Source organism: Apiospora phragmitis (genome assembly GCF_038363925.1).
Source record: "Apiospora phragmitis strain CBS 135458 chromosome Unknown utg000005l:1.0-4161743.0:1.0-4166827.0, whole genome shotgun sequence".
Taxonomy (NCBI): domain Eukaryota; kingdom Fungi; phylum Ascomycota; class Sordariomycetes; order Amphisphaeriales; family Apiosporaceae; genus Apiospora; species Apiospora phragmitis.
The window spans coordinates 3,610,058-3,670,949 of record NW_027117403.1 but is presented as its reverse complement, the minus strand read 5'-3'; the positions used below and the strand labels follow the sequence as shown (position 1 = coordinate 3,670,949).

At 50.9% G+C, this 60,892-nt stretch overlaps 22 protein-coding genes across 22 annotated transcripts; 12 read left to right on the top strand and 10 right to left on the bottom strand.

Moving 5' to 3' along the window:
* Positions 1-3,980: 3,980 nt before the first annotated feature.
* On the top strand, positions 3,981-5,824 carry PG994_005143 (uncharacterized protein; the record flags this gene model as incomplete). Its single annotated transcript, XM_066856552.1, has 3 exons — positions 3,981-4,575; positions 4,824-5,182; positions 5,321-5,824. The coding sequence occupies 3 exons, from the start codon at positions 3,981-3,983 to the stop codon at positions 5,822-5,824; spliced, it is 1,458 nt and encodes a 485-aa protein (XP_066718719.1).
* A 983-nt stretch (positions 5,825-6,807) lies between these two features.
* Positions 6,808-7,953, bottom strand: PG994_005142 (uncharacterized protein; the record flags this gene model as incomplete). Its single annotated transcript, XM_066856551.1, has 2 exons — positions 6,808-7,527; positions 7,597-7,953. The coding sequence occupies 2 exons, from the start codon at positions 7,951-7,953 to the stop codon at positions 6,808-6,810; spliced, it is 1,077 nt and encodes a 358-aa protein (XP_066718718.1).
* Positions 7,954-8,950: 997 nt separating this feature from the next.
* PG994_005141 (uncharacterized protein) lies at positions 8,951-9,911 on the bottom strand (the record flags this gene model as incomplete). Its single annotated transcript, XM_066856550.1, has 2 exons — positions 8,951-9,421; positions 9,489-9,911. The coding sequence occupies 2 exons, from the start codon at positions 9,909-9,911 to the stop codon at positions 8,951-8,953; spliced, it is 894 nt and encodes a 297-aa protein (XP_066718717.1).
* Positions 9,912-12,004: 2,093 nt separating this feature from the next.
* On the top strand, positions 12,005-13,318 carry PG994_005140 (uncharacterized protein; the record flags this gene model as incomplete). Its single annotated transcript, XM_066856549.1, has 1 exon — positions 12,005-13,318. The coding sequence occupies one exon, from the start codon at positions 12,005-12,007 to the stop codon at positions 13,316-13,318; it is 1,314 nt and encodes a 437-aa protein (XP_066718716.1).
* A 413-nt stretch (positions 13,319-13,731) lies between these two features.
* Positions 13,732-14,349, top strand: PG994_005139 (uncharacterized protein; the record flags this gene model as incomplete). Its single annotated transcript, XM_066856548.1, has 2 exons — positions 13,732-13,748; positions 13,929-14,349. The coding sequence occupies 2 exons, from the start codon at positions 13,732-13,734 to the stop codon at positions 14,347-14,349; spliced, it is 438 nt and encodes a 145-aa protein (XP_066718715.1).
* A 1,211-nt stretch (positions 14,350-15,560) lies between these two features.
* Positions 15,561-16,795, top strand: PG994_005138 (methyltransferase domain-containing protein; the record flags this gene model as incomplete). Its single annotated transcript, XM_066856547.1, has 3 exons — positions 15,561-15,609; positions 15,636-15,712; positions 15,851-16,795. The coding sequence occupies 3 exons, from the start codon at positions 15,561-15,563 to the stop codon at positions 16,793-16,795; spliced, it is 1,071 nt and encodes a 356-aa protein (XP_066718714.1).
* A 1,424-nt stretch (positions 16,796-18,219) lies between these two features.
* PG994_005137 (uncharacterized protein) lies at positions 18,220-19,362 on the top strand (the record flags this gene model as incomplete). The annotated part of the gene is made up of 1 exon (XM_066856546.1): positions 18,220-19,362. One exon carries the CDS (start codon positions 18,220-18,222, stop codon positions 19,360-19,362), a length of 1,143 nt encoding a protein of 380 aa, XP_066718713.1.
* A 1,486-nt stretch (positions 19,363-20,848) lies between these two features.
* Positions 20,849-21,982, top strand: PG994_005136 (uncharacterized protein; the record flags this gene model as incomplete). The annotated part of the gene is made up of 3 exons (XM_066856545.1): positions 20,849-20,968; positions 21,061-21,153; positions 21,230-21,982. 3 exons carry the CDS (start codon positions 20,849-20,851, stop codon positions 21,980-21,982), a joined length of 966 nt encoding a protein of 321 aa, XP_066718712.1.
* Positions 21,983-23,757: 1,775 nt separating this feature from the next.
* On the top strand, positions 23,758-24,397 carry PG994_005135 (uncharacterized protein; the record flags this gene model as incomplete). Its single annotated transcript, XM_066856544.1, has 2 exons — positions 23,758-23,895; positions 24,056-24,397. The coding sequence occupies 2 exons, from the start codon at positions 23,758-23,760 to the stop codon at positions 24,395-24,397; spliced, it is 480 nt and encodes a 159-aa protein (XP_066718711.1).
* Positions 24,398-24,557: 160 nt separating this feature from the next.
* Positions 24,558-25,623, top strand: PG994_005134 (uncharacterized protein; the record flags this gene model as incomplete). Its single annotated transcript, XM_066856543.1, has 2 exons — positions 24,558-25,116; positions 25,232-25,623. The coding sequence occupies 2 exons, from the start codon at positions 24,558-24,560 to the stop codon at positions 25,621-25,623; spliced, it is 951 nt and encodes a 316-aa protein (XP_066718710.1).
* Positions 25,624-27,818: 2,195 nt separating this feature from the next.
* On the top strand, positions 27,819-30,668 carry PG994_005133 (uncharacterized protein; the record flags this gene model as incomplete). The annotated part of the gene is made up of 8 exons (XM_066856542.1): positions 27,819-28,187; positions 28,251-28,811; positions 28,872-28,988; positions 29,053-29,334; positions 29,395-29,658; positions 29,714-29,891; positions 29,975-30,264; positions 30,330-30,668. 8 exons carry the CDS (start codon positions 27,819-27,821, stop codon positions 30,666-30,668), a joined length of 2,400 nt encoding a protein of 799 aa, XP_066718709.1.
* A 971-nt stretch (positions 30,669-31,639) lies between these two features.
* Positions 31,640-31,915, bottom strand: PG994_005132 (uncharacterized protein; the record flags this gene model as incomplete). The annotated part of the gene is made up of 1 exon (XM_066856541.1): positions 31,640-31,915. One exon carries the CDS (start codon positions 31,913-31,915, stop codon positions 31,640-31,642), a length of 276 nt encoding a protein of 91 aa, XP_066718708.1.
* An 818-nt stretch (positions 31,916-32,733) lies between these two features.
* Positions 32,734-34,018, bottom strand: PG994_005131 (uncharacterized protein; the record flags this gene model as incomplete). The annotated part of the gene is made up of 3 exons (XM_066856540.1): positions 32,734-33,037; positions 33,106-33,257; positions 33,311-34,018. 3 exons carry the CDS (start codon positions 34,016-34,018, stop codon positions 32,734-32,736), a joined length of 1,164 nt encoding a protein of 387 aa, XP_066718707.1.
* A 4,548-nt stretch (positions 34,019-38,566) lies between these two features.
* Positions 38,567-39,223, top strand: PG994_005130 (uncharacterized protein; the record flags this gene model as incomplete). Its single annotated transcript, XM_066856539.1, has 1 exon — positions 38,567-39,223. One exon carries the CDS (start codon positions 38,567-38,569, stop codon positions 39,221-39,223), a length of 657 nt encoding a protein of 218 aa, XP_066718706.1.
* Positions 39,224-40,503: 1,280 nt separating this feature from the next.
* On the bottom strand, positions 40,504-40,911 carry PG994_005129 (threonine aldolase; the record flags this gene model as incomplete). The annotated part of the gene is made up of 1 exon (XM_066856538.1): positions 40,504-40,911. One exon carries the CDS (start codon positions 40,909-40,911, stop codon positions 40,504-40,506), a length of 408 nt encoding a protein of 135 aa, XP_066718705.1.
* A 33-nt stretch (positions 40,912-40,944) lies between these two features.
* Positions 40,945-41,394, bottom strand: PG994_005128 (uncharacterized protein; the record flags this gene model as incomplete). The annotated part of the gene is made up of 1 exon (XM_066856537.1): positions 40,945-41,394. One exon carries the CDS (start codon positions 41,392-41,394, stop codon positions 40,945-40,947), a length of 450 nt encoding a protein of 149 aa, XP_066718704.1.
* A 1,174-nt stretch (positions 41,395-42,568) lies between these two features.
* On the bottom strand, positions 42,569-43,138 carry PG994_005127 (uncharacterized protein; the record flags this gene model as incomplete). Its single annotated transcript, XM_066856536.1, has 1 exon — positions 42,569-43,138. One exon carries the CDS (start codon positions 43,136-43,138, stop codon positions 42,569-42,571), a length of 570 nt encoding a protein of 189 aa, XP_066718703.1.
* Positions 43,139-45,355: 2,217 nt separating this feature from the next.
* Positions 45,356-46,060, bottom strand: PG994_005126 (uncharacterized protein; the record flags this gene model as incomplete). Its single annotated transcript, XM_066856535.1, has 1 exon — positions 45,356-46,060. One exon carries the CDS (start codon positions 46,058-46,060, stop codon positions 45,356-45,358), a length of 705 nt encoding a protein of 234 aa, XP_066718702.1.
* A 782-nt stretch (positions 46,061-46,842) lies between these two features.
* On the bottom strand, positions 46,843-47,717 carry PG994_005125 (uncharacterized protein; the record flags this gene model as incomplete). Its single annotated transcript, XM_066856534.1, has 2 exons — positions 46,843-47,564; positions 47,687-47,717. 2 exons carry the CDS (start codon positions 47,715-47,717, stop codon positions 46,843-46,845), a joined length of 753 nt encoding a protein of 250 aa, XP_066718701.1.
* A 397-nt stretch (positions 47,718-48,114) lies between these two features.
* Positions 48,115-49,326, bottom strand: PG994_005124 (uncharacterized protein; the record flags this gene model as incomplete). Its single annotated transcript, XM_066856533.1, has 1 exon — positions 48,115-49,326. One exon carries the CDS (start codon positions 49,324-49,326, stop codon positions 48,115-48,117), a length of 1,212 nt encoding a protein of 403 aa, XP_066718700.1.
* Positions 49,327-54,067: 4,741 nt separating this feature from the next.
* PG994_005123 (uncharacterized protein) lies at positions 54,068-55,333 on the top strand (the record flags this gene model as incomplete). The annotated part of the gene is made up of 2 exons (XM_066856532.1): positions 54,068-54,539; positions 54,645-55,333. 2 exons carry the CDS (start codon positions 54,068-54,070, stop codon positions 55,331-55,333), a joined length of 1,161 nt encoding a protein of 386 aa, XP_066718699.1.
* A 1,114-nt stretch (positions 55,334-56,447) lies between these two features.
* On the top strand, positions 56,448-57,001 carry PG994_005122 (uncharacterized protein; the record flags this gene model as incomplete). Its single annotated transcript, XM_066856531.1, has 3 exons — positions 56,448-56,573; positions 56,644-56,706; positions 56,909-57,001. The coding sequence occupies 3 exons, from the start codon at positions 56,448-56,450 to the stop codon at positions 56,999-57,001; spliced, it is 282 nt and encodes a 93-aa protein (XP_066718698.1).
* Between the last annotated feature and the right edge of the window lie 3,891 nt (positions 57,002-60,892).

Sequence of the window (60,892 nt, the reverse complement as noted above, 5' to 3'; positions counted from 1 at the left end):
TCTCGCTCCTATAGACAGGCATTCTACAGCTATTCCTCTAAGGTATTCCTGGGCAAGCCCCCCCTTACCCGGCACCACTCACCCACGCACCCCCCTTGTCGACAATCTGTTTCCACCTCTGCGTTTCCTTGGTTCGCCGATAGATATGATCGGTCGGTTGTGGGGGAAACTTATTTGCTCAAATGTCGTCGACCGCACCCCCCCCCCTTGAAGGCGATCCGAGAGCATTGATCAGTCGATTGTTGTGTTGTTTTGACGAGCTGCTTTTCCTGCTTGACTGACGTGGCTAGCAGCAGCGCCGCGTTCGGTTTTGTAATCTATCAAGTCTGGACTCCAACTTTACTCGGGCCCGATGAAAGACGTGGTTGTCATGATACGATCATCTACTGATGAAGCCATGTCGGCAAGTGCCATATCATCAATGTCTAACAGTACTTCTGTCCCCCTTTCCCCCCTCCATTCGTGTGCTTGTTAGTACATATGTCTGTCGGTGTCGTCAGATCAGAATTAGATGAGAAAATAGATGATATCCAATCCTTTCTGTTTCAAGGGATATGCTTGTTTGTTTGACGTTTCTCGCTCGAGCTCAGCCCATCCCCGATCCATCCAGTCGGGAAGAATCAGACTCAGAATCAGGATCAGTCTCCGTTCATCCCAGCACCAAGGTTCTGCTGATAGACAGATAGGACGGGATAGGGTGCGGCGCTAGGTCTTGGGGGATGGGGGAAAACATCAAAGCAGAGTGTAGGATGGGATCAGTCATGGATGGTCAATCAAACGAACGGGCTTACTATACGGAGTACCTACATACGGAGTACGGTAGGTGCATCTATTAACGTGCATGTAGGATCAATCGACAACATCGCTAGCCAGGAGCAAGCAAGCACCTTGCTGGATGCTGGCTATGCAATGGGTGTAGTGTGCAGATATGGGATGCAGATGCTGCTGCAGGTGTTGGCACCAACCCCCAAGCTGAAACTAGCCTAAGGTACGTGACCCGGGAAGCCAGCCTTTAGCCGCCAATATCGGACACACGCTTGTGGCGTCACTATGAAGGCCGAAGAAGGTTCGAAATCACCGAGTAAGGAAGCGCGAGGCACTGGTGTACGGCTGACACAAACACGGCTGACAATCCTCTACGATGCAAGACCAAGAAAGATATGCCATGTACAGCCAGAGGGCAAAGGGCAGTTCAAAAGGCCGAGATTCCGGATCGACGTCCTAAGCTTGGTGGCCCCAAACGGCCCTTTATCAATTGATTTCTTATGATCGACGCCTGAAGAGAACGCTTAGAACGCTAACAGCCGTCAACCGGTCCCAGCAAAGACCATGTCTTTCGTGTCTTTTGCGTTTCCTCGGGGGTGGGAAACACAACTGTCGCAGCCCGCCGTTAGGGTCCGAGTAGGTCTTGCAGATCACACCAGAGAAGAGCGAGACATGGCAACGGCACGGCACGGCATGGCAGGCCATGGTTGGTTTGGCCTGGGTATGAGTGAGCAATGAGCATGATACCTGCAAGCTGCTGGTGGTAAAGTGGCAGGCATATCTCACACACTGGCATGGGCAAATTTATGATCATGACCATAACCTGGATAAGAATTGAGGATGGGATTTCATTAATATGGCCGTTTCATAAGCGCTCGATCTTAATTGCCTTTTGCGCCCCTCTTCGCATCCGAGTCATCCATTTCTAATCCGAACCCATCCCACTTTGGGCCGAACGATTTATCGACGGCAGCCTACTTTTTACAATGCATTAATTGACCTGCCCGCTTACGTTGGCCTGTAACTTGTAAGGGACCTCGCCAATATGCATGTAATTCCGAAGCTGCCAGCATCAGCATCTATGTATCAAAATCTGCTTGCTTGCTGGCTTACCTCCCTCCTCTCCACTCCCCTCAACGCCAGCCAGTCACAGTCGGCATCAATTCATGTTTCCTTGAGGCTGTGCTGTTTGACTAGTCCGCCCGTTCCTTGCTTTAGTGCTGAAGCTTCCACTCAGTGGGCGGGATCTAATCATCATCTAACTCTCGTTCATCTTAGCTTCTCTCCTCGTGACAGCCGACTTTGGCATCCTGACTCGCGGGATGGGCAAGCAACGCAACCTCAAGGGTCGGCTCGGTAGGTCCCTGGAAAGGTTCATCTCGTCTAGTATCATTGATTGACTGTTTGCTCCTAATAAGGGTCCTTTCTCTAAGTACCCGACCCCTACCTACATGACATGTACTCATGTACAATCTACGTGTCGGTCCCCTTATCCATATTGTCTTCGCCGCTTCCTCCCGTCGGAAATTTGTCGATATACAATATTGTACAATACATCATGCAAAAGAATGGCGCGAGGGTCTATGATTCACGGACCCAGCCTAATAAAAGCTCCGAGGAGTCATGGACATGAGGCTGTCACGCTGGATCCCTTTTCTACCAGCACCCATGTACGTACATACATACTGGCTGTAAGCGTATGCACGACCAATTAATTTGCAAGTGAGGGCGAACGCGGTGTAAAGGGGTTATACTCGTAGAGCGAAATCGTGCAGGCAAACAGGGAAACATCGGACTGTTCCTGCATTCCATCCCTGTCAGCTCCTCTTTGCATCATGTTGCACTCCGAACGACGTGCGTGCAGCAATTGTTGGATTGAGTTGTTGGAAGAGGAGCAACGAAGAGCCCACGCGCGACCAACCGAGATTCTAAATCCGGAGGTTTCCCAAGGCCGACCGGCCCAAGACAAACATTGTCCGCGCATCCTCAAGCATCCAGCGATTTCCCAGTCACTAAAGACAGTACGGGAGTCACATGGGTCAGGTAGGAATCAAAGCGTTCGTCCAGGCACAATTACAATTCAAGGGTCTCTCTCTCTCTGAGTTCCCGAGGTACAGTAGGTCTGTCAGTACGCATCATCATGACATGACAGTGTCACAAGTTGTCGGGACGGGTCATTTCTGTCATCTAATTTCCGACGCTGCTGGCCGCAAACCTTCGCGACCGTGCAGAGACGTTTGTTTGTGTGTGTGTGTGTGTTGGTCCCAGGGCGGCGGTTGACGCTTTTGGCTTTATCTGATCTATTACAAAGTCACATGCCATCATCTGTGCGCCCCAATCCGGGCACACACTTGGCATCCTGAGGTTTGCCATGTTGACGTTGGGTTGGGTAGCATAAGGAATGGAGAATGGCTGTAATAAATCCATAAGGACCGCATGCAGCGTCTGATTTCCGTGTCTCTTAAGGTTTGTCCGGCCTGCTGCAGTGAGCCTGGCATTAGCCAAAGAGAGGGGCCTGCATTAATAACAAAAAGCAACACCAGCACATATAGTCTGTTACTGTCTTAAGAATGTGACTTATCGTCATTCTGATATGATAACTAGGTTGCAAAAAAAGGGGGGGAAACCAGAAAACAATGGAGTCCTCTCTCCATGTTGTTTCCCGTCAACCACCTCCTCCCTTCCGCTCAAAGTGGAGCGACAGAGGCACTTTCGCGGAACAAGCCCCGAATGGAAAGCAATCACACCCTGGAGCTCCCTGGGCCTTCACATGGAACCTCGGAGCAAGTCCTGGAGTCGATCTTGGATACCACAGATCTTGTTATACCGTCTGGAAAGCACATACTGTATGAGTCGGACAGACACGTGTGCACCTGCATACTCGATGTATATTCCCCTTACATGGCACACCGTGGATCTTTTATTCTTCTTCTTGTTTAGTGCTGATTTTCCACCAAAGATGTCCAACCAAATTGCGTGATTCCTGCACTCCCTGGTTGCCAGGCTAACGTGGATGCGTACAAGTCGTATGTGACTACAATTGAATCCGTAAAGTGGGGGAGGAATAAGAATCGGTCAAGATCACCGTTTTTCTAGTATGGCGAATTCAGCGGAAGGAGTACAGGTCCTTCCTTAGAAGTGGGAATGGTTAACCAACTGTACTGTGAACAGCTGTAGTAGTCTCGTGCGAATTTACAACGGTATCCTCCAGCAGCATGGCTCTTCTCAACGTTCGCTGGGTGGCCCTCTCCCTAGTAGTAACACTATGGCCTCTTTTGATGACCCAGCAGCTGGCGCTCGCGGCCCCCAGCCCCGCCACCGCGCAAGCCTGCCGCGAGATCGCGGACGTGCTCCCGGCCGGCCGCGTCGCCTACCCGCTGCAGCCGGCCTACACGGCCGAGACGCAGCGGTACTGGTCGCTGGCGCTGCGGGACCTGCGCCCGGCGTGCATCGTGTCGCCGCAGGACGCGGGCCAGGTCGCGGCGGCCGTCCGGGTCCTCAACGACCACGGCGATGACGTCCGGTTCACCGTCAAGAGCGGGGGGCACGACCCCAACCCGGGCCACAGCAGCATCGACGACGGCGTGCTCATCGCCATGCGCAGCATGGGGGTCGGCGCCACATACGGCGCTGCGACGGGCCATGCCCTCGTGAAGCCGGCGGGCGAGTGGAATGATGTTATTGGGGATCTGGAGCCGTCGGGTGTCACGGTCGTTGGCGGCCGGCTCGGGATCGTGGGCGTGGGTGGGCTGCTGTTGCAGGGTGGCTTGTCGTTCTTGAGCGCGCAGTATGGTCTGGCTGCTGATGCAAGTTCTCCCGATCCTGGATCGCCTCTAATTAGATATATGAGACTGACATTCACTATAGAGCATAGTCGGTTGGGAAACCATCATGCCAAATGGCTCTATCGTCAATATCGATGCCAAAGCTCAGCCTGATCTTGCGGTTGCAATGAAAGACAGCGGAAGCCAATTCGGTAAGGACCATTCATCCATGCACCGCCATATCGTCATATTACGTTACGTACTTAAATACTAACAACCCCCTCCCCCAAAAAGGTATCGTCACGCAGTTCACCATCGAAGCCCACCCCATCGGCCAGGTCTGGGGCGGCGCCCGGCTCTACGACGCGTCCAAGAAGGACGCGCTCTACGCCGCGCTGCACCGCTTCGTTCCCGGCAACGCCGACGACCCCAAGGCCGCCGTCATCTTCACGGACCTGGCCACCACGCTCAACGGCACGGCGGCCCTCGTGTTCTTCTTCCACGATGGGCCGGACAAGCCCACGAGCGGCCCGCTGGTGCCGTTCCTCGACATCCCGCCCCTGATCGACTTGGCCAAAACGCAGAGCTACGCGCAGCTCCTCAAAGCCAACGGGGATCTCAGCTCGGCCGCCGTTGCCAGGTACTCCTTCAGGGTGAGTGTACCATCATTGACGTCCTCCCGAGATGTGTCCAATGTGACCACCTGGACATTGGCAGCTGCCCCACCCCCCAACACCATGCACGCATCTACTTTCTTTGACTGACCACCGCCTCTATTTACTTACTTACAGACCTTCACCATCCCCTACATCCCCACCAACCCAGGCCTCTACGCCGTGATCGCGGCGAAGTGGCGCGACATCACCGCGGCGTACCTGACGGTCCTGCACCCGACGGCGCAGTGCTCGACCGACTTCCAGCCGCTGCCCGCCGTGGTCGGCCGCCGCAGCGAGGCGCGCGGCGGCAACGCCATGGGCCTGCGCGGCGGCGACCCGGACCGGCTCGTGCTGGAGCTGCAGTGCGGCTGGCTCAACGGGCTTGACGACGCGACCCTCTACGCGCTGGGCCGCGACATGACCGACTGGCTGCGGGGCCGCCTGCCAGAGTGGCTCGCGCAGGCCGGGTTGGGGGCCGAGGGGGCGGACGAGGCGTACATGCCGCTGTTCATGAATGACGCGGCGGGCGATCAGAACGTCACGGGGTCGTACCGGGGGCACGCGCGGTACAAGGGGCTGCAGGAGAGCGTTGATCCCGCGGGGCTGTTTGCGACGAGGGCTGGGGGCTACAAGTATTAAGTGAGAGAGAGGCTTGCCCCTGGTTTTCTCGTGGTAGGAGTGCTGCCGGGTGTGCACGATCTTGATGAATATAGGGATTTAGGAAGTTTGTGCCCGAACGACTGCACGGAATAGTAGCTCGACTAGCTAACCTGGATCAATATATTCAGAGATTATCTTGATTGATGCTCACTCAACATTAGAAACAGGCTCGTAAGTTTACTTGGTGTCCTAGTATAGTACATCTAAGTGAAAGCACACCCAAGTAGTAGTAGGTGTATGTAGAAATCATAATCTCATCCCAGGTACCCTAACCTTTCGTCGCCGAGTTTGGGCATCCGCCTTCGAGAACAGCCCCTGTGATGATGCCACCTATTCGTGATCCCGCAGAAGCATTGCCAAAATGAGGCCTAGCAAGCGTCGCGCGGCCGGCGAGCAGAGGGAACAGTACCACGAGGTTTGCCGTCGGCAAAGGATATGGTCCAGGCAGAGGCACTGGGAGATAGGGCAGAGTGGCAGCAGATTCGCCTTGTCTTGCTGGTATCTTGCCAGCAAAAAAAGCTACCAGGAATCCCTGGGTCCTGCTCTTCCTCCAGTTCGGCGATACAGTCAAAATATACCCCTGGCACCCGCTTCCCGCGCGCTCTCTTGGGGGTCGTCAGCTGCATGGTCATTGCTGTTCGGGTTTCCTCGATGCGTGTATAAGTGGTATAGATCACTGGGCACCGCGAGAATAGGTGGAGAGCGGCGGTGATATCATTGAGATTCATCATTGCAAGGGGGTATGACCGGACCGCGCCGATCAGTTGGCCCACTTTGCTTCACTATATCCTTGCTGGATATACATATAGGTATTTATGTATCACGCATGCATACGATAAATGTTACTCCAAAACTAATACAAGTTACAATTAGAAATACAAGGCACACTATAAGGCTAGATGCAAGGTTAACTTGAAGGCTCATTATGGCATATCCCCCCAGTTGCCTAAGCTCACGAACCCCTAAACTGGCACAGCCCTGACAAGGAACGCGGCGACATCCCCTTCATCCAGTCTGTAGTTGCATTGCATGACCTTGGTCAAAGCACCGATGCTGTAAGAATGCGTAGTCAGAGATACAACGCTCTCCTCGTCGTCGTCAAAGATACCGCTCAAGAGCCGGCGCATACGCTCTTCAAGCTGCTCCTCCGACTCCGTCGTTTTCCCCTTCTCTGCATGTTTTATGTCATTTTTGTAGGGATCCTCTTCTGCGAAGTCTGGCTCCAGTACAAAGCCTTGATCCTTGGCCGCGGTGCTCGATATGTAGGCGCGGTAGTTGCAAGCGTCGCCGTTGCGTTTCTCTCTCAGATCCTCCTTGATTACAGGTTGAGAATTGTGGTCTTTTCCAAATACTACTTTAGTGGTGCTCCGGCAGCGATCTAAGGGGCTGGTGTAAATAGTGCCGGGCCAAGGAAGCTTGTCCTTTTCGACCCATGTGAGCCACTCCTCTCTCAGCTCTCGAACATCGTTGTTTTTGACATCCAAGTCGCGTAGTTCTTCTACAATTTCCTTTGGGAGAAGGAGCAGTGGAGCGTCAAGAAGCGATATTGTTACTGTTGGATTGGCACCCTCTATACCAAGATGCTTGGCCAAAGATGAGGAGAATCTGTTACCAGCTTCCCTGAAGGCATTCTCGAGGGTTCCCAAGCTGACATACTTCTTGTAAGCGACCTTGAGATCTTTCTACAAAAATGCCATCAACCGTTAGTTGTTTCTCGAAAGTATCTTGACTTTCGTGGAACTATAACTCACCCTCCAATTGTCCTTTACCACCCTGCCTGCCACCGTCTTCACCGCCCCCTTCTCGATGTAATTGTGCAAGCTGTAGCCGTGACGAAGCAGAAAGACAACTTTGTGTTTTGCTCCATCCTTGCCCTCTCTATTCAGAAAGTCGACGTGGTTGCAAATACGAGCCCATGGTTTTAAGGTCTGATCGGCAGAACGGTCTTCCTTATCGAAATCATCCATGATGCCCAAGCATTCTAGTCGTTTGAGCGTAGGCGGCATAGGTCTTTTCCCATCCTTTTCCCTTTCCTTGTTCAAGTCGCTAACATCATCAAATTCATATTTGAACACGTTCTCTAGCAGAGAGAACTCGTAATTGCCCATGCTGATGTGAAACCTAGGTAAAGCGGTTATGGGTCCTCGGAGAATAAAAGCCGAAATTGTCTAAAATGCGATAGGTGTGGGTGCTTGGAGGCTAGAACTAGGCTGCAGGTGTATTTACTCCGCGTCTGGCTAGGCTGATTTTTCCTATGATTCCTCCGGAGGACGTCTGGCATAAATACGTAAGGGAGCAGATCGAAAAGATTGTGCCTTGTCGTTGGTTGGTCGCAAGCAACCGCACACGAGGAAACACGGCGGGTCCAGCAAACCAGCGCTTCTTTGTTCAAAATCGGCTCAAACGGCATCGTTGAACCTGGCTGCCCAACCCAACCAACTCGCAGGACAAAGCCGTGTGACAAAGTGTTTGCGGCATGACTGAATTCCCAACCAGCACGTGATTCATGAGACAAGGGTCACACCCCCCTGGGTCTCGACATGTACTCGCTATACAATAGGGGAGGTGCTTGTAAAATGTTGAAATAACCCATTATTGTAGTCCTTTGCGCCGTGTAGAAGATATCCATATACCCAACCGTGTAAGAAAACGCCGATCCCAATCCGTCGTACCTATGTACATCCCCTGTGGCCCCCCCCGGATTAGGAGTCGCTTCGGAAGCCAGGTATTCCCCCGTAGAAAGTCTCATGTATATCGTTACGCCATAAATAAACACTGGAAGTGAATTCCAAAATCTTGCTCCTCATAGTCTTAAGGGGGAGATAGTGACCCCCCTTGGGTAATGTGATAGGGATCAATGCTTTTGCTAATTAAAGGCCGTGCTTGACAGTCCCACCCCCTGGCCCGTTGCCGTTCATAGGAGGTGGTTCCTTCTCTGCCTTAATTAGCATTGCAAGCATAGATCCTTCCTTAACACGTAATAGCGGCCCTTCGACGGCGGCTAGAATGCCCGAGATAGCGTATGAGTGAGTCGTCAAGGATATGAAGTGAGAGTTATCCGTATCGAAAATGTCCTCGAGGAGGCGTTGTTTGCGAACTGTATGTTCATCTTCTGTCTCTGCAGTTGTTGTCCCCATCGGTCCTCTTGGCCCTCCAAAGAGTATCCTTCTCCTTGAAACCGGGTTCAAAGTAGAACTTGGGAAAGTTCTTCTCTATCCAGGACCTGGGGCTCCTTCTATCGCATGTATGATTTGTTAGCCGCTCTCTTAGATTCTCCTTAACAACGGGTTGAATGTTGCGCCCATTCTCCTGAAGTACGTCGCCATAGATAAGCTCCGTAGTCTCCAGGCACCGGACCATGGGGCTCGTGTATATGGTCCCAGGAATCGGTATCCCGTTTTCTCTATTCCACTTCACCCAGTCTCTGGCCAGCTCTCGAGCCTGTTCCCTCCCCTTATGAACTAGTGGTGAATCGACCCATTTTATACGCCCGTCCTTATCGCCATGTGAGGCAAGCAACTCGGGCAGTTCAGGGAGCTCATCCAACCTGGCTCCTTCCACCAGTGCCCATTTTTCCTATACAAATGTGTTAGCAAATGCGCGAGCTACTTTTTGCAGAATTATAGCACTGGGGATCGCATACCTTCCATTTGGAGCCCACCGCATCCATGACGACGTTGTGAACACCTCTGCCGTGACGCACAACGTATATCACCTTATACGATACGTGACTCTCGCACTCCCTGTTCAGCTTTGCGACATGGCTCTCCAGCCTCTTCCATTGCGAGGAATCAGGAGATGACTTGAGATCTTGTTCATAGTCCTTCTCGAGGATGCCCAATTGAGGGTAGGTGGCGATGGTGGTGGGCGAACTAGAGCTGTTCTGGCCATCTTCTGTGTAGTCCACAAATATCGCCTGTTCGGTTGTGAACTTGTACTTGCGACCACTCATACCCAGGGGCGTTTGGCAGTTTTCTGTTGCTGTGTTGACTGTTAATTTCGGACGGCTTTGAAAGGTGTGCTTGACCGCGCGCTTGATGAGGCTACGTAATCTTTTAACGGACATGCTGCTGGTTGTGCCACGGAGGGCGTACCGGAGTGTCTAGAGCACCACCTCCAAAAAGGGTCATAAGTGTAATAAGTAAGTAAGTCGCCTGCTGATTAGAGCGACATTCGATGCGCGAAGAGACTCAACACCGGTCGGTCGCTGCGGCTTGTAGAAGAAGAGAACCAACTTGATGAGCGCTTGCTGCGAACGAGTCACCGATCAGGTAGTCATCACCCCTTTGAAGGCTGGTAAGTCCAATCAGGTCAATGTGATGGGCGAAGAGAGCCTTGTCCCCCCCCCCCCAAAGCTGTCCAAGGCTCCCACCACCAAGGTCCCTTCCGCTTGCCGTGCCAGTGCGGGGTAGTCAGGTTCCGACTTATCCACGCCTGCGCACAACTACTGCACAACCTAAGCACTGCCCCAGCCACCACTCAGCCCTGCACCATACATAGCCCAGAATCCATGTCAGACGAAGATGGGCACGGGATTAGTCCCTGGAGGGTCCCGGCATCCGTCCATTTGTCTTGCAGGCAACAACTGCCTTCGCTTTCCACCGAGTTGAGGTATGTATATATACTCCGTATACAGTATCTACCCCTGAAACTGCATACGGGGGAACGTGCATATGTGGGTATTAGTGCATATTTTTTTGAGCCCGACTCACTTTTTGGTGGGAAAGTGCATAAAGTGCATACTGCATACGACTTTTGAAAAGATGCACTTTCAGGGGCCTTGACAGGGGGTTCTGGTACCGCTAGCAGGGGGTTGAGGCCCATATTTCGACAATTTTGTGTGTATTTCCCTACCAAATCTGTCGTTTGGGGGACTGCCCGTCGACCTAGGTGGTGGAAAAGTGGGCCAGGCCGGTCGGATCCGGAGCTTTTTGGTGAAGTTTTGGTGGCAGACAGGTGACCCACCCATGAGCCCCAAAGTGCATAAGGAAAGCGAGCCTGAGTTGTATGCAGTTTCAGGGGTACGTACTGTATAACGTATGTATATACACATGGGGCCTCCATTGCGGCTGAAATGGCGCCGGCCTAAGCGCCATTCCATTCCTGCCCCCCAGGATTGGGCTGGCGCAAAATTGATGGGTACTGGCCTGTTGGGTAGGTGATACGGGCGGTTGCGACTGTCTCGTCCATTTGCTTTTGCGTAAATGTGTCCTGTCATCACCACATCTGGCCAGGTTGGTCGCCGAAGCTGAGTCTGTAACATGTCGAATTCATGTTGGACCTATCGATTTTCCGATTGTGTGGAAGACGAAGTTGCCGCCCGAAAAACCGCTGCACAGAAGCTGCAAGCACTGGTTCGTTGTCCATCTAAGCACACCAATCTCAGCTGTGCCGCCCCCTCAAGCCCCTGCACTGCACCCTGGCTTGCAGCAGGTTGGTGTTCCACCTCTTCTCAGCTTTTTCACAATATCGACAGCCCGCTTCAACATGTGTGATCCGTCGCTTCGTAATAACTCGATGGATTTCCGCCAGCCTCGAGGCAGACTCATTCTTGTCGAGTAAACTGGGCGTTTTCTCGATTCGTTATTTCTTTGGACACATAGCGAGATTGTTTCTTCCCTTGCATTGAAGACTACCTTTGCTCCACAAGAGTGTGCAGCCCACTCAATCTCCAGCGTCATCTGGGCTTTGCCAATCCGAATCTTTGGCAGAATGGACATTCTGCGAAAGTACGCTTCGACTGAATATGACCGAGAGAAAGAGTCTCGATTTGCCGATAAACCATGCCAGAAACTTTACTTGTATAGCGCCGTCGATGTACCAGGTCAAGACTTCGAGGAGCCAACTTATACGCGTTCAAATGAGGAAGGCTTATTTGATCTACTGCGAAGAAACAGGATCGCGCGAAGAAGCTTAGGTTCACACACGGCGTCCCTTGAATTGATATTTCTGCCCGTGTCAGAGAAAGGGACAGGGTTTTGCCTCAGCAAGACCAATTTCCGCTGGCTCTTCAACGACCTCGATCTGGATGAATCGCTGCTGGGTTTTTTAATCTCGTCTAGGTCAGGATGGTACCATGTCGATACTGGGAACGGCTGCCACAGCTTTCTCTACAAGGACTACTTGTACTCGATGGCATGGTCCTTCAATACGAAGATTATGGAGACTAGAGCCCTAGTTTCTGAACGGAGCGAATGGAAGAAGCATTCATTCCTGAGGAAGGATAGCCCTGAGATTCCGGGCCAAGAAGACTTCTATCTGCCTGGACTCGAGCCCCACCATCTGTATCATCCTCTCACTCTAGCGCTCTTTGGCTTGGTTGATGCAACATGCTATCTGGATAGACTCATTGTCACAGACGGCTACAGTCTTGGGGACATTGAGCTGATGACAAAACATGGGGCGTGGGCGAGAAAGGAAGAAGAGCTGAAGGCGCGGAGAGAGACTGAGATTGGGCAAATCCGACGCCCCGGGACCGCTTCTAAGCAACGACAGGACTGTCATCGTAAAGACACGAAGGATCAGATCGAGGTCAACAAGGCAGGGCAGCTGGAAGAAGCTGAAGCATCCAAGAAGGAGGTGAACCGGCTTTCCGAAGCCTCGAGGAGAATTGCTACAGTGATTGGCGTCTTTTCGACCTTGTTCAAAAGTGTCGACGTTGCAAAATCCATAGCTGAGACGCTGGAAAATACCGACGGCTGGAAAGAATGGCTTGAAAAGGCCGTTAGGGAAGAGAAAGATGCTCCCGAACACCAGGAGCACACCATTACGCAGTTCAACCTGGTGGCCGAGTCGATGCGAGCTGCTGTGCAGCTACTGCGCGCCAGGATTCACACAGTCAATGAGTCGGCACTCTCTACCCAGAAACGAGCCAAGGCCCAAGCCAACGTCGTGAGTTTCCGCTGCTTATTCACCGAACACGACCTTTTATATAACACCAGGCTAACCAAACTTCAGGTTTCTGGGCTGATTGCTCGCGAAGACACCCGCATCGGTCATACATTGGCCGACCGAGCCAGACGGGACGGCAGCACCATGAAGGTGATCGCCCTGATGACCATGGCATTTTTACCGGCGACCTTTTTCGCCGCGCTCTGGTCTATACCGGTGTTAGAGGACCCGGGCTTGACCAAGGACAACTTCTGGGTCTATTGGGCCTTCACTGTCCCAACAACCATTGTCATCTTCTTTGTCTGGGACTGGCTGAATGACAAGAACCTCTGGAAACTCACCGAACTAGAAACTTACCACGCGGCTTACCGTGCGTTCCTAGGAAAGTTCAAAAAGGACAATGACACACGTGCCAGGGATGTTGTTAAGAACCCTGTTATTGTGAACACTGCTGAACGTAGCACGGATATGCTGGGTGGTCGGGAATCACCACCTAAGGAAACCGATCTCGAGAAAGCCTTGGGAGTCGACAGAAGGTCGGCTTACTCTCCATACCCTGCAAATCCCTCGCCGCAGCCCTAAAAGAGTTGGGTTGTTCTAATACGCATCAATTTATGACATATTAGATTGCATTATTCCCTTCAAATTGTCTGGTTGGTATAAAATTTGGGTCAAAATGGCTGGGTTACGATGTTAACGAATACTGTTTTGTACTGAAACGAGCTGGCTGCGGGACTTACTTAGGATACCGTCATTATAATATATCGGGCTACAGATTGTGTTAATATATTTACATATCAGAAATAATTCTTGAAGGCAGATTGAGCTATCTGGAGTCCTTGGATCTGTCCTACCTCTTCTGACTTGATATTGTAGACGGAGGGGTTGATGGGGTGGTTTTGCTACGTACCCAACCGCCTTTCACAGCCATCGTGACATCCTTCCTGCTGCCAAATACCCTATCAACACAAACTACTGACCACCCAACCGATGCAATGGCGATTGAGGAGCTGTACGGAGTACTGAAGTAATGGTCTCGATCTAGGCCAGCTGGCGGAGCTCATTGGCAGTTGGCTCCGCCCGAAGCTGTTATTAAAGATTGGTAAGCGCTATGATGGAAATGGCAGATCCGAGTTTATTCCTTCTCCCCTTTCAATAAATGGTTCAATCCGTCACCGACTTTATTTGACAGACAACAGCAGCGTGGCAAGCTTTCGGCAAATTCGCTACCCCCATTCGGCAGTGTGGTACCCGGAGAGTTGGGTGCAGGAGGCTGCTTCGGGCTCAACGACTTCAACTACATCCAGGATTGGGAGGTCGAGAAGCACGACGAGGCGCACGCGCGCGACATCGCCTGGCTCAACGCCGAGGTCCAGTCCCTCGAAGCCCAGGCGTCCGCGTCCGCGTCAACGGCGAGGCGTGCTGGACGAGCGCGGCGGTCAAGCTGTGGGCTTTCGGCCACACACATTACAATTGCGACTTCGTGGACGAGCACGGGAAACGCGTTTACGCTAACCAACGCGGTTATTCCTTCAGCCAGTCGCCTGGGTTTGACGGGACAGCAGTGGTTGAGGTTTGAGGATGTGAGCGGGCGACCGTTCAAGTGGGGGTGAATCTTCGAATATACCTAGGGAAAAAGGCAGATTTCTCGCAGCGGCGGCTCACCAAACAACAAACATTGAGGGCAGCTGTCAAAAGACTGCTGGCGATGCCCGCTTGTAATATCAAGAAATTCTAATTTGGAGGTTCTGCACTGGCGCCGAGGACTGGTTGGATGGATGCTTTTGTGCAAGACCGATGCGAATTTGGCCAACATGAGCACACTCATCTGGACGAGGCACTCTACATACTTACCTACATGTAGTTAGGTTCGGTCGGCCTGGTTGTCAACCACTTCATAGGTACTCATGATAATGATTCACCATGCATGCAGCTTTACTTGAGATGAGAGTATCAAACATTCACCTACTTTTGCAGCGATGGTTGAGGGTGACGGCCCGACGCCCCCTATTTATTGTAGCCACAATCATGCCGCCTCTCGTGGCTTATTCGGGTTCGTACACGTATCCCGTATTCGGATCGCGGCAACCAATCGTTCCGTCCGATGCATCTGGCAAAAACAAAATTGGCCAATGCGACAACGCGATTTAACCTAACAAGTCCCTGGCCCAGGAGAATGAGCGTTGCGGGGACTTGGTTGAGGCTAGAACCATTGGCAAATAAAATTGCCATTCGAACTTTTGCTGTCGAATTTCCGGCGGCTAGACCATGATGGGAATAGTGAACGACGAGCTGGCCAATTGACTTTGTCCGTTTCACAACGGAGAGGAGCATCAAGCAGGGTGCCAGAAAGGCACCTTGACTTTACCACTAACAAGCAAAAGCGGTGGCCAGCATTCGGTGGCCAGCATTCGGTGGCCAGCAAGCATGTGTTTCTTCTTCTCCTGAATTGTAGGTTGTCGCTTGGGCAGATTCTTGAGCGGTCTCCCTTCGCGACGGGGAGGGGATCCATATTAATTAAATAATAGACCAGATTTACTACTACTGCCACCAATACCACTACTAACAGCTCCCTTTTCTTAAGACGACTTGACTCGCTGGTTAACTTGCAAGCGGAGGTTGTTGTGATCGTACCACTCCTACTTCCAGATCATCGCTCCTTCTTCTACTTCCTCCTCCTTCACCTTTCCCCTTCGACTAATTACCAAATTTTAATCAACTGCCCGCCTCATCTCTTCTTCAACACCTCATCATTCAACATGGCTACCAGAGCAAGATCCTCGAGAAGCAGGACCGCGAGCGTGATGCCGCCTTCAACGCCGCCATGCACGGCGAGGCCTCGGGTGCCGATGGTGGTTTCCGCGCCATGATGCGTAAGGGTGGCGGTACCGCTGCCCAGAGAGGGCTGCTACCGAGGAGTACTTCAAGCACTGGGACAACCAGACCGCAAAGGACGAGACCGAGGAGACACGAGCGGTAAGTAACACCCTGCACCAGAATCTCACTTGACGGTGCTCGGAGAGGGGTCGTACGATCCCGTTCTTTCGCACCATCTTCTTGGTGTAGACTCCCCTGTTAGAATTCTGAAACTAATTCATGCTTCTCCGCCCTCAGAAACGAACCGCTGAGTACGCCACGCTTACTCGCCATTACTATAACCTAGCGACCGACTTGTACGAGTATGGCTGGGGCCAGTCCTTCCACTTCTGCCGCTACTCGATCGGCGAGTCCTTCTACCAGGCCATCGCGCGCCACGAGCACTACCTCGCACACCAGATCGGCATCAAGGAGGGCATGAAGGTGCTGGACGTCGGTTGCGGTGTGGGTGGCCCCGCCCGCGAGATCGCCAAGTTCACCGGTGCCCACATCACCGGCCTGAACAACAACGACTACCAGATCCAGCGCGCGACCGCCTACGCGAAGAAGGAGGGCCTGTCGCACCAGCTGGACTTCGTCAAGGGTGACTTCATGCAGATGGACTTCCCCGACAACAGCTTCGATGCTGTCTACGCCATCGAGGCGACCGTGCACGCCCCCGAGCTGTCGGGCGTCTACAGCGAGATCTTCCGCGTCCTGAAGCCCGGTGGCATCTTCGGCGTCTACGAGTGGCTCATGACGGACGACTACGACAACGACAACCTGCACCACCGCGAGATCCGTCTCGGTATAGAACAGGGTGACGGTATCTCCAACATGGTCAAGGTTTCGGAGGGTCTGGAGGCGATGAAGATCGCTGGATTCACCATGATGCACCACGAGGATCTGGCTGACCGCCCCGACCCCATGCCCTGGTACTGGCCCCTGGCCGGCCAGTGGAAGTACATGCAGAGCATCTACGATATCCCTACCATTGCGCGCATGACCTGGTGGGGACGTGGTCTTGCCCATCGCTTCGCCGGTATGCTGGAGATGCTGAGGGTTGCCCCTGCCGGTACCAGGAAGACGGCCGACAGTCTTGCGGTGGCCGCAGACTGCTTGGTTGCTGGAGGCCGGGAGCACCTCTTCACCCCTATGTACCTGATGGTCGGCAAGAAGCCTGTCCACGCAAATGGCTCGTAAAAAAAGGAGATCGCGATAGAGGGGAGGCGCAGAAGAACATAATGAGGTGCAGCAGGGGGCACATTGATGACAACATCACAACATTATCCAATATCACAAACACCAAGCGCATCCCTTCAAAGAAGAGGGCAGACGTCACGAGACCGCGACATGACGGGATCTCACAGCCGACCAAAGCTGCATATATCCCTTAGTAGTAATAGAGGGCCGAGCTGACAGCACCACCGCGCCCCGTCTTACTGCATGACCGGGACGGTGGGATCGAGCTCGGTCCCTTGATTCTATGTATCTATTTTCCGAACCCGACCTTAGCATTTGGCGGAGCATGGGGGTTTAGAAGAAAAGTCAGCATCGACACAAGAGCATGTCAGAACTAATACAACTTCATGAACAAACTGTCTGGTTCACGTAGAAGCTTGTGGCATTGATACCTACCCCCTATTGAACAATTGAATGAAGCGCAAGTGGCGCTGCGAATTGACTTTTTGGTTAGATTTATTCGCTGGGACCTGCTGGAGCTTCGGGGCTTCCAAGCTCTCAAGGTCCGACCTGTAGCTTAGCTCACCTGGCAAATGGATTGAGCATTTTGACAGCTTTGTGCGCATCAGATCTGGACTTGGCATGCTATGCTGCTGCAGCCTATAGGCAAATAATTAAGCAATTCTTGGAGGTATAGACAGAGACGAAATGCCTGATGCTTTATATGCACCCTATCTACCTACGTGTATTTAGTCAGCTTGGTCGATCAAGTTGAACGGATATATTGGGGATCCCCAACGAAGATTCCTGTTTTCGTTGATGGAGTCGGGGTGTCTTGTGTCTGCTCTGATAAGAACGAAGACCCCGTGCTGGAGCTGATTCCAGATCCAGTAGCAGGCTAAACTACAAAAGAACTAGCGCAATTGAGATATCGTGGGCAAGCCCAACAAGAGCGGTTTCCTATTCTCCCCGAGAAAAAAGTTGAGCGCAAAAGTCGGGACCTGACTTGGCTTTGCTCGACGGGGATTGGTCTAGCAGCGCAACAAGTATCCAGCAAAATTTAGAAAGGCTGTACCAGCTAGAGGGAAAAAATCCCTCCAACGAATCTCGTTGTTTGATTGCGACCAGCAAGCCAGCAGCCCCAGATCCCCCTCCAGATAGAGAGACAGACAGAGAAAGAGACAGCTTAGCTCCAGTCGACTCAGCAGCTCACCCCCCTGTAACGCCTACACTTTTTCGCTGCTTGCATGCTGACTTGATTTTCCACTCTTCCACGACTTCCGCTCCTCAGTCCGAAATCTCACCTTCTGTCAATTGTCTGTCTGCCTGCCACATCTTCCGGCGGATCTCGGATTGGACTTGATCCTGTCTTTCTTTTTCTTTATACCCTCTCTTGGCCAATTGACCCTTCTTCCGACGCTTGTCTTCCGATAATCTCCCACAAAATGTCGCGATACCTTCGTCCGGCAGCCCGTGCTGCTGCCTCCGTCTCGCGAGCCACCGCCTTCTCTCCCTTCGCCCCCTCCACCATTCGATCCATTCCCCGAGCCACCCCCATATTCGCTCAAAGAAGGACATACGCCGACAACAAGGGTGTCAAGGAGTACACGGTTCGTGATGCTCTGAACGAGGCTCTGGCTGAGGAACTCGAGGCCAACGACAAGGTCTTCGTCCTCGGTGAGGAAGTCGCCCAGTACAATGGTGCATACAAGGTGACCAAGGGTCTCCTGGACCGCTTCGGCGACCGCCGTGTCATCGACACCCCGATCACCGAGTCCGGTTTCTGTGGTCTCGCTGTCGGTGCTGCGCTGAGCGGTCTCCACCCCGTCTGCGAGTTCATGACCTTCAACTTCGCCATGCAGGCCATTGACCAGATCGTCAACTCCGCCGCCAAGACGCTGTACATGAGTGGTGGTATCCAACCCTGCAACATCACCTTCCGTGGCCCCAACGGTTTCGCCGCTGGTGTCGGCGCCCAGCACTCCCAGGACTACAGCGCCTGGTACGGCTCCATCCCGGGTCTCAAGGTCGTCGCGCCTTGGTCCGCCGAGGATGCCAAGGGTCTTCTCAAGGCCGCCATCCGTGACCCCAACCCCGTCTGTGTTCTTGAGAACGAGCTTCTCTACGGCCAGACCTTCCCCATGTCCGAAGCCGCCCAGAAGGACGACTTCGTTCTCCCCATCGGCAAGGCCAAGGTCGAGCGCCAGGGCAAGGACCTGACCATCGTCACCCTCTCCCGTTGCGTCGGCCAGTCGCTCGAGGCTGCCGAGCAGCTCAAGTCCAAGTACGGTGTCGAGTGTGAGGTCATCAACCTGCGATCCGTCAAGCCCCTCGACCTCGAGACCATCATCCAGAGCATCAAGAAGACGCGCCACCTCATGGTCGTCGAGTCCGGCTTCCCTGCTTTCGGTGTCGGTTCCGAGATCCTCGCTCTGGCCATGGAGTACGGCTTCGACTACCTTGCCGCCCCCGGCCAGCGTGTCACCGGTGCTGAGGTCCCCACCCCCTACGCTGCCAAGCTGGAGGAGATGGCCTTCCCTACCATTGACATCATCGCGAACCAGGCTGCCAGACTTCTCAAGGTCTAAGCCGAATCGCAAAGAATGAAATGAAGGAATTTGGAAGGGAGCAAGTGCGATGGAAGTGGTCACTTGTTGAGCTATCATCGAAAGAACCGAACCCCCTTTCAACGAGAAGCTAAGCAAGGTCGTGGCAGGTTGAGGCTGCATTAGCTGCAACCCAAAAACGTAACAAAACTCTCTCCCACACATATTATGACAGCCTATGGCTTTTTGTTCTCTTGATAGTAATGCGCAATGGGCATGGCATAGACGCGGAGTATGGATTTTTCCCCCGGGGCCCAAGATAGGTCACAACTACGACGCTACAGGTTGTGATTCTCAGAGGAGAGTGAACAGCATGAGAGGCGATTCTGTACTTGTAAAGCTAGGCTAGAGAGGCGTGTGAATTGAAGAGAGATCTGTACAATCCAAGTAGTCGATTGGGTTTCGAGTTTGCCTTGTGGCGTGCTTTTGTCGTAGGGCTGTCATCAGGGTTGACAACATGTGAGCCTCGTCAAACGTTATCAGTCAGCTATCCCCCAACTTTGTATCAGCTCAATGTCCATTGATTGGCGGGAGGTTTTTAAATATCCATCGATATCTTGGAGAGCCATGCCAGGAAGTGTTTAGATTCGATATGCACATTGGGTTTTTGAGAGATATGGATGTCTACTTGTCTGTCAGAAGTCAGTTGGGCATTATTGATACATCAATCTATAACATCCATCCGTTGGGACAAAGGGAAGCATCATGTAAAAAGATATACGAACTACCCCTATTCGACCTAGGGACTGTTCAAATAGGGGTAGCTCGTATATTTTTCTCGGAGTCGGGGGAACGCTTCAACTTCGAAATTGACAGCGCAGGAACGACATGTGGCAGCTACCAATATGGCAACCATCAATCTTTAGAAATTGGGAATGCATTTTGGCCACTCACTACCTCACATATAACATCGAACTTTGGCCTTGCCCTGCCCGCGACTACGTGTACATCCTGGCCGGCTTCTTAAGTACGTACTCAGGTCTCTACGAAGCAGCCACTTGATGTAACAATGTTGCATCCAAGAACAGAAGCACCACAGCCATTCATAGGCATCAGACAATTCCGAACCGGTTTGCTCGACATGCTGCAGCCGTAGCCCCCAGTTCAGGTCCCCACTCGGAATTATCGAGTGCTCATGACGGCGCTGTTCCGCTTCTACTCTGCACCCCTGTCTTCAGCTGAACAATAAAGGCCCTGCGGGACATCACCGTAACCACCTGAGCCAACAGGCCACTCACAGCTGTCTGCAATGACCCGTATGAGGAAATGATCGTTTTTTATTCTTTCTGCTCGCTATGGCGGCAGCTTGGCGTTGGGCCATCTGCCTCATAACGGACTGAGGGTTTCTGGACACTCTGCCAATGTTCCAGACCACTCCTCACTAGTTAACTTACCGCTAGACCTCCAGTATTCAGCCCTACGAACACGGAGGATATATCTGGAGCACAGCCGGAAGACACTGATAGCAATGCTTCTAGAGTACGCCGCCCGAGCGCCGCAGATCCTGCGCCAGCGGCTCGTGGACGAGGGCTACCCGGCCAAGGCCATTGCAGAGACCGAGATAAAAAAAGGATTACCTGTCCAAGCTGTCGGAGACCACGCGGATGACTAGCCTGCTCGAGCCAGTCACCCACAAGAGCGACCTCTACGGATGGGCGGGATGGATACACTGGGAGACAGACCAGCGGCGCCCACTTCTACGCCTGCGAGAAGCCCCTGTTGTTCTTCGGCGTCGACATCTACACGTGCAAGCAGTTCGATCCGGAGTTCGTGGTAGACTTTACGCACGACTACTTCAAGGCCAGCGATATCATCGCGAAGGACTTCAGTTCCTCGTCCCCGATCTCAGAAGAACCAGCCGCCAGCGAGACGGCGCCGACGACGACCGCGCCTGCTGCGGGTGGTAATCGCCCGCTACACGTTGAACGACGCCGATCTGTACAGACTGTCCCGGCGGCTGCTGGCCGAGCAGCCCCCCTTTAAAGTTGGCGATGCGCTGGTCGTGTACTGGCTCGAGGGGACGGACGAACTGTTCAACCTGGCGTGGCACATCGAGCGTGAGGTGTTCGAGGAGCGCTTCGGCAACGACGACGGGCAGATGCGCCAGATCTATGGGCTGTGCGAGGACGTCAGCACTTTCGTCCTGGTGATGGACCGGGTCGCCCAACGGCCCGTGGGGGCGCTGCGGTCGATGCGCTCGCGTGCGGACCTGGGCTTCTTGACGTTCCGGGAAGCGGGGGAGTACGCGGGCGTGACGGCGTCGCAGTTCCGGCAGCACCACGGCCTTGAGGTGGACTGGGTGGACAAGACGGTCGACTGGGGTACCCTGGCCGTGCCCAAGCCGCACCGCGTGGCCCACGGCCACCTGCTGGCCGCCATGCTGTTCCGCGCAGGCCAGGCGCGCGCCACTACTTCGTCCTCGCCGACGCGGACCTGCGCCGCACTTTTGATTTGCTGGAGTACCCGTTCGCGGCGCTGGCGGGCACGACGGAGCCGTTCGGCTACGAGGGGTCGGCTTCGAGCGTGCTGCTGTACGGGTGGCCGGCTGAGTTCTTCGTGGCTATGGAGAGGAAGTGCACCGAGGGGACGGATCCGCAGCTAAAGCCGATCTTGCTCGTTTGGGTCGCGCCCTTCGTTTCACGGTGTCAGCATCGATCATCGGTTCATGTTCGATTTTGCGGTTTGGCCTGGGGGGTCGTCGCCGGTGCCAGTCCAGGAGAGGGTAGGCAGGGGCGGTGGCGGTGCTTGTAAGGCAAAGCTGTAGTTGATCGAGGGGGTTAGTAGGTTAGGGAGTGAAGATGAGATGCGATTGGAGAGGATTAAGGTTCATCGACATCCCTCTCCATAGTCCCTATTGGTTACAGCGGAAGGGATAAGGCACACACTCCTTTCAGCACGCTGATCGCAGATGTTGACTATCACGCTATTTCATCTCGTCTGAAGTCTTGATTCGGTCCGCACACGGCTCTTGGCCTAATCTGATCCATCTGCGATTATCTGCAGCGCATTACTCGCATGTCGCATTGGGATCTACGACGTTGGAAACCGGAATGACGTTAGTTTTGGCCGGACCGGAAAAGATCAGACGTCTATGGGCAGCTCAGTAAACCGGATTCTTGTTTTTATGCATGGCATCGTCTGTTACGTAGTATATCAGATGGAACATAGAAGGAATCCTGCCACTCCTTCCTTTCCTCCGTGACGACGAATAAGCGAACTAATATACATATAGTAGCTATATCGATGGGAAGTGCGGGGTTTTACTAAAACACTAGGATGTTAGAAAGCTTATCCCGACCACGGATTCGTAGTTACATGACCGGACTCGTTCTGTTTCATCGCAATCCACTCACCCATTCCAGTGGGTCAGCGAGCTTTCTGAGGGATGGATGATGGAAAACGAGCGAGGGTTTCTCTTGGCTTTTTACATAACGCTTGCTACTACGGAGTACAGAGCACTACAAGCAGTAACATGGCTCGCTCTGTCCACTTTTGCAAATCAAGGCAAATCAATGCGCGCCCTGTTGCAGCCTGGGGCCTGTCAGGTCTCGGCTGGATTGCCTGATCTGAGTGGGCTTGCAAGGCGGGCCTAGACTTTCCTAGTGCAAGAGGTAAAATCATTAATGGCCCGAGACTATTTTTATACTGTAAGGCACCTGAGATCTTCACACAATTCTCCGAGGTCCAGATTTATGGAAGTTAACAGGAAAATCTCATGACATGTCCAGGGACTTTCCCGTCATTCCTAGCATGACATGGGCTTCTCTTGGAGTCTGCACACTTTATTCAAGTTTGACCGCATGGCTGATCTGGAAGATCTACCCTACGGCTTCGCTCTCTCTCCTCTGATCTGCCTAACCTGACTAGTGGTCCCCTTGGTGAGACCTCGTGGTTGAACGACTGCCTTGGCCGAGCGTTCAAGCAAATGTGACACTATATGCTACCGGCAGGTTCGTTGTGACATTTAGCTTGGCAATGAGACGCAGTGACGAGGAATGTTTCTTGTTCAGGCGGTTGTTCTTGCATTAAGTGTGGTGGGTACGGGATCTATGTGGAACACACTACTGTGAGGCAGGTATTACTGTACTACTAACCATAGGCCTCTGTTAATGAGCGATGATAAATAAGGCATGCCAACATATTAATTAATATTGACGACTAAGGCGCGGGAATTACTCGCAAGGGCCCAAGACCACGTCCTAGCTCAATCACATTTGGTAATTTTCGTTCGTTGCCTTCATGTAGTATAGTATGTAGGTAGATCCGTTGGGCGGGATTCCGCCATCAGCGTGCCGGCGGACGAGCGGCGCGACGAGGTCGCATTGTTGCATTTTCAGCCCCTGAAAAAGAACCTGGCATGAAAAATTCATTGGACGAATGCGACCCAACGCGACGGTGACTTCGCCCATGGATCTTCGAGAAGAACTGATGCTTGGGGCGGAGCCCATGAGACGAAACCGCCGAGGGCGAAACATCGTATGGAAACCGATCTGGCGTGCCGAGACCTACTGTACGGTATGTAGAAGCCAAGGGAGCTTAAACCAGCTCTGCCCATGCTCTCATCGCGTAGGTATTTCGTGTCTGGCTGATAGGTATATAAAAGTGATCGGCATTCCCACAGGCCCTTGTCCCTAGCCTCCACTCTCTTTCTGGGTTTCTTGAGATTTTCCTCTAGTCTTCCATCTCGTCTGGACGGACCTATGTAAGCGAGCTGGATCTTCAACGGTGGCCAACACTCCGACCCCGAACCCGACAACTTCGAAGACGACGACGACAAGGACGACGACTTCTAGGTCGATGGAATGAAAACGGAGAGGCCAATCGAAGAGTCACATTTCATTCTATCACCATGTTTGGGGGAGCTATATTCGGCGGCTCGGGGAAGGGAGATATCAGCGACGACGAGGGATACATTCTGGTCAATGTCTCGATCGCCTTCGCCGTCCTGACGTCCGTCTTCCTCAGCCTGCGGTTCTGGGCCAAGACGTTTACCTCGCAAGACGTTCGGCCTCGATGACACCTTCCTCGTGGCCGCGTGGTTCGTGAACTTGGGCATGTGTGCTATAGCCATATGTTAGTTTTCTCTCTCTATCTCTCTCTCTATCTCTCTCTCAACAATTCTTCCCCTCAATTCTCCTGGAATTCACTCCTGTTATCAACTGCAAGGGGTGGCGATGATGTGTACTGACAAGCGGCGAACTATAGTATCGACCTACATCGGCGGCGTGGGACAACACGTCGAATACCTCGAGGAGACGGACCCGAGCAAGCTCGAGGGCTGGGCCAAGAGCATCCTGGCCTTCGAGATGGTCTACTTCACGTCCATGGCCCTACCGAAGATGGCCATCGTCTTTTTGTATTTGCGCGTCTTCAACTGGCGCGGCGCGATGCGGACCTGGGCCTACGTCATCCAGGCCCTGCTGGCTGCGACTAGCCTGTCGTTCGTGTTGGTCGCCTGCTTCCAGTGCCGGCCCCTGGCCTTCTGGTGGGACCGCACCATCCCCGGCGGCGTCTGCATCGACGTCCAGGGCTTCTTCCACGCCCAGGCCATCCCCGGCATCATCATGGACTGCTTCATCATCGGCCTGCCGCTGTCGACCATCTGGGGCCTGCAGCTGCCCACGGCCAAGCGAGTGGCGCTGGCCTTGATCTTTGCGATTGGCAGTTTCGGCATTGTATCCTCCATCATTCGCGCCGTTACCTTTTTTAGCACGGCGGCTTTCGCGGATCGAACATGTAGGTTTTTGGATGAGAGCCCCCTTTTTCATGCTGCACGAGGGGGAGAAACTTCTTCCCCCTTACTTGCCCGGTTTCAATCAAATGGTTTTACTAATCCGGGAGTACGTTATAGTCGCCTCCGTGGCCTTGGTCGGCTGGTCCGTCATCGAGACGGGCACCTACATCATCACCAACTGCCTCGCCAGCCTGAAGCCGCTGCTGAATTACTACGCGCCGGCCTGGCTCAAGCGCCTCGTCCGCAGCACCGTGCACTCGGTCACCAAGTACGGGTCCTCGAACGGCACCTCGCGGGCCGGCGCCGGCGGCGGCGGCAACAACAGCAGCAGCGCCGCCAGGAGCACCGCTGCGCGGAAGCAGCAGCCGCAGGAGGACGAGATCGAGCTGACGGGCGGCCTGCCCAGTCCGGCGCCGATAGGAGGAGGAGGAGGAGGCAACAAGGTGTCCCGCTTCTCCGTGGACGATGTGAGGGGAAATGGGACTACGGCGGAGCCTTGGAGGCTCTAGCCTGTCCTGCACTGGCCAAAAGAATACGGAAGGAAATAACCAAAAAGTACGGCGTAATATGATACGAATGAATGAAAGTGCACCGACAGAGAGAGAGAGTATGGCGTTCTGATGATACCAGCTAGCATAAGTACTTACTACTACTTAGTAGCCAATTTATTGATACCCCCCCATTCAACACCATCGCAGCCCCTTACTTGAGATACTGACGGATGCACTGCGGTTACACAGAAGAAATGAAAGGCGGGGGTAATGGGAGGCAAACCTACTGCTGGCATATGACACTCCTACTATAGCAAGATGCGGCAATATTCAAAGGTGCAACAAGCTCGGAAGAATTTGCAGAGATAGGCCCTGTCTGGGTGCCATGTCGCGATTTGTATGATAGGTGAGGCAATTGGCAATGCAGCCAACGATGGGGACGTCGAGCCGATAACCGCATGACGCTGCTTGAGCACGGCGTACAAATACCAATCGCGACATATTTCCTGATTCGATGCTGACACCACGATGGCACGTATTGAAAAGGGAAGAAGAAAAAAAACAGAGGCGAAGACCATGCAGCTGTATTGAGCATTGAAATTCCGCTTTGGACGGGAGCTTGGACAAGCAGTCGGGTCAAGTGTGCCTGTCAGTCTGTCGGTCTTATCAGCAACTAAACTTGGCGCCCTTGGCACCTAAGCGATCTTCGATTACGTGGCATCGGTCAACTTTTTAGCGGTCCTCACAGACGGGCCACCCACACGACTTCTGTCCTCCCATCTCCATCCTCCTACTTTCATATCGAGGCACAGCCAACAGCACTGAAGACTGCTACTACAGTATGCACCATGACCCGATCGGCAAAGACGGAATCGTATCATTGCTTCATAGGGTCTTTTTTATCCCCCTCCATTCATGAATTATCGTACCGTAGCCGATCGTCTGTCCGGGTCCCCCGTCCAGAAGGCCCGTCACATCCGTCGATATTTCCCGACTTGCAGTGTTCAAGTTACTGAGGACTTGGCGCTGAGGCGAACAGCTAACATGTGGCAAAGCAAAGATAGAGGGCTGAGAATGCAGGGCACCATGCACCTTCCTGTTTAAGCTCTGCTTCAGCGTTTATTTGTGCAACCCCGGCTGATGGGACGTCTATGATACAACCCCAACTTCGAGGTCGAGTACAGCCTTCAACTCGCATGGCTTCAAAGGTAGGGCCGAGAGAGGGTGGTGCGTTGGACACGTTGATGCAGCGGGTTACGAGCATATACCCGAGACTGCCAGGCACGCGGCACGCCATTGGCTGCCGGTCGGTGCGTATCAGGTCGCCCAACGACGGACAACGTCTCCCGAAGAGCATTACAGAACATCTTCATCAACAACAGTGTGCTGCTTGGGGGCGACGCCACCGCGATAAGACTGCGGTATTCCAGAAACGTTCTACGACAAGGATCCTCCATCAATACATAGATTCAAGCCTTGCCGTTCAGCAACCATTGCCACCAATCACTTGACCCCATTTCGATGCACATAACAGACATGAGTCATCTTCGAATCAAAATTCTGCCTTCGGCCCGTCAAAGTTGCTCCGCCCATGATAAGAAACGAGGGCAGGCAATATACATGCACTGCGCTGTGCATGATCCCTTGTCCTGGTATCCTATCATCAAGCGAGGAGCGAGTAGGGTGTGTGTCGCGGTGGGTATGAACGTTTTCGTGTTTGGAGACTTCCAGTATTGCTAAGGTTGCATCTGTTTCCAGTACAACTCGATAGCTACTCCAGAAAAGGAAGGCCAAATTTCGTCCGATCACTGCATGTCAAGTTTCAAGGGCCGACATGGGGTGTCGGTTTCTTTGATTTAGCGATGGCGTCTTGATTGGTCGTGGCTCAGCTCCCGACGGCAACCCCCCTTCTTGGGAGTCAGGGATGCGGCAGGGGCTCGATTAGACTCAATCAATCCAGACCATGGCAAATCTCTAGACCCTATGGCGCCATGGCAACACCCTATTCTGCAAGTCTCCCAAGATAAGGCGCATGCCTTCAATGCATTCATTCACCCACTTGTTACACCTGATTGCACAACCTTCAGTTCTTCCGACATTTCATATTTAACTGTCGACAGCCATACCAAGCCTGCCGAGTTGACATGACCTCGTTACTTCCGCGCCACAAAGCTTGTCGCACTTTGGTCTTCGTCTAAGACACGGCCTTCAGCATGCCTAACGCTTCTGACGATATCGCCGTCGTGGTCGGAGCCTTCAACCCTGTCGAAGGTAAGGTCGTTGAGGCTCCGACCCACCCAGAGGTCAATGAAGCACGGCGCCGTCCCGTCCACGCTGTTCCCACTGAAAAGGATGCGAAATTCGGAGATGCTATCACTGCCGCTGTCAGCCCCAGCGACGGCGAGGTGGTTGAGCATGAGAAGGACACGAATAGCGACGATGTTATCATCATTACCGGTGCCGATGCTGCCCACCATCTGCTGCCGATGCGAGATGATGGAGACCCTGCCATCACCTTCCGTGGCATGGTTCTAGCTACCATTTTTTCGGGGTTTCAAGCCGTCATGTACCAGATCTATCAGGTAGGTTTATCGATCAACAGGTGTGCCAGGGATATATGTGCTCGAGACTGACACACCGTACAGTTCAAACCAACCTATGTTACGATCTCCGGCACATTCATCACGCTCATCGCCTACTTCGTCGGTAATGCATGGGCCAACTTCCTTCCTCGTGGCGACCATTTCGAGGCGCGTTGGAGGGAGCGCGGCGGTACAGGAAAGCGCCCCTTCTGGATTACCGTCCTCCACTTCTTCAACTCGGGCCCGTGGGGCTTGAAGGAGCACGCTATCTGTGCCATCACGGCCACATCGGCCTCCAACGCCGCTGACACTATCAAGGTCTTCGCCGCCCAGGACTTATTCTACAATCTACCTTTAAGTGCAACTACCATTGTCCTGTCTCTCATTTCCATTGGATTGTTTGGCTACGGACTGTGTGGTCTGATGCGACCCGTCGCTGTGTGGCATGTCGATGCTGTCTACTGGAGTACGCTCCCAACCGTCAAGGCGCTTCAAGGGCTGCATTGGCAAAATGTGAAGGACTCGAAGCCCATTCGGTACTTCTGGTACGCTTTCAGCGGCATGTTCATCTGGGAATGGTTCCCTGCCTACATGTGGCCTTGGCTCAATGCCATCTCCATTCCGGTATGCTCACCCCCTTGCTGACTAACCCATCATGAGCGCTGGCTAATGTGGAAACTACAGTGCTTGGCCTCTATGAATGCTACCGGTAAAACTGCAGCTACGCTTACCAATATCTTCGGCGGCTCGCTCAACAACGAAGGACTGGGACTCTTCAGCATCTCTCTTGATTGGCAATACGTAAGGGCATACCCATTCTCAACTCATTACACCACAGGTACTGACTGGACTCGTGGTTTTGCAGATCACTTCGTTCAACACATCATTGCCCCTTAAGCTTCAATTACACATGGCTACTGGGTTTGCTGCATGCTTCATCATCATGTCCGCGATCTACTGGAGTGATGCCTGGGGCTCTTTGAGTCTCCCATTCATGTCGACTCTGCTTCGATCGCAAGACGGGTCAAAATACCCCATTACAGAAGTCTTCGTCGACGGTGTGCTGGACGAATCCATGCTGGAGAAATATGGTGTTCCCAGACTTGCGGGGACGATGGCGTACGGCTTGTTCATTGCCAACGCTGCTGTCAGTGATTACTCGCCCCTTTTTGATGACAAGTTGCAGAGTGACTAATATGTTTCCCAGATCGGCGCACTGATCATGCATTGCATTCTCTTCTGGGGCAAGGATATTGTACGAGCGTACAAGAGTGCGCGAAAGGGCGAGTACAACGACCCTCATCACACACACATGGCAAAGCGTTACAAGGAAACCCCGTGGTGGTGGTACGTTATCGTCCTTGTGGTCAGTTTTGTTCTTGGGCTTGTTGTTGTCATCAAGGAGAACATCACTCTACCCGTTTGGGCATTCATCGTGGCACTATTGGTGGGATCCTTCATCGCGCCGTTCGTAAGTTGTTCTGATATTTACAACCCTGGATCCGGCCCTGACCTCTCTACCACAGAGCACACTGCTTTACTCTCGCTATGGAAACGGTATTGCCACCAACAACCTGTCAAAGATGATTGCCGGTCTCTGTCTCCCGGGAAAGCCGATTGGCAACATGTACTTTGCGGTATGGTCGCATAACGTGATCAGCAACGCAGTTACCCTGTCCAACGACCTGAAGATGGGCGAATACCGTGAGTCTTTTTTCTCCGAGGAAGCGCACAATTTCGATCATACTTAAAAGACATGTAACGGAAACTGATAAACCTGTCTTCAGTCAAAATCCCCCCTCGCGCTATGTTCCTCACGCAGATCTATGGTACTCTCCTGGGCGGGTTCCTCAACTATGCTGTCATGATTTCCATTGTGACGGGCAATCGGGAGCTGCTCGCCAGTACCGATGGTAACGCCTCTTGGAGTGGCGCTAACCTACAGGCTTACAACACGAACGCGGCATCCTGGGCTTTGGCCAAATACTTCTACACGGCCGGAGCACCGTATGTGATGGTCACGGCTGGTATCGCGATTGGCGCCGCAGTCGTCGTCGCACACCGTATCTTGGTCATTGTAAGCATGCCTTTGCACCAGCCTCCCACCTTAATAGTTCCGTGACTAACATGATACTCCCTTAGTTCCTCCCTAAGATCCGGAACTTCTCGCTCTACGAGATCAACATGCCGCAGTTCATCCAGTTCGCCGGCTACATCCCCTACAACTCGAGCCAGACGTGCGTCATCTTCAGCCAGCTCATCGCCGGCTTCTTCATCCAGTTCTACCTGCGCAACTACAAGCCCCGCATCTTCCGGGACTACTCGTACCTGGTGACGGCCGCGTTCGACGGCGCCGCGCTGCTGGCCCTCTTCATCCTCTCCTTTGCCGTCTTCGGCGCCGGCGGGGCCTCGAAGCCGTTTCCCAAGTGGTGGGGCAATAATGTGGACGGCAACTACGACTTGTGTCCGGTGGTGGAATAGAAGAGCGAGAATAGAGTGGGTGGTGATGGATGCTGTTTTCGTGTGGGTTAGTTAGCAAGGCGTTGCGGAGAAGAGAGAGTTTAGGATTTGATGATATCTTGGTGTTTGTCTGCGGGCAGTTCGCTTACTCAAATTCGGTGGTGGTAGCGACGTTTCGGTATTATATAGGGGCGGAGCTGGATTTAATAAGGCTTGACCCTGTTATATACCTTGAATTAACGCCTAGCTATGTCGACAAATATGATGATTCTTTTACGAATGACTCTCCCTACTCCTGTTTGTTTGTGCCTATGTGGTAGACTGGGGGGCGTTTAGAACATATCGATGTCATCCAGCATCGTCCAGTACCTACATGAGCTACTGCTATCCCGCTGACAACAATCCCGTAGCTATTAGTTACTCTATGTATAACCGATTGCTCCAGGTTACGTGAGAGAACACCTTATAGGCTTGATAGGCTAGGACTATAGGTCTAAACACTAACGAGGGTGGTTTAATAAGATTGCTTCACGAACTCTATCAATATAACCTATAAGACGACAGCCATATTTGATGACTCAGCCCCTCTCAATCTATCCGGGTTCTCGGGTGCTATTGTAGCTCATCTAAAATACCGTAACATGGTCCATTATCACGAACGTGGCTCTTGAACCCAAGTAACTGCCAAAAGTTGGTTGGGGCCTACCGTCTCGGCCTCTACGCTCTCACCAACTCACATTGCTGGTTCCATGTCAATTCAGAAACGCCGGTGGTGAGATTGACTATTGAATCCAAGCCATGTGAAACTATCTATTATCTCTGGCCTCGAGGTACCGAAGTTGTGATACATTGGTACGTGTCGGGATAGATTCATGTGTTGTTAGGTTAGAACTGTGTGAGACCCTGGAAAGAAGAAATATCCGTTCTCCTTTCCCAGTTTACAATACATCCAAAACCCGTCCATCCCTATCGATTGTCTGAGAGGGACCCCCTCATCTCTTATAATACCCCACCAACTCCTCCTCCTCCGCATTATTATGAAGGCACTGGGTCATCATGTCGGCCCGGCTCGGCTGCGGCCAGCCCGAAGGGGTGTATTGGCGCCCGCGGAGGCGGGCCCAGCACCGGCGGATGTGGTGCCAGAAGCAGCAGCACACGAACATCGCGATGAAGAGCGTGATGAGCGTGATCATCACGATGTCCTGCGTCTTCGGCTTCCACGGGGGCACCGCGTTGGGGTCGGGATGGTCCTTGGGGGCGGTACCCATGGCTTTCTTTGGACGGGGGTCGGGTGAGAAAAGTGGTGCGTGGTGAATCGACAGACAGCTAAATGAATATGCTCTTATCGCAAATAATATATTTCGAGGGGTCGTTTTCTCGTATAAAGGAATTTCGGATGACTGGTCTCAGTCGGCTTCTTAGAAGTGGGAAGACGCCCCTTTTTATTTCCCGTAGTGCGATGTAAATGTGTTACGTACGTAGGAGTCAAGAAGAGGTCGTTTCTAGAGATGATCTAAAAAGGAGGGACCGCAGGACCGGTAGCACAAGACTAATCCAGATCCGGCTTCTGGGGACCATTGTGCGGTCGCCCTTTCTTTGTAACCAGTTCTCATTGTATCGTTGTCTCGGTTAGTCAGGGGCATACTAGCGTTAGAAGCAGCTGGGCTTTGTTCCCGTGGTCAGGTATCCCAGCTGTCAAATGTTTAATCGCTGGAGGCAGGGCGGAATTGGGCTGACTGATCCAGGCAGGTTGTTGTTGAAGCTGGCCGCTGTGACCACGGCAGGGCTCGAAGACACACGAAGCGGGACTTCCAGGGGCGAACATTGATTTGATAGATCTTGATTGGTTATTATCCCCATTAATGAGTAGACATTGGGTGTAATTATATATCAGATCAAGTAAGGGTTGCAAAAAAGGGTATCAACGAGAACATCGCGCGCATTCGTTAAATCATCATACATGCCCCCCCTTAAAACTCCGAAAACATGAATATGCATCATGGGGAAAACGGGGTTAGGTCATGCAAACTTCCTCTCATGTCTCTAGATTATCATACATAATTGTGATAACATAGGCAGGCGGCAGCTAGAACTTAATAACTGTATCGGTAACAGAGGTACCCGCCCGTGGTATCGAAGACATCCCCGACGGTTTGGTCGGGCGGAGACCCTGAGAGCCGAGGACGGTGCCAGCGGTAGCGGCCGTGCAGGGGTTGGCCTTGTCGGCGCAGCCGTTGATCTGGGTGAGGCGGTTGTTGGGGTCCGCGATCTGCCAGATACGGTACGCATGGTCGACAAAACCGTGGTGTAAAAAAAATGTCGGATCATTTGGCGACGTGGGCACGCCCGCCATCACGGCACCAACGCCGTTATGGCCATAAGCATGCGGACTGGATCGAGAACATGTTAGTAAAGGAACGCCTGGCAGCACGTTTAAGGGGTAAAGGTGGGTACATACCCCAGCTCTGCGCATCCGGCCATGTCAGAGAAGGTCGGGTGGGAGTTGCACGTGTTAATGAAGTCTTGGTTGCAGTTGGACGTGGCGCTTTCGTCGACACCGCGGGCGAGACATTGGGTACCACCGACAGTCAATTGCTTATTGGCGAAAGCCTGCGTGTCGTATTGTCAGTTAAGCTCGGCAGGGGAGAGAAGAAGTGACATACACCGTCAGTGACGCAGAAGCCCTGGCCGTTGCTGGCCAGCTGGGCAGCGCCAAGGTAAGCCGAGGTGAACATGGGGGCCTTGGCGAAGTTGCCGGCGTCGCGGGTCTCGTCCCACCAAGGTAGCGGCCCGGTGAAGCCGGCCTCGGACCGGAGCAGGTCCTCGAAGAGGTGGAGGTAGTACCGGTGCCAGAGCAGGAACTGGGCGACGCCGTGGATGGACTCGGTCATCTGGTAGTGGACGGCGACCAGGTCGTCGTAGCGGCTCTGGGCGCCCGAGGCCGTGAACGCGCCCGACGCGGGCAGGTCCATCAGCTTCTTGACGGCCCGGACCCAGCCGTCGCGGTCCTGGTCGTTCAGGTCGCGCCACTCCACGCGAACGGCCGGGTTGGTGCAGCTGCCGGACTGCCTCGTGGCGAGAGCGGCGTGGTGGACGGCGCTGCCGACATAGCTGGCGTTGTCGTGATCTTTGATGCTGTCCCAGTCGATCTGGGTCGTCACCGTCGACGACAGAACATCCAAATCGTCGCCGATTTTCTTCAGCGCAGCGGCGAGCTTGCTTTTGGCTTCTTCTAGCGTCGTCGTCTTAAACTTTCCGAACTGGGCTAAGCTGATTGGCTTCGGGGTGGCGCGCTCGTCAGAGGGTTCTGACGGTACCGCCAAGGCGGATACGGAAGCGGCGCCACACAGGGCGAGCACGGAGAAGCGCATGATGTCTTGCAGATGTGTGTGACTCGCAGAAGAGCAACAAAGGTGAGAAAGACGGTGGTGGTGGTGTGAAGGGTCCGATTTAGACGGGTAGTGGTGTCGAACCTAGCGATCCAGATGAGGGTGCGGCGGCGGTGCTCATCTTCATATAGACTGAGAGAGGGATGCGGCAGTTACCTAATACTGCACACAATCCATGGGCGTTGCGCTGTTGGGCGAAAAAGTGGAAGTGGACGAGAAAAGCGGCCTTGTGTTGGTCTGCGCCTGTACATAAGCGACGAAGAACCAATTTGTGGTCTCAATGGGTCGAGACGATCAGCATTGAACGGAGGGGTGAGCTACAGGTTAGGCGGTAAGAAATTGGTCGAGCCGGCCTCCCGAGTGCGTAGATGATGTGCACTGCAGTCACTGTTCAGGGATCCGGGATGTGGGCATTTCAGGTTCGGATGGCAGCTTTCATTGCTTCGGTGTATTTTTTAACGTTAGCCCCTCACTGGAGCTTGCGCGTAGTCGTACGTCGGGTGTCTGTGGTACAGTGGGTGTGCAATCCATGGTAGCACAAGCCCTTTCTCCTTTTCGACCAGAATGGAAAACCGCCAGAGCGGCAAAATAATGAACAGCAGCCGCTCGGCCTGCCCTGCACTGCTGTGATTGCAGCCGCCTGCTTCGAACTGGACCATTGATGTCCAAAAAGCGTGTCGCTTGTCTCGTCTGTCGTAAGGTCTCCTTCAATAGCCGCTCAATACGACGTCAGAGGCTATGAACAGCTTATCCCTCACCAAGCTGACTGCAGTTGGCAATGAGGTCATCATCTTATTCCAAATGGCCTTTGGTCCGCTGCTTCTCGGGGCCGTTATCTGCCTCCATTGTACTGTCCATTGGTACTTTTATCGGAGTGTGCTGCATGTGCAGTGTGCTGTTGTGTTGCTGGGCTTGGATACGAGATTCCTGCTGATGCGCTCGACCCCCATTGGCGCTATCAGTGTCAATCTCCCAGCGTGCCATCTTGGTCCGCCTAGCCTGTTAGCTGGCTCTAGTTTCCCCAGATTTCATCTCTCCAATCACTGATCGTCAGCTGCACTACGACCGCCCCCACTCCCCCTAATCCTCTCGAACGAGTCGAACCTCGCGACAACTTACGCATGTTCACGTCATTCCCCCCTCGCGTTTCTCGCCCGTTATCACCTAGGTGAATGAGAATGGCCGTACGGAGTAGCCTCGCAACTTATTCTCCTTATTATTACCGGCAATAGTTCTTTTAAGCTCGGCCTACTGCTACCTTTCCCCCTCCCTCAGACAAAGGCTCCCTTTGATCTTGCATGGCCGACGTACCCGACGCAAAGGATTCACTGACGTCGGTCAACCATGGCCGTACATATCTTACGCTCAGAAAACAACTCATGCCACATGCTGCGTGACACAATGCCCAGCAGGTAACCAGTAACAGCGACCAAATATCAATATCAGGCAGGTGCACTCCTGCGGAGGTGATTGTTGGCGGACTTGCCGAACACGGCGTACTTGGTGCGGAGCACTGCCTGAGGAGCGGGCATTTCCAATTCGACCATTTGCGGTCAGCATATGTCGACCTACAGGTTCGAGGCTTTTGTCTGACATCACGGATTCAATGAAATCCTGCTTCAAAGATTGTCATCTTCAGCAGCAACAGCAGCAGCCACCGCTGACTATCGCCACATCCTGACCTCGTATCCTTGCCATTGTTCATCGTCAGTTGGCGATGCCACGATGTCATCCTACCCTCCCTTACCTATATGATAGAAGGAATTCCTGGTTGACACCACTTCAGCAAGTCTTGCTGAAGGCTTACAACATGCCGCTAGCAGTTGTCAATGAAGACAGCCTTGATAAATCGCCGGATGATGACCAATGGCTCCTTCACCGCCAGGGCAACGGGGACATTCTCTTGATTTGCATCTCAGCTTTTTCCGAAAGTCTAGACAAGCAGAGGAAGCGCACGTGGAACAGGGGTTCTCTGTGTCCATCATAGCTCTGCTGCACCCAATTCTGGCAAAGCGCCTTCTGTGTCGCTTGCCTTGTAGACACAAGTATGTCTTGCTTGCCAGATAAAACTGTTTAATGCCGAAAGGAGCAGACCCAATTCAGGATATCTCGGGTACCACCACATCGGTGTCCCACTCCCTGGCGATTGACATAGATATTATGCTTGGATCCGTCCGGGCAAACCCTGCAGTTGCAACGGCGTTAACGGCAGGCAAGATATGCTTGTTCTAGCGACTCGGCTTCTTATGTGCGAACAAGCAAAGGCAAGTAGTGCAAGTATCGGCAGCACCAATGCAGCGCACGGTAATTTGGGAGCTCTGGCCTGGTCTTTCCAACATCTCCTGATTCTTATTTTACCCCTCCGGCGTCTGGATTGGTCCACCGGACACTGCCCCAAGGTCAACTCGATTGGGTTGGGTGCCTTGGGTGCGTACTTCGGGCAACGCCGGACCTCCTCCGGCCTAAATGCCCCATCTTGATCTGCTTCGGGATGGTGAGCCAATCTCGCCCGACTCGATATGCAACAGCACTGGCATTACTTGGTCTACAACCTGCAACCTGCAATGCAGTATTGTCTTTTATAGTATTGTGTACACTATTCATGTTATCGGTGCAGCAAAGGGACCTCGCATACCGTCTTTCTATCGTCAAGTGTGGATGATATTAGCGAAGTCGAATGACAACTACCACAGAATCATCTCCAAGCCCATTCGACCTAGTTGGCACCGCAATTCTGAGGCTCTCTGGAATTGGGGAGCACCCACCTCGATAATGGTATCTTGATGGCAATATCACGTAACAAGAACAACGAACATGACAATCAATTGCGATGCAACCAGACTGGACCAGATATTAAATGAAGGAAAAGACAAAAAGAAACTTCGACGCGAGCAGGATTTGAACCTGCGCTCCCGAAGGAAATAGATGCCTAGAACCGCAGATTCAATTCTAGTCTATCGCATTAGACCACTCTGCCATCGCGCCCTAGTAGGAGATCTTCTGGAATCCTGTGATAAAGATTTTATGGCTTACGGCAGATCTTATCTCACATGCGTTTTAGGGCTCGAGCGGCCAAAGTTGTGGCCGAGGCCGATGGTGGATCGGCTGTGCAAGGACCCGTTCAGCCCCTCCCGCTTCTCAAGCTGCAAGCTGCATGTTGACAGGCAGCAGGACAGCCCAGAGGTTTCACCAGTCAAGTCTGTATCTGAATGACCCTTCCCGGCCTTTTCGAGTCCAGCATTCAAGATTAAGGGGATACGCAATTGATCTAACGCAGACAGCCCAGGCAGTTAGCCCTTTGACTCGAATCGATGCGCGATCTGTCTGGCACCTTGCAAAGCCAAGTGCAGATCTCATCGCTTTCTCTCGTATCTGGACCGCTACAATGGACACTAACATCAATAGGACGCTCATGACTTTTCAGCTTCTAGGGGCCTTTTCTTGGCCTTCCCAATAGCACACTCTCTGATCGGGAAAAGGTGCCGGGGAATGGAGCCGAGGCAGAGTCACTAATCCTTCCGACTTGCCGGTTGGCAGTTAGTCCATCACTTCCACAATTACCTGCGAGTCAGGTGTTGGCTGGGTGGCTATGCTATGCGTTGTCGGCACACAATCGACAGCAGCTTCCACGATCTGACCATCCCTCAAGGCCTGGGGAAGTGAGTCCCATCTATGATGCGAACAATTGGCAATTGGACAAGGTTCTAACGAGATTGATGATAAAGCTAGGACCTCTCTTGTATTTATGTGACAGGCAAATCGTCTACTATTTCAGCTGGTTTCAGCGTGCCTCTCACCAAGTCCTTTTCATCTCGTCAGTCAACATGAGTCGACTTGTTTTGCCTAGCCTGCTAGCCAAGCTGCAAGCTGCTGCGGTGTGTGTGCGGCACAGGGGGGATGAGCTAACCTCGGTGCCTCGCTACTTGTCTTACAGGTCATATTAGCCAAAGCAGTCTGAAATGAAGGTCTGCTTACTGTTTTGCTCAATCGGCTAATCAGACACTGCATACGTGCCCCATAGCAGATCCATTTTTGCGACAAGGTGGCATTGAATTCACAGCCCCTACTTGTGCCTCGATCCAGTTGGTCAGCAATATCTGGATCGATTGGGGTGATGGTTGGGGACTATCGCCTTACTGTAGCCTGGGTTGGCCCGGCGCTTGCCCGCTTCAAGGCCGAGTTGTTCGCTTCGTCTGGCGCTAGACGTACAACTGCCCCTGCCTTTATTGATTCGTCGTCATTGCCCTTCGCCCTGTGGCTATCGGTTTGTGCCTGGCAGCCTGTGTTGCCCCGGAGGCAAGGGAGCTGCCAGAAATAGCAAGCCATGCCATTCATGGATGACTGGGGTAGGATACGGCGCGGCGCATGCATACTTATATAAGTATTGCGACCCCGTCTGGTAAGTGACATAAGTTTTGTTTCTCGTTTTATCACTCGTCAACCAACTTGTATTTTGGTCTCTTGCAACAAACCGACGACACGATACTTCGCTGTCCTACCATTCAAAGAAAACACCACAACACATACAAGATGTACAACCAAGTCCTCCTCAGCGCCGCCCTTGCTGGCCTCGCCTCCACCGTTGGCGCCACCTACAACCACGCCGCCGCCAACCAGCTGCGCGACCTGTCCCAGCCCGCCCACGTGGTGCCCCGTCAGCCCGCTGAGTCCAGCTCTGGCTCATCAGACTGCACCGAGTCGGCCGTCAAGCTGATCGCCGGCCTGCCGACCCCGACGGGCGACCTCCTGAGCTACTACGCGACGGCCAGCGCCCTGCCCGAGTTCACCGGCACCGCGGTCCCGACCAACCTGGGCTCGGCGTGCGCGGCCATCCAGACGCAGTCGCTGCCCTCGGCGCTGTCGGCGCCCATGTCGAGCTACGAGTCGACCCTCGTCGGCTGGTACAGCAGCCACACCTCGGACATCATGCAGCTCATGTCGGCCTGCTCCGCCGACCCCATGGTCGCCAGCGCCGAGAGCCTGCTCGCCCAGGTCACCAAGGAGCCCGCCTGCATGTCGCTGCTCGGCGGCAGCAGCGGCATGGCCATGCCCATCCCGACCCCTACGGGCGACGGCCAGTCCCAGTCCACCTCCAAGCCCTCGGAGGGCGCGGCGCCTAAGCCCACGGCTATGGCTGCTGGTGCCATGGCCGCTGCCGGTTTCTTCGGCGCTGTTGCCATGCTGTAAGAAGCTTGGTGCTTGGACATGGTATGATGGATTGAGATAATGATTAATGGATGGATGGATGTATAATACGGATATGTAGTACTATCTAGCTCCGACGAGACTGCGACTTGAATATATCTTCGTCCCAGATCACTTTTCGCATCACTTTACTCGTGTCTCTGCTAGCTAGTCACTGACACCCACCCCGTTCAATCTTCTCGTGACTCCGCAGCTCCTAACTTGGAGGCCCATCACTTTGAGTGCCTTTATCGTGCAGCCCCCTGATTGAGCCATGGTTTTGGTATTCTTTCGTACATTACACAACAATGGAAGAACATCATCGTACCATCCCAGCTACTTCGTAATGAGCCCACCAACGTTGACCGAGATTGGTCTGGGTCCTCCTTTCGGCCCTGACCGAAAGGATACCCAATCTTTCTTCGCTTTCGATGCTCCGTTGGTCAGCGCTGATTAGGGGGAGGCGCGCGCGGCGCTGCGCTGTCAATTTACTAGCATTGATTCCTCCCTATCATCCCTGCCCGACTGTGCCGTACCTAGCCATGCTTGCTGCATTCCAGGCAGCCGCGCTGTTGCTGGGCCGCTCGCTCGAATTGTGCCTCGCTCTCTGGCAACAAGCAAGCGACGGTGCAATTTCATCGTGGCTGACGGGCCAATTTCGCGTACTTGAGGCAGTTGGGGTTTTATGAAGGGGGGCTTTACCAATATTGCCCCTTTTATGGCTTGGTCCAACTAGGGCTCACGAAGGATGGCGCATCCTGCATCGTTCACCTAGATCCTACTTGATCGGCGTCTATGGCTTTTTTACTTATGAGAAGCTGCGAGAAGGGCAGGCCAAGCTTGATGGGTTGTTGCTGAATGATGGCATTGGACTGCTCACTGGTTGAGAGGTTCGTTGCATGGGTCTGGATCCTGTTGCTCTTCAAAGGAAGGGGCGTAACATGATGCATGAAGTCCATCGCGAATGCCTTCACCATATGTAACTCGCTAGATAGCATAGAAACCTTTCGATCTTTCCTGTCGAGATTCCGCAAGACTTCAATTCGTGCTCCTCCTGTAATATTCATGACTCGTTCCTGAGACAAGGGTATATGGACTGAAGACACCTTCGTGCCGAACTGCAAAGTATGCACCACCTCTTGAACCGAACCCCGAGTTTATTCCTCTCGCCACGGCCTCTCTCCTTCTCCTACTCAGTAGTCTGGCCCGAATCATTTAAGTGGCGTATCCTATCCCCGCCGCTCGTCGCCCTTCGGTCGGCCACCGCCACCCACCAAAAGACCTCACGACGTCCCTGGCAACACGCGGCTCGGCGCGATCCACCACGACCGGGGGAACCCCATCCCCCACTTGCCCATCAGCCGCTCCAGCTCCTCGCGCTTCCCGGGGACCACATTTATGAAGATTCGCCCTTTCTCCTGCCCACCGCCGTCGTCGCTCATGCGCGGCTCCGAATGCACCGCACCTCGCTCGGGCCCGATGCGAAAGAAGGCGCAATTTCCTGATTTGGTTTGCAAGACGCCCAAGTCCGCGAACGAATGGTCCAGGGCGCGACGTACATCGTCGGCCGCCGACGCGCAGCCGACGCAGCGGATCGAGGTGCATGCGTGCTCGTTAGCTCGTCGGGCCTCCTCCTTGGCGGCCAACTGCCGTTCGCGGGCGTGGGATTGATGGAACAAGGGGATGAACATGGTCGAAGGCCCCAGGAGGGTGGTGCATACTTTTCAGCCCGTTTCCAGATCTAGCTGTTGCTGCTGCTGCTTGTCTGAGCAAACCTCCTCGTCCTCCTTCGGCTGCTTCGCTGATGGGAGCGCCCAGGAGAGCGACCACCTCCGCGGCGTTGGTGGCGCGGGTGGTGATGTGCTGAAGAACATGTCGTCGGTGTGCCACCGCGGCCTGTCGTACTCGGCAGTGGGCGTCGTGGCCCGGATGGTCAGCCAGTAGTGGTCCAGACCGTTCTCGGCGACGAAGCGGTTGACGAACGCGAGAAAGGGCAGGAGACGGCCGAGTAGGACCGAGCCGCCCGTCAACGCCGCGGCGCTCCATTCGTGGAGGCTCGACGGCAGCTGCTGCGTGGCGGCGTCGGAGTCGGGACCTACTACAAGCAGAGGGCTGCAGTAGCTCCAGAAGGCATCGCGCCTCACTCGAAGCCGATCTTCGTCATCAATCATCATCATTGACATCCCTGTCGTCCACCACCGCTGACGACTTCGACTTCCCCTTGCTGCTGTTATACGTGATGAAGGCGAAGTCTTCCTCTATCGAAGAAGTGACAAAACTCATGTCGAACGGCCGATCGGGTATCAAGAAGAAGAGGAGCATATGGTTGTTTCGAGGTCACGGATGAGGGTGATGATGACCTGCAGTAGAAGAGGGTGCGGGGAGGCAGTTGGTACATGAGTAGGTGGATTGGCCTGCCAAGTCACCTGGTTAAGTAAGTATGCCTGTACGTCTGGATAAAAATAGGTGCCTGGCCTAGGTCAGACTCTACCTAGTGGTCATGCAGCTAATAAAGGTGAGCCTGGTGTTATGCATCTGTGGGTGGGCTCGTCACGTCTTGACAAGCTTACTGCTGGCCTTGAGTTGGGTGTGTCTGCCATGGGCGGCTCCACTCGACGGGTGCAGAAAGCTCACCGGCCTCGATGCAGACGATTCTTTTGGGTGCATGTGTGTGCGTGTCAGCGGTCAATAATGACTGTACAGGATTAGGTATAGGTTAGCCGCATTGATGACCCCTACAAGGATTGGCTGATTGGATTGGTACATTTGAGTCACCGTAGTTGATGGTTATATCACAAGGGAAGCTCGGTGACGACGACATGCTATACGAACAGACATTAAGACACGGTAGAATACAGGTGCAATTGTGTTCAATGTCTTGCTATTGACTTCAAGACTATTAAAGACTGATGGTTATCCCAGAACCAAAAACCCAAATCCGTCTCTCTCACAACCCGAGGGTATCAAAAATCCAAGCAAACTCCAACTCCAAGAGAACAAAATCTCGTGAGCATATAGCTCAAAATCCATCCTAAACATCCCAGCGGATAACCAAAATCCATGAGCTCGTAGCTCTGCCTTCCATAAAACCATTCCAGCGGGTACCTGGATAACCATGCGTCTGAAGCTTGATCTTCAATAAGAACAACCCAGCAACTCCAGTAGAAGATAATCAAGATGACCATGAGTGTGTAGCTCCAATGAGCCGATGTGAAATATGTGTTGCTGTGTGTGATGACTTAAGAAGTGATCAACCAAAGCGAGGCTTGTTGGCTGTAACATTTATGCCATGGAGCGAGTAGCTGAACTGTCTCTGCTCATCCTCCGTTGATGAACTCGGTGGTGCATTCAGGCCCATCCGAGGCTGCGTGACTTGCGCTCCCTGGCCTGCTTGCGTTCGATCAAGGTCTGTAGCTTCATCTCTCTCAGTGTCTTGGCGGGAGAGCTTCGAGTATCTTTGGGTGGAGAAGGAGAAGGATAAGGTTCGGTATAGATCTCCCCTCCATAATCGCCACCCGGCATAAGGGGCAGGCGGTATTGACGGGCCCTTGGGCGAACCGTGATACAGTCTGCATCATCACTCTCCTCGTCACTTCGAGATTGTGACAGTGCTGGTACGGACTCGATCTCCGACTCGGCCTCCTCGATACTTGGTGAGCGTGAGTACGAGGCTGATTGTGACCGAGAAGGAGAAGAAGAGGAGGCAGAAGATGAAGAATCCAGCGTTGACTGTGGCTTGTAGTGGCGCAGGAGAGGAACCTTTTGGGGTGGACACCGAGGCGCCCGACCCTGGCGTATCCTCTCGTTGTCCTTGCTGTTGCCGTGAATGGTGTCGAAGCCGCCCTTGAAGTTGGCCTTGATCTGCTTCGCCTCGTTGTTGATGAAGCGGAGGCTGCGGGTTTTGAACTTGATACCCATCTTGGCGAAGAGAGAGGTACTGGTTTGAGTTGGGTTGGGTAGAGTTGAGTTGGGTTGAGATGAGATGTGAATGTTTCTCAAAGTTGATTGACTGATGTGCCAAGTGGTGATCTTCCTAGAAGGTGATAGGAAGAGACCAAGAGTGGGAGAGTAATTGAAGTAGAGTGACAGGTACTTGAAATAGAGTACTGTATAGTTGAAGTGATGTGATGTGGAGTAGGTATTGTTGGCAGTGTCAGCCAGTGTATTGGTATGAAAGTTGAGTCTCAATAGGTATGGAAGACACTTGTTTGTATGAAGAATGTGGTATGTTCGTAAGAGAATGGTAGTTCTTCTCGGGTCAGTGGGAAATATTTATATGGCCCGAGGAATAAGCTTCAGCATTCGAAGTTAAGCAACGGAGAAAGCTGCTGGGATTCTCTTCCACTGAAGGTTTCCCGATTCATGGGCAGAATGAGTAGAATGGGTGGCCCGACCTGGTGCAGCATCGTCGACTCCCCGTTTCGGGTATATAAGGTTATGCGTTCCATGGAACCGGTATTGAGCTTCAAGTGAAATGACATAAACACTTCTCCTCCGTCATTTCTGATTATACTACGGCTGCTCCTCACCGAAAGTGATCTCTAGCCCTGTATTCTTTACACAAGTGTGTGTCAGATCGGACTGGAAGGTGTTATAACGTATGTTCCTATAATACCAATAATGCGAGTAGGTCAGGCTGCAACCAGCCGAACTCCCCATATAGCCTCTGGGGGTGTAGAAAGTTTAATTGCGCCTTATACAGTTCATGTTGATATCGGTGGGCGGAGACGTCATCATGCAAATCAAGAGATACTACTATGGACCTCCGGGCATGAAGCCGCCCACCAACCCTCGATTCCAGAGCCAGGAGGAATACCACGAGTATTTTAAACACTGCGTGGCCTAAGGCAAGGTTCCCGACGCCTGGATTATGGGTAACGCGGGTGCAGCTTTATTAGCAAGTACTTGGGTTATCGATCGGGTTCGCTACGCCTACGCTGTATAGAGACGGCTTAGTTCCGATACTGCGAACGTAAAGGTTCCCCCGATCATTCAGGTTTGCTTACTTAACTTCTTCCGCCAGCACACTCACGATGGGCTACTGGACTGGAACCTCGTGGTGGAAGCATGCATTATCATACGATTCATCGAGACCCACCAGCCGCGGATCGGCACCCAGGGCGACCTGGCCAGACGCCACCGACGAGAGCTTCTACATCTTCCGTTATCCCTACTGACGATCCTTTCCTTTCTATCGGGCGACTGTCACAGCCCCAAAATATGTAGGAAAAAAATACAACAAGAATCATTTTTTATCTTCTATCTCCTCGAAACTTTCTGTAGTAGCTTCCCCGGACTCTTCTTTTGGGGCCTGTTCGCTGGTTGAGGAGGAAAAGCTTTGCCAAAAAGGGGGGCAATGAGGCAGCAGTACCACGAAATAGGGGTTTGCTCGAAGGGAGGGTTTGGTACAGTGCAAGGTTCAAATGATCACTGTCTTATTTAGCTATTGTAGCTGAGGGTCAACATGTATATGTGTTTGGCCACGTGGAAGAAGTTGCAGCAAATAGTATCATAAGACAAGCTGTATTGATATCGTGGCAGCGGACGCCATGCCTCGCACGCCTAACGTCAATGTAGCCACCGAGGACCGACGCAAAGGGGGACAAAACAAGGCTTCGGTGAAAAGTCAAACTGGCTAATTCTTCGTGAGCTGGAGGTAGAAGAGAAAGAGGTCCATACATTGAATATTGCACGCCTCGGTACGTGGGATCAACGCCCATGGCTGGAGGGTGAGGCGAAACTAACCAGACCAACAAAACTCAGCAATACAAGATTTTATGATACAGCAGCCCTTGATACTTCGTGCCCCGAGCATGAAAAATGAAGGGGAAAAAGGCGAGTGCCTGTCCATATACATAAGGTCCTCAAGCAAGTGATCGCTCACATGTCGTCTTCGTGTGAGTGGTATTATGTCTAGGCACGCCTAATCAGGTGCCCGATGCTTCCAACCAAAACGGAGCAATCATCCACACAACCTGCATACCAGACTCCTTGGACTCCAAATCAAACAATCGGCCACCATAGGGACAAAACGGGCCATGAAAGATGATGCTCCTGGGTAATAGAAGAGGTAGAAAACCTGAAACATAAACGCCGGTCTACGTGCTAGCGGGTTTGAAAAGCTACCCTTCTCATTTAGAAGACGGAACTTTTGCTTCGAGGGTGATGTCCTTTTACAAACTTGGGTTTGCGGACTTCCTCCTTCTCGGCGTCTTCCTCCAATGGTATTACCGGCGTTTTCGTCATTGTTGTTGTTGCCATGTTACTGTAGCGTGGCCATCGCATCCCGACAATGGCGGTAGAAGGAGGAGCATCGTCCGCTAGGACCCGCGCCTCCTCTCGTCTCTGAATCATCTCGTGCACCGGGAAGTGGACGGGGACCAAACGGATCAGTTCCGTGACAAGGTCCAGCAGGGCCTCGTTGCTCTTCAGTAGCGCTTTCACGGCCACTGCAGCCTCTTCGCTGGCATCACCAGCCGTAGAACGTCGCATTGTTGTTGCAATTGGGTTGGCGGTCTTAGGATGATCATCATCACTGCCGCGGCGGCAGTCGTCGTAAGCTTCGGTGGCGCACGGGAGAGATGGCGAGCGGAGCCGGCAGCTGCGGCGATTAACAGTAGCTGGACTACCTCTCGCAGACTGACGAGGTCGTTGTAGCTGCTTTTGTTCTTGAGAGTTGTCGCGGGTGCGATTGGTGCTGCTTGCGTCTTTCTTGCTATTATTCCTCTTGGGGGCAAGTGCCCAACCAGGAATGTCCTTCTCAGCCCTGCGCGCCTTGGAGTTCGCGAAAGGCCTGGAAGTGACAGCCATGTGTCGGTTCTCCATCACGCTGCTGACCATAGCCTATCCTGCGGATATGTCGTAAGTGGCTGGCGGATGTATGTCGTGCGTGCGTGAATAAGGGAACGATGTGTCTGGGGCTTAGCTGGGGAGGATCGCCCTAAGCGGAAGAAGATCGTGATGTGGGAAGATCAAGGCAATTAAACATGAAAGGACGAAAACAGGCTGAATGAAGGCAGAATGCTGCCAAGGCTCAGGTCGCTTGGCCGTTTGACGTCAAGTTGTTGTCGCGTGATATCATCTCATGTTTCAAGGTACGAATAAGTAGTAGAATGAACAGACGAAGCGAATCTGCGCATACTCAACACTAAGAAAGGCTCAATCGTCGGAACTTCTTATTCAGCGTAGGTGTCTACCAACGGCTATTATTACCTACACAGCGAGATGACCTCCTGTTCACTGTTCGCAGACCAAACATACCAAGTCCCCTAGCCAGACATAAAGAACACAGCCAAGACCTTGGCAGCACCATGCCAGGTGTCATGTAAGTAAATATCAAGTCAGTCCCCATGTGTTTTGTACTCATAAATAGGCCAAACAAGACTTTCCAACCATCCAATGACAAGGATCAACCTGGAAAGTCCCTCGACAATGACCATCCAAAGTCCATCGGCCCTGGCATCCGCTTCAGTCCCACTCGAGTCCGTACATCATGTGAGGGGGCGAGGGCAACGAATTGTGAACAACCATAGCAATAGAAGACTCCGTCTGATCATCCTCGTCCTCGAGCTCATCCTCGTCCTCGTCCGCACCCTCGTCCTGGCCGTGCTCCTCCATATGCATCAACAGACTCTTCTCTCCAATTCCGTCAACGGGCTCATAGGACGGTCCAAGATGGAAGCACATGGGGTGCTGTCGGCCTCGACGGCCTCGTCGGCGGCGTACTCATTCACGACATCGGTAAGACGGCTATTCTCCTCGTGCGCGGCCTCGAGCGCTTCCTCAAGCTTGGCGACGCGCGAGGCATGCTGCCAAAACTCGTCTCGCTCCCTCTGCGCCGACGCGAGGGCCGCCTTCAGCTCCTGGTTCTCGGCCCGGAGGCCGACGTGCTCGATCCGCAGGCTCTCCAGCCGGGCCTGTGCCTCGGCTCGGACGCGGCCGCGCGCCTGGTCGCGGACCTTCTGTTGGCGCTTGAAGAAGTACTGCATGCTCGAGAATCGGTGCTTCTGGTACTCGACAGCCTGCTCGAGCTCGGCCGCGTCGAGGCGGCTCTTGCGCAGCAGCTCCTTGCGGCCGTTGACGCTGCCGACGAGCTGGGTCTGGTACTCCCGGAGGCTCTGGACCTGAGCCTCGAGGTCGGACTTCTGCTGGCGGAGCTTGCTGCTCTGCTCCGCTTGGTTCTTGCCGTAGTTGCTGAAGACCTTGCTGTTGTCGGCGGAGCAGTGGAACAGAGCGGCGAGGCGCTCTTTGACGGCGGCCGCGTCGGCTGTGGTGTCGTTGGCGAGGAAATTGGCAGCGATGTCGATGGCGTCCTGGCGGGAGCGAAGCCAGAAGATGAAGGTTTCTGTTATTTGATTCGGTTAGTTGGTCTGAGATGTTAATCTAAATGAAGGTAGAAATTCGACTTGCCGTCCTTTTTGCCATCGGCATTATTGATTTGCTCCAGCTGCCACAGGGCGAGGGCACTGGCATCGGCCTTGTCCAGGAAAGAAGACATGATGAAGGGACGATACAAATGCTCCTTCTTGTTTTTCCAAAAAGTCGGTCTGGTGAAGTATGTTGTGTTGCGTAATTGGCTTCAGTGGCTTTCTGCACGATGAATGTTTGGCAGGTGTGAAGGTCACTCGTTATTGTGATGTTTTTAAAAGGTGGGCAGGCACACTGTGACTGACAACAGGATGGTTTTGGACAGTTTATTCGGGATAAAGCAGCACCCTAAGTAGGGAGGTAGGTACTGAAATAGAGGGCGCCAGCCATTCACAGATCAATAAACATGGAGCTCACATGAGAGTCACCGTGCAGTCAAAGTACCAGTAAGTAAGTAGATATTCAATCCCAAGACGAATCTCTTATAGTAACCGATAAAAAAAACACTACGAAGCACCTGGAACACTCTAATTGCGCCAAACCAGCAGCCCTCTAGCATATAATCCGGAGATGATGCCGGTATTTCTGCCCAGGTCACGGATTGCGGTGCAGCTCGTTGGATAATCCGTTCCAACGTAAAGATGCTCGACACCGGCCTGTTTCCACTGTGAGACCCAGGATCCTGCCTTCCCCTTGTCACAAAACTCTTGAAGTGAAGGCTCGGCCTTGGCGCGTTCCTCGGGCGAGTTGCAGATGTGCCGAGTCGCTGCGAACGTGCTCAGGCTGGGTGCGTGGGGGTGACCGGCAATGATGATGGCGCCATCGGAAGACTTCGACAGGTTGTCCGGCATGAACGGCAACCGGATGCTGGAGCTGGAGCGCAACGTAGGATGTCGTCGAGCCGAATCAGCGGGAGGAGGCGTGACGTCGTACAGGCGAAGGGAGGCGCTGTTGCTCGAGGCCACTGCCAGCGTCGTTTCATTGACGAGCTCGATACCGTTGGGGAACGGCAGGCGTGCAACCACCTCGGCATCGACGGCGGCGGTCGGGTCTTCGAGCATCGGCGACATGTCGACATGAACAAGCGTGCCAATAGGGAATCCCAAATAGGTTTCCATCTTGCTGAGGAGCAGGTGCTCTTTGGCCAGGAAGTGGTGATCATTGCTGACGTAGAACTCACGACTGTTGACAAGCAAGATGGAGTTGGGACCGCGGATCAGCGGGTGCTGGATAGAATGAGTGTGACGGAGGGTATGGGACTCGAAGTCGAGATGAAAGACTTCCACCCTCGATCCATCATGGCGGTGATTGGCGATGAAGAGGGACGATGTGGCTTCATCTAATGCGAGCCCCAACGTATGCAAATCCTCGCCGGGAGCATAGTCGACAATCTGTAGCCGAGTCAAGGCCTCATCGTCATCTGCCTGCTCGTAGTCATAGACATAGATCTCAGCACCGGGCACAGGCCCTGGCGAGAAGATCCCCATGACTGTGTTCCATCGTTCGCGACCGGCGTCGCAGGCGACGATAGCAACACCCCTGCTCTCGATGAGGATGATGTCTTCACAGCTGCGAAGCTTATCAGCAAACTTGACCTTGTAGGAGGGGCCAATGTTGTTGATCTGGATCAGTCTGTCGGGTTGGTTGCTGTAGAAACTCCAAAGGATTGGAATCCGTGGATATACGAGAGCCGAGATGGCTGCCACCAGCACAAAGGCCCAAGTTGATCGCAAAGCCATCTTGATCTTTGGCTCTGGAGCGATTGATTGTGAAGTTCGGGAGCTCACCATGTTGCTTGGTACACAACCCCGCCTTGGCGTACCCTCCGGACAGCACGGATCCATCAATGGCGTTGAGGTCAAAAGGATGCGGCTGCATCCGTATATGCGCATGGATTGGCCATTAATTCGTGTAGCTATACACTAGAATAAACCTCCGCCTTCGCTTTAAACGTACACTTGGTATGGAATCAACGTGGAATCAATATTGGACAGAGTCCTGAACTGCAGTGCAATAGTTTGATCATACCGGCCAGCCTGTTACCGATGTTGATAAAACCAACTAAAAAGGGCTTCGGGAGTTTGTGGTTGCCATTGCCAATAGGAGTCTCCTATGGACTTATGCCATATTCTTTATTGATCATCATCTTAAGACATTTTTTTTCAATGCGATCTAATCAACATGCTGTATCTCCCGAGGTCAGTGTAACAACGTTGAACCGGGCAATTGTTAGTGTGCTTACCAGCGGCAGCTCAGGCAGCACAGCGGGGTAACTTCCAACTTGGCGCCCCTGTGTAAAAGCAACCGCTGCCAGGTCTACACGTCAAGTGCCAGATTTGCTTCCATTTTCACCAAAATATCTCCGAGGAAAAGAAGTATGTGCGTGCATGTAGATACACAACATGCAACCAGTTGCAGCTTTCCAAAACCGGCAGGCGGATCACATCTTGCGTGCCTCCCGATTGTCGTTGGGGTCCGCCCAAGCCACCTCCCTTCGTCAGTGTCAGTGCTACATGTCAATTGCTTCGTCAACCCTCGGGTAGCGCTCACTACCAAAGAAGCCACAGCTTAATCCAAGCATAGTTACTATACTTCATCACGGCTCGCCCAACTGCCTCTAAACTGTGCTTTTGGCCATGGGACTTGCTTCTTCGCTCTTTCTCGAGGTCGTAGGCTTAGAGTGTGAATGAGCGGACACTAGCTCTTCTCAGTAGTTCAAATTGTCAATTTTGTACTTGTTAGGAAACTGCACGTATCATATTTGCCCCATCCTTGAGTAAGTAAATATCCATGATTTTACTTTGATCAAGAGCCCATACAGAAGCTATTCGAAACATCTGGTGATAGGAAAGTTGGGTAGTACTGTGATAACTGGCCTGAGTGTATAAGCAGAGATGAGAAAGAGGGTGAGCGAGACTCTTTATACCTATTGGATCTACCAGGGATGAAAAGACTCTTTTGCCCAAATATGTTAGGTAGGTTTGCCCTTTTCTGGTGATCGGCTATATAGTACATAACTACATGTATACTTGAGGAACGAGTAATCAAAAGGCCCTACTTAGCATCGACACGCTCTATAAGCTAAGGCACCCCTCCACGGACCACCCCTTCACGGACCACCGCGTTTCGCGCTATAAACGCGTTAGACCTTTAGATAATAATATGGATTTCTCTTAATACCTTTATTTCTTAACTATATATACTATTATTATTTTATTCGTTTTTTTTAATTATTTCTCTATATTATCGTTTAATATTTAAAAACGCGCGTAAGTTATAATACGTAACGTAAAGCTTAAACTAAGTGTTTATAAAGTCGTTTATAAATAAAATACCGATCGATCGTACGTTATTCGGCGCCTAGTAGGTATACCGACGCGATAAGAGTAAAATAAAAACCGGCAGGTATTATTACTATTTTTAAAGATTAAATTAGCGAATTAAGCTATTAGCTAAGCTAGACTAAGCTTCGCGTTAACGCTTATTAAGTTTAAATATATAACTTAACGAATATTAAACGCTTTCGAGGCGTCTTATACGCTAGGGTAATATTAATATACTCGATTTTTAATTAAAAATAAGTTTATTAAAACTATTAAGTTTAAAATAATTAATTATAGCCGCGTTAATAAAATAATTATCGCTAATATTAACGTTTTTTTAATAAACTTAATACTTTAAAATTAATTAATATCTCTTTTAAACGCTTTTATAATATTAATAAAATAAGTATTAATTAAAGCGTTAATAGTAACTATTAAGTAATTACCGAGATTACTAACTATTTAACCCTTAAAAAAGACGTCGAGAAAAGAGAATAAATTACTACCTTAAAGTGTATAGGCTATAATAGGGTAGCCTTCTCGCCGCTAGTTATTTTTAAAGGGGCCGACGTTTAAAGCTAATAGTTTTTAAACTAAGACGGCTATTTTTAAAATAACTAGCGGTTTAAAGCATCGCTTAAAAAGTAAACTAATAATCTTATAATATTAAATTAGATTTAAAATATTTTTATTCCTTATATCCGGTTTTATTATAATAATAAATAAGTCGTTTTAATTTATAACGGCTATAATTTATATATAAATAAAGAATTACTATAGCTTTATTTTATTAATAAAATATAGTTTATTTTTTATAAATTATATTATAATTATATCGTATAAGTTTTAAATATAAAGGTTTTTAAGCTATTAAAAAAAGGCTAAAAATTCTTTTAAAAATATACTTAAACGTGGTTTTTAAATTTAAGCCTATTAAATTAAATATATTAAAAGTATACCGCTAGGTTAAAATTAACGTTTTAATTCTTTTAGCGATTTAAAATACTTAAAAAATAACTAAGATTTATCCGCGAGATCGATCGAAACTTTTATTATCGAAATATATTATCTTAAGAAATAAAGGTATCGCTTAATTACGTTTAAAGCTACCCTCGATAATTAATAAAGAATCGACGCTTAATTTCGTCGTCGAGTTAATTTTAACGCTTATCGAAACACTTTTTAATAATTAAGTATTAAGAAATAATAATCGAAAACTAGCCGCTATAAACTTTATTTTAATCTTTTTTTTTAAAGACTCTTTATTTATAAAGCTAATAAAGCCCTTAGCGAGTAAATTAATAAAATTATAAGCTTCGAAGCTTAAATTAATTATTTTTAAATTAAAATTAATAAAAAGATTATTAAAATACGTTAAAAGGTAAGAATCGCACCGGGATAGCGATTTATTCGTATAGCTGACATACGACGGGCTAAGCGGAGGCTAAGGGGTAGGGTCGTATTTAAGGACGAATCTACCGACGTTAAAGTACTAAGCAGGCCGCAGAACGATACAGAGGGAATAGAAGACGATAGAACGGAAACAGAGGACTATATTATTATTAGAAATACTAGAAAATAGCATGTCCTGACTGATTTTAGCTGTAGAAATGACTTGAATTGAAAGGGTGTGTTTGGTAGGTTTTCTGGTCCGCGAAGGGGTGGTCCGTGGAGGGGTGCTTTAGCTTACCTGCCAAATGCATCCATCATACAGGTTGACTGACGAGCCAAGCTACATATCATATCGTCTACTTGCTGCACTCCTAGAGAGACTGAGTTGCCGACTACGAGTTAGGGACTTGTTTCATTAGATATCAGATACCTACCCAATTCTTAAGAATACTGACCAGGCCAAGACTTGGCACTTATGGCCCCGTTGCATCCCAAGTTCCCAGGGTCGGACGGTGGCATCCACAGCACTATGTTGCCAGGCGCTCCTGTCAGCATGTTGTATTGGTCTCGGTCACACCGGAACTCATCGAAATGACCGCCGCGTATTAGGAATGTGAACTGGATAGCTATAGTATCCGAGTGAGGGTTTTCTTTTGCTTACTTTATTAGGCTTGCATCCATCCGTCAAGCCTGCCACGTCGCAGGTCCACCAACGGCTCCTGACGAGCTAATGTATCGTCCAAACATCACGGGAAGATATTCGTAGGCACTGTCCGTTAAGCCTTCACCATCCTAGCGATCGTGATTATGGGCATAATGCGCATAATGCAAAATAGCGTATTATGGTATGATTATACGCTAATGCAGCAGTATTTCGATAATGGAAATAGTGTGCACTGACCTCTCGAGAGGTCCCTCGTGGCCCCTCCATATTGACGTACGCTTCGTACACTTCGCATTTCTGACCGTACTGTTTCGATATTGTCGGCACCGTCACGGATATTATCGTAATATACTCAACACTGTCGCAACGAGATGACTTTCACGGCTATTTCGATGCCCATTTCGACGGAAATGAAGCTGGTACGACCGGTGGCAATTGTGGCCGATGTGGCTCGCGGTCGCCGCAGTGGCTGGGTATGTGGCTCGTATGTGGCTCGTCAGGATCCTGCCCCTCGTCTAAAATGGTAACAAAAATCACAGCATAATGCGATAATGCGAGCTATTGAGCCTTGGCGCGCTAAATCAGCATTATCGAATTATGCCCATAATGATTTTGAGACCGCTACACCATCCACCATCCCTCAACTCCGCAACGTCGGAGATCAGATTGTAGGCAACCGCCCGGGATCCCTTTTTGGGACAACCCGTGTCATTTACACACTCTTGAGAAAGAGGGGATTGCGTCCACCAAGTGTCACCAAGTGGACGGAGCCCCCAACGGGCCCAGTAACATGGCGCCGAATGATGCATTCCTTATGGGGTTCTGAGACAAAAGGGGGGCGCACAGCATGGAGTAGCGCGGGGTAATGCGGAGATACGTCCGTGTAAGCGTGACCAAGCAAGCGAAGTGCAGTAAAAGTATTTGAGACCACAGTGCTGGTAGAATTCACATCGTCAAAGCCACCCCATCCTTATCTTCGACTCAAATTCCGTTGCAGGCAACCTAAAGTGAGGAAGGATTGAAGACAGAAAGACTAACTAGCTACCGTCTTCAGGGGTTTTATTTATTTATGATACCTGCTCCTCAACCACAAAGAAAGCTATGCGTGCCTTGAGGTACTACGGCCCGGGCGACCTGCGCGTTAAATACGACGTGCCCGAGCCGGAATGCCTCCCGCACCAGGTCAAAGTGCGGCCCGCCTTCTGCGGCATCTGCGGCTCGGACCTCCACGCCTACCTGTCGGACAAGTTCATCCCGCTCCGCGACACGCCGCACCCGCTGACCGGCGAGACCTGGCCCATCACTTTTGGCCATGAGTTCTCCGGCGACGTCGTGGCGGTGGGCTCGGACGTCGCGAAGAATGAAGGCAGTGTCAAGGTGGGGGATCGGGTGGCCTGCCAGCCGACTATCTGCTGCAGTCACTGCCCCTCCTGCAAGCAGGGCGCGGTCAACTGCTGCGACTCGCTGGGCTTCATCGGGCTTATGGGAGGCGGTGGTGGTTTGTCGGATTACATTTGCATCGATGCCCAGTTTGCTCATAAGCTCTCGGATTCGATACCTTACGAAATTGGAGGTGAGTAACACGGGGGCCTTATTGAAATTCAAATTTCAAGGGGGGAGAGGAGGCAACTCTCATATCTCATTCCATGCGCGGAGCAGAAGTTGACAACATATCTAGCCTTGGTAGAGCCCCTCTCGGTAGCCTGGCATGCCGTAGAACAAGCTGACGTCAAGCCGGGCGACGACGTGCTAGTTATGGGCGCCGGGCCCATCGGCTTAGCCGTGATACAGTGCCTCAAGGCCCGGCAAGTCGATGGACAGATCATTGTGGTGGAGTTGTCTAGCAAACGGAAGGAGTTCGCGCGGCAATGTGGAGCGACGACAGTCCTAGATCCTCAGGATGAAGACGTGGTCTCGAGATGCAGGAGCCTCTGCGGTGGGCAAGGACCAGCTGTCGCGCTGGAATGCGCCGGTGTGGCTGCTAGTATCAACGCAGCCTGTCGGGCGGTCCGGACAAAGGGGTTGATCGTCAACGTCGCTCTATGGGAAGCACCGGTTCCCATAGACATGATGGCGCTACTGTTTGGGGAAAAGCGGCTTGCGTCAGGTGAGAAAGAACCCGCCCAGAATCGAACCATTACATGTCACGGAACACAGGTGCAAATCACTGACGTGTCAACAATAGCCGTAAGCCTTACTGCATCGGACTTTCGAGCAGTCATCGATGCCCTTGAGAGCGGGCAACTCCAAGTGGAGGGGATGATCACTCACAAGATCAAGATGGATGAGGTGGTTCATAAGGGATTTGAGGCTTTGATGAAAGAGAAAGACACCACCATCAAGGTGCTCGTAGACGTCAGAACATGACCGAGAATCTCAACACAGGCAGGCGGATCGACCTTACCCATGCATCACTGCCTCCAATACCGTCGTTCAAGCAATGTGCGGACATGTGCCGTCGATGAAATAAACCTCCATTGGATGATTCTCGTCTTAGTAAGTCCATATTCGAGTATAAGACTCGAACCATTGGTATACTATTTTCGTTAGTTGCTCGGGGCGATCGGGGTCAGCCTTTGCAATGAATACAATGGTTGCGAGGGTAATAATCACATCACGGTTCGTGAATAAAGCGAGGGTATCTATAATAGTTTTACCTTTCCTTTTTCTTCTTTTGTTTTTTTCTTTTTTCCTTCTGGAATGGTGTGTAACGCGTGATGGACTACCCCAAGAGATCGCCATAGGTCAGCTTACGCGAGTACTGTTATAGTCAAAGATCTACAAACAGCCTTTCCCCTCTGTTTTATATTGTTAAAACTTTGAGTGAACTCCGATTTTTGCATATACGGATACGGCTGACTCAGGATGCGGCTTATGTTACATATTGGAGTCACGTTTGAATGTGCCAAGGATGAAAGTGGTACGGTACTACGCGACCAGCCTTGGCCACTACTCCGCCATCTTCTCTCCCGTGAGTATTCCACCAAAGCGAGGAAGGAAGGAGAATGTTGCGGTGGTGTATATCAAAGTTGGATGGTAGCAGGTGGGTCATTGACATGTTTGCTACCATCCATGGAGCGGATAGGGGTATTTTCATTATGTCATTGTCTGACAAGGCTAACTATGCTAAGAGGAGCCTGACCGCCACGGCCTATGATAGGTCTTGTAAGATACCGATCAGGCTTCATTCCCTCTAGGACAATATTTTGGAGGCGTCACAGATATGGCAGAGTCAGCCGTAATCAACAGCAAGGAGGGGGGGGGGGTGCCGGCACAGAGAGGTCAGGAAAGATGGTTTCTTGCAACTATACCAATATCTGCTGCAGCCCAATGGTAGATGGATCAATTATATAAAGGCCCAAGTCATCTCCCTCAGTTGGGGTTTTTTCTAATGCTTCATCAGACACGAACTCTTTGATATACAATCACCTACATCACCTAAAACAACACCAACAACTACAAGCTCAAATCACCAATCAAGATGCATTTCTCCAAGCTCGCCATCACCGCCATCGCCAGCACTTCCGCTGTGTACGCTCTGCCAAAGACAGGCCCGATCGGAACCGACATCCAGGGCAAGAGGGCTGCTGATGAAGTTGGCTCAGGGGTAGGCAGTCCTTCGCAATGAGCAGCCACATGATTCGATGCAGATTCCTCACTGACGACCTCACGAACAGGCATGCAACGGTGACAGCTGCAACTACCTACTTCAGAACATCAAGTGCACACAAGGAACTAGTGTAAGTGGGAAAGACATCCCAGCCTAACTGTTTCAACTGAAAGTTTTCATGATCGCTGACATAATTTGCTTGCACAATAGTGCGTAGGTGCTCACTCTAATTTATTTGTCGTACCATAAACACTTTTGACTCGCGTACTGCCGGCCACTTGTGGTAAAGTCACGAACTCTCAGATGTTTCGCTAACAAGCATTCGATGACAGGCCAAGGCGGACGGTGGCGGCGACGGAAAGCGCTGCGACGTCCACAACTTCGGGGATGGGAAAGCCTACGCAATCTGCCCCGGCAAGGCCTAAACCGTGGGATTTGTGGCATGAATGATGGCTTCTACCAAATGGGTGGTGAATTTAATTATGCGGGAGTGTAGGACCAGTACGGAAGTCAAGGGACTTTGAGGTGCTATGTACACGCAAAGGTGTGAGGGTGTACCGACTACCCCTATTCAACATCAGGGGGGCGGTTAAGAATATAGGTCTTGCCGTCGATAGTTTTGTCATCACGAAGAACAGGGTGTGATCCCACTCCTTTTAGTGATATAAATATTGATTTGGACTATTTTGCATAATAGTCTGTCCAGCTGATTCTCACGCGTAACCCGCTTCTGAACCTGCCCAAGACTCTACATTGAGCCATAGAGTGGCGAAGCAGGCACGGCATTATTGATTTGTTGTCCCATCTTGACGGCAACATGGCCGGCCGCACTGGCTAGAGCGAATTCATTCTTTTTCTCCTCTAAGTTCTTGTCTTACCTGTACCTTGAAACTTGAAGCGTTTCCCTAAGCCAAAGGACTACAGTAAACTTTGGTCGAGCCCGGATAAACGAAAGTTGTATTTCAGCAGGTATTTTAAGGCCAGATTCGTTCTGCATCGCATTGATAGGACCTTCTTTACTTCCAATAATACATTATATACACACCACCAACCCTTTGCCAACACACGATGACTTTGGTCAGAAAGCTCTCGAGACCGAGACCGCGCCCGCGCCAACCGCCGGCATTTTGTCAATACACGATAGCTTTGATCGGAAGTCTCTCGAACGCCGCGGTCGCGGTCGCCATTATTATCCCATGGTGCATTTGCGCCTCTCGACTAATCGTATATGGTCCATTTGGGGGAACCTTCCCGATAATACCAGACTTCTCGGTGGGCGGTACTACACATACGAGATGTGCCCTCATGCTACCAAGCCACAGACAGTCCAACTGCCCGGGGCAGTACACAGTTGCGTCTACGCGGGCGTATACGCTTATTATCGGATCAGCTCTGTTTGCCGTTCTGATGCACCGCATCGCATCCGGACCGGACCGAGCATATCAGGTTGGCCGCAACTTGTTGTGTGTGAACTTGGCATGCATTGTTGCTTGTTTGATCATTTTCGAGACGTATCTTCGACCCACGGCTGAAATCAGCATAAAATGTGGCTTTCCATTTCTAGCATCTCGGTAGTGCAACGAGTAAGTGGCCCCCTAAGTACAGATTACAATATTAACTAACGTACCCCACAAGTGAATTAAATATATAAGTGAATTGAACACTTCTTAAGACCTGGTATAACTAAGTATAAATTAATTTTATTATAACGTATTTAATATTTTAAAATTAATCGGAATCTTTATCTCTAAATACTTCTATATTATTTTAATAAGTACGAGTATTATACCCGGGCTCTCCGTAGATTTTATAGCGTTATAAGCGCGTTTTAAACGTCCTCGTACGACTACTCTTTTAACGCGATTTGTTTTATAATTATTTATTAATATCTTTTTAAAACTATAGGTTTTTTTTAGCTTATATATAAAGTGATCCTCTATTTTATAGCCGTTTCTTTTTCGTACGGCGGCGCCGGCTAAGTATCTTATTCGCTTCTTATAATACGGCTATTTTACTTTTTAATAAAGCGAGCCGGTATATAACCTACGTTATACCTTTTATAATCTAATTAAGCTTAATTAAAATTAATATCGAAGAGTTATTTTAATATTACGCGATTCGATTTTTAACGTACTCGGTTTAAAATTAAGCTTTAATTAAATTATTTAAAGTTTTTAGTTCTTAAGGTATAAATAAGCCGAAAGAGGTCGCCGGAGGCGTCGGCGTACGTAGCTTTATATTTAATTATAAAATAATATATTTCGGGTTATAAAATATAAGTCCTGCCTTTCGAAAACCTCCCTAAATATTTAAAACGGTGAAAATCGCCTAGAACGCTTCTAAAAACACTGGTAAAAAGACCTCCTTTAAGATATAAATGAGATACGCTCGTATAAAACGCTTGATTTCTTTCTCGTATAACTTTTTTAACGTACGAAAACAGTTAATATTAAAAAATTAGAACTTATATAACGAATAAAAAAGTATATAAAATATAATAATCGAGTTTTTTTTATAATAGAGTTCGAAAGTTATTAAGTGATAGCTCTTATAGCCGTTAAGGATTAATAAGTAATAAATACCTTTCGTACGAGACTTTATATATTTATCGAAGTTTATCGAAGTATCGAATCTAGTCCTCGCTTTTTTCGCTTATAGTCTAGCCGTTTTTAGTAATTACGATTATTTAATCCTTCGATAATAAGCTATTTTCGTATTAAGAAAAGAAGTACGTTTTCCCGGTAAATATAATATACGAAGGGATAGCGTAACTATATAATCTAACGCTTTAAATAATTATAACTTATTCCCGGTTCCTTTATTAAATTACCTTAAGCTTCTCGTATTAATCGAAGGTTATAACGATTATTTTAACCGAGATTTAGCTTATAAAAAAGCCGGTCTCGTCGAAATTATAGATATCCTCCTTTTAAATCTTATATTTATTAATTATATTTTATATAAAAATAAACTACGCGTAATACGCGTCGAGATCTTTATAAATAATTTTTTAATGATTAATGTTTTAATTAAAACGCGTTCGGAGGTTTAATTATCGATATATAAAGTTCGAAGCTTAATTAACGCCGACGCGTCCCGCGTCGTATTAATAAAGTAATCGATTCGCTATATCTTTTATATTATTAAGCCGAGGAGGAAACGATCACGTATTTAAATTAATAATATATTAAATAATCGCGTTTTTTTAAATTAGTTAATTTATAATAATTAGCGGATATTTTACGTTTTAATTAAAGACCGAGCCGTCGGTTACGGAGGGTCGCGTAAGGAATATCGTACGTTTTAAAAATAAATCGAAGACTTAATTTTAAGTTCTTTTAAATCGCTTAAAGCGCTAGAATTATTTAGCTTTCTTTTTAAATGCCGACTATATTATATAGTAAAGGAATAAAGAGAAGAAGTAAGTCTATATTAAATTAAAGGGAAATAATAAATTCGGTTGTTTAATAAATTCGTTTATAGAGTACGTTAAGCGTTATATATTAAAATTTCGAATTTAGGTTAGTTTTAAAGTTAAAAAAAGTTTTTAATTTATCCTTTAAATTATTAATAATTAAATTAAAATAGCCTCTTTTTTATATCTTTATAATCTTATATTACGAGCTTAAACTTCTCGTATAACTTTATAGTTTTACCCTTAATCTTTTATATAAACCGTATTTTAAAAATTCTCTAGCCGGTATATTTACCGGGTCGAATCGAATAAATTCGAAAACTCTTTATGCGGCGAGATTATTAATTTTTTCCACGTTAGACTTTTAAAATAAATATCCGGATAAAGTAATAACCTCGTTTTATTAAAACTTAATTATTAAGTTATACTTTTTTATTTTTTTTAAATAAAAAATATAACTGTTAAAACGTTCCGGAGTAAATATTTTTTAAATCGTTCCCGGTTACGTTATACGGGAGCTACCGTAATTTCCTCGGTTATCGGTTCGGTATTTAGGATATTTACCGGCTATTCCGGATCTAGTTATATATTCGGCTCGTCGTGCGGTTCTTTAGCCTCTTTTTAATAATACGGATTAATTTAAGTTACTTAAAAAGCTTTCGGGCCGTTTAAGGTACTTACCCGGATCGTATAGTTCTCGATAACTATTATTTTATATAGTTCGGTTTATTTTTTTTTTCTTAACAAATTAAGACTTTATTTCAAAGCAGGAGTATTAAAATATCGTAGATAGCCGGTCCGTTCCGAGTATTTAAAACTCGGTAAATATTAATATTTATACGTATCTTTCGGAGTATCTTTATTATTTTCCGTACGGCTTTTTTTCGTACTTAGATCTTTA